This window comes from Gavia stellata, chromosome 1 (genome assembly GCF_030936135.1).
Source record: "Gavia stellata isolate bGavSte3 chromosome 1, bGavSte3.hap2, whole genome shotgun sequence".
Classification (NCBI taxonomy): Eukaryota; Metazoa; Chordata; class Aves; order Gaviiformes; family Gaviidae; genus Gavia; species Gavia stellata.
The window spans coordinates 16,605,565-16,677,653 of NC_082594.1; positions in this window are offsets into that span (position 1 = coordinate 16,605,565).

Consider the following 72,089-nt stretch of genomic DNA (forward strand, 5'->3'; position numbering starts at 1 on the left):
AGACTTCAGATAGCAGATAACAAAATAGTTGGTAGTCTCCTATGTTTTCAGAATGATTTGAGTGAAGTCCGTCTCTCAAACTAACTTTGCTTCCGTTGTACTAAGAACGTTGTAAATTCTAATACCCTGTGGCAAGAGAAATATAAAAACATCCAGTATCTTCCAAAGTCCCAAGCATTTGGGGATCCATTAGGAGCTGTAGTCGAGGTATGCTTTTAGGGATTTGTCTCATCCTGCTGAGGGGCTGTGTACCATGCTGCCTCATTTACCAATAGAAAACAATGGCCCTCCCTATTCTGAATGCAGAGACAGACGTGTCTGTTGACAGACACGTAATTCCACTAACTCAGGGCGTAATTCAACCCATCATATTATTATTGGGATACCTGAATAGTAAGCCCCTGACTCTCTTCTTGCATAATATGCTGAGGACTACTAGTATTTAACCATGACTATGATGACTGAGTCATAAATAATAGTCCTCATGTAAAATATAACATCAATAAAAATCATTAAGACAGAAAATCGTATTAAGTGGAACTTTGCACAGGAGCCAGAGGAAAAGCTGAAGAGACTGAATATGAAACTTAAACTCACCCAGCTTTTGAAGAAGAAGGTGTTCAGCTACCTTGGTAACAATCACAGAGAAGGGATCTATTTCCCACAGCTCCTAATGGAAAAGTGGGGGGAGGGGGTGGGGTGGGGGTGTAGATAGGGAGACTGGGTGTATGTTCAGAGTAGCTAAATCAGTGTTTAAAGTAGCCTGAAAAATGTGTATGAGGATCTATCAATCACCATCACTGCATTTACTTATCTTACCATCATCTTTCAACTTCTCAACTGCATCTTTCCCCATGCCTCAACCAATCCGCTCCCTTCACTCAGTCCTTCAGCCTCTGCATCAGTTGTGGCCCCGGCTGCTCCTCCTGCTTCCTTCTCTGGGGTCCCCATCCTTCTTTACTGGGTGACGCTATGAAGGAGTTAAGCTGTTTTGCTAGATGCTTTTTGTTTCCTCTGTCTCCTCTTTTTTCTTTAAGAATAGGCTCATGGGAGCAGAGGTTGGAGCTCTCCACCTTTTGCAATAGCCCTCCTGGCTTTTTCGCTCCTGGGCTGGCATAAGTGGGGCAGCCAGCCAGGCGGATGGAAATTCTCCAGAGGGGGAGCTGGAAATACGCAGTGACCCACTTGCTGTTTCCAAGCTGTGTTGCCCAGTTCTCTGATCTGCCAAAATCTAGACCATTTTAAACACTACTAAGTACAGTTAGCATACACTGTGTATACAGTAGAGGGGATATCCAGCACAGTTATAAAGCTGGCATGCAGCTTTAAGCTTAATCACTATGCCACAGAGGCTAAAAAAGTTATGCTCGTTCCCTGAACTTTACATCTGTTTATTGGTGATTTTATGCATCTTATTGATCTGTGCATCCAGATATAAGCCTAAATCCCTAGGCTTACATATTTATATGCTTTGTGAGTGCACCATGCTGTACCATTACCTGGTTTCTCAATATCTTCCATTAGATTATTGCTGTACAGCAAAAGTAGTAGATAAAGGCTAAAGAAAGAGTACTTGATACAGTATTTTTTAACAAATTGCTTTTTAAATCAAGACATTGCAATTTCAGATCTTTGAGTCCAAATAACATCGAAGGAGTTTGTAGCAAAATGGTAACAAAGGAATTATATTCACATTTAAACTTACCATCAACTGTTCTGTTTCTGCAGTTCCTTTGTATTACACATTTCTGCCGTAAAATTTATATGTTAGCCTACTCAGGGCTGTTTTGTGTGTGAGGCCTGGGTATGATTTGTTAAGTGGCAGTAATGTTACAAAGAGTATTGATTTTGAAATGTTTCCCACGCAATGCTTGGCAACATTTTTTCGGATGAACCATTTGATTTTACTAGTGCAGAGGTCATAGTTTATGTTGGTTTATAGTTTCGTAAGTGAAAGGCTTCAGCGAAGTTGCATTAGGTTTAACCCACAGTAACCAAGAATGACTTTACATTGAACTGTGTCTGCTCAGACAATTAAAAATACTTCAGATGTTTAGGAGCTGAGGAAGTTTGACATCATTTGCAACCTAGCCACTGTACCAGTCACTGCATTTTGTGAGGCCTTTCTGGTACTAACAGCAGTGAGATATCAAAGATGAAGCCATCGCAATTTGAGATAACCTTTCCATCACATATAAAGAATGACTGATAAATAGGATACTGAAGATTTTTTCTGTAACAGAAGAAATGAGGTTAAGAGTAAGCACCTACAGTAGTATTACTAATCCTAGAATTTGCGAAAAAATAAACCATAAAAAGAATAAAGCTAAATATGCTTACCAGTAGTTGGTTATTGAAATTGACAGTCAAAGTTGTAGTGCGTAAATAAAGAATTGGTGCATGCAAAATATACCTAGCTTTCAATCCCCAAACTGATTTGTATCCCAAGAACTGTAGCTTCCTCCTGTTCATTTCACAGATTCAGAACCAGCTTTGTAACATTCCCCAAGAAATGAAGAAAATGCCAGCTCATAGTCAGAATTCATGAAGCTAGGAAATATGCCTCCAAGGATGGAGACTCCACTACCTCCTTGGGAATCCAGTTCTAGTGTCTGACCACCCTCACAGCAAAAATTTCTTTTCTTGTTTAAATGGAATTTGCTGTGTTTCAGTTTGTGCCTATTTCTCTTGTCCTGTCACTGGGCACCGCTGACTTTGGTTTGCAAATCATTTGCAATCATTTGCAACCCCCACCATCAGGCATTTATAAACATCAGTAAGACCACCCTGAGCCTTCTCTTCTCTGGGATGAACAGCCCCAGCTCTCTCAGCTTCTCCTTGTATGATGCTCCAAGCCCTTAATCATCTGAGAGGACTTTTGCTAGACTTGATTCAGTATGTCCATGTCTCTCTTGTAATAAGGAGCCCAGGACTGGACACAGTACTTCAGGTGTGTCTCAGCAGTGCTGAGCAGGGAGGAAGGATCACCTCCTTGACCTGGCAATGCTCTGCCTGATACATCCCGGGAAGCTGTTAGCCGCCTTTGCTGAGAAGGTGCATTGTTGGCTCATGGCCAACTTGGTGTCCACCAGGACTCCCTTGTCTTTTCCTACAGAGCTGCTTGCCAGTCAGTTGCCCCTAGCCTGTTCTCATGCCTGGGACTTGGTATTTCTGTTTGTTGAACTTATGAGGCCCTTGTCAGCCCATTTCTTCAGCCTACTGAGGTCCCTCTGAATGTCATTATGCCCATCCGGTGTATCAGTCACTCCTCCCAATTTTGTACCTAAGTGCACCTCAGCGTCCGTTTGTCTAGTCCACAGTTCATTAGTTTCTCATGAGAATGTGATTGGAGACAGTGTTGAAAGCCTTGCTAAAGTCAAGATAAAAACTGTCCACAGCTCTCCTCTCATCCACCAAGACAGTCTCTGCTGAGAAGGCTACCAGGTTGTTCAGGCATGGTTTTCCCTTCATAAATACATGCTGACTACCTGTATTCACATTCTTGTTCTTCAAACGTACGGAAATGGATTCCAGGATTACTTGCTCCATCACCCTCTCAGGGCTTGAGGTGAGGCAAATTGCCCTGTCATTCCCCAGATCCTTCTTTTTGCCCTTCTTGAAGACAGGAGTGACATTTCCTTTCTTCCAGTCCTCAAGAACCTTCCCTGATCACCATGACCTTTCAAAGATAATCCAGAGTAGCCTCGCTATGACATGGATCAGCAGCGTCAGCACTCCTGGGTGCATCCCATTAGGTCCCATGGACCTGTGTATTTTCAGTTTAAGTGTTCTCTAACCTCATCCTCCTTCACTGAGGAGTATTCCTTCCTCCAGACTTCCCCTCTGGCCTCAGGGGCCTGGGATTGTTGATGGCCGGTCTTACCAGTAAAGACATAGGTGAAGTAGGCATTGAGTACCTTAGCCTTTTCTAATTCCTTTGCCACCAGGTCCCCATTCAGCAATGGACACACATTCTCCCTTGTCTTCCTTTTGCTGCTGAGGTACCTGTAGAAAACTTTCTTATTGCCCTTCATTCCCTCACCAGATTAAACTGGCAGATAGGCTTTGGCTTTCCAGCACTTCAAAGTCTTTTTATAAAGTTTACCTGTTAAAGAAGCAATTGTATTCCTCCTTTTGATAGAGGCGAGGGATTAGAAGTGGTTCTGCTAGAAGTGGACAGGGATAGTATGGGTGTCTTGGCTCTTTGGGGTACAGTCTTGGTAAACATCACTGCAAAATTTTACCTGTGTGAGACATGTTTTTAGTGTTAACAAACATATGAAAAGAATGGAGTCACAGATGACATTTCTTTTCTTCTTAAGGTAATACTGACGTTTTAAGACTCTTCTTTTCTGTTTTTACTTCAGTGACTTCAGCAGGAATTCTGAATATTTAAAACTAACTGCATTTGTCTGCATTTCAAAGCAAGTAATTCTTAGTCAGGCAAATGCTGGGTTGTTCAGTGCAAGTCTATCCAGCATGATAAATAATGGTGCAGAGGTAACTCACTTAGGTAGATAAATATATTCAGGTAGCTGAACACCTCTCCAAATGGGTGAGAAAAAAATCCACAGCTAAATAATGTACCATGCAAGCTGCTATCTCTGAATGGTACTGTGATGACTGAATACTCATCTGGAATTAAGTTGGGTATCTTGAAGAAAGAGCTTGTAGCAAAGCACATGTAGAGAGCTTGCTGCTTCATTCAAGGTTTTACTTCACATCTAGGCAGTGGGCAAATCTTACAGTTTTTCCTTGTCTAGTATCTCAAGTATCTAGATTTTTTTCTCTCTAAACACTTCAACATCTCATGCAACTATATTTTGCCCTCTTGACTGGACTATTGCACATTCTCTTCTTGTTCTGAACTTGCCTCACTTTGTTGCTGAAAAGATAATTTTATTTGTATGCTCCCCAAAAAAATCCAAACCTCCAAGTGGTGAGTCCTTCTTCACATATGCTTCCCACTGTTAAATAAAAGCTATTTGTCATTAAAGACTTCTGTGGTCTGTTGCTGCTCTAGCTATTGTCTTTTATAGCTGCTGTTGAACCATTGCTCTCATCCTTCCTGCAACTGTGATGCTACTTCTCATTGATCTGTAATTCAGTGTACAGTTATCAATGGCTCATTTTCCTGGGAGTTCCTGGGGGCTTCAGGAAGAATCTGTCCTAGGATCAGTCCCATTCACTACTTCAAGAAATTACTTATTCAGTGATTTGCACAATATGTGTGTGACACCAGGCTAAAAGGTTTGTAAACTTTTGAAGGTCAGAGTCAGAATCCAAATAATATAAACTGAAGAATGTATAAAAATCAACAAAATTACATTTGCTAAAGGAAAATAGAAAGCACTGGTCTTAAGATCAAATAGAATCAAATATATATATCAAAAAGAATCAAATATATCAGCCTAATGCAGGGAATAACTGCTTCTGTAAGAGTTCAAGGAGTGTAGGAGTACAAGTCTTCAGCATCGTGTGTCACTGTGTGTATTGTGCAAATGTCACCAGGGCTGTATTAACAGAACTGTTTTATTTAACATGCCAGTTTGTTTCTCTCTCCAGTAGGTGTTCACTTGTTCACTTGGCTGGTGTTCATGTTCTTGTCTCTTATACTGCATAAATGGCCCAGAAATCATCTCTGAACTGAGTACTGAAGCTTTTAGCCATTGCAACAGCAAAAGTAATGGCAAAGATGGATGCAGAGTATGTAGCTCACTGTCTTTTTGTCCCAGGGTCCCATACAAAATGCATTCTGACACCTCACTTCTTGAAGACCTCTCATTTCAGGGCTAAGGTTTTTAAGAAGTCTTTAAAGCAACCTGCTGCTTAAAATCACTGGCAGTGGTATTAAGAAACATTCACCCTGTGAAACCCAGGAGTGATTCTCAGCTCCCAGCTCTGGCTTTGTGCTATGGCTGTGTCCCAAGAGCAGACCAGGACAGGACTGGCTATTCACAAGGTCTTCCCCAATATCTTGGCTTGCTTTCAAAGGCCCTGTGGGGTATGCAGCGGGGAGGAGCCATGACACACCCCAATGCGGGACTGGGGCTGCAATGCACACTGCACAAGATACCAAGTTCAGTCTGATCCTCTTTCCTCAGTATGTCTCCTGGATGGGGCCTCAATAAAATGCAGTGCTGGGATGAAACACAAGTATGTAGGAACAGCTGTAAGATGTCAGACTTGAGGTCTAGCCTAATATCCTGTCCCTGAGGTTAGGCAATACTGAATGCCTAGGGAAGAGTATAAGAAAAAAGGCTTGGAGAACAGTTACAGCCCAGTAACAAATTTCACAGCATACCACCCTAAAGCAGGAAAACCAGAAAAAATATGGTTTTGCAGTGATAAGATCTTCAGCAAACACAAGCAAAGAAAAAGAAACTCTCCTTTAAAGATCTCACCTGTTAGATTTTAAGGTACCTGTTTCTGTCTGTAATTAGACTAAACCTGGTTCTGCAGCAGTTCCACACATTTATCTTCCATTTGCTTTAGTAGATCTGTTCGTACTACTGAAAAAGTGTACCCTCTAGCTGAGAATTGGCTTTTTTCCCTTTCAGATCTTCACTCTGTGTTCTTTGGTTCAGAAATCACCAGGGGGCTGAGTCAACATTTTTTATTCTTCAGCAGGATCCTCACCTGAATCTATGTGTTTCTTTGGCATTTTTCCAGAGTCTAGAACAGGCACCTTCCTTAAAGTTCTTAAAATATCTGAATATATATAATCTAGTGTTGTCTTTAGACCTTCCAGATTTCTGAAGAAATTTACTTTTTACAGAGTTGTAAAGGCATTCTAAAAATGGAATATACTAAACGTATAGCTTCCCTGACAGAGCCAGGAACTTACTGTGCAAAAAAGAGTAAATTCAGTGGACATTAGCAAACAAGCACTACATTTAACTACAGAAAAATGTTATTGCTTAAAATATTTAAAATATATAAATATGAATGTAGACAAAGCATAAAGCACATTTTTTTCTCACCATCTTAGTATCTGGAACTCTGAGGAAAACTCACTGCAATACTCTAGTTTAAACTCCAGAAGAGGTTCAAGTGCAACTCTGTATCATTAAATACACACTCTAATCCTAAACTTTAACTTTCTTTGCTTCTATAGGGGTTGTATTAGCAGCCAACCCACCAGCCTGTTTGTTACACAGTCTGTGCATATAGAAGACATGGTAACCCAATGAGCCAAAGAGAGTTTTACAACATGAATGTTTAATGCTCCTAGTAAAATTGAACCTTGGTGCCACTACCGCCATGTTGTGTTTTCCCTCTATTTATTTTTGATCTTTAGGTATTCTGTCAGGATTTTTAGCTCTAAAGATTTTGAAGTTCTAGGATTTTGGCTGTTTCCCATACTGTCACTGGGCAGGTCATAGTCTAATCACAAATACCAAAATATTCTTGGAAATCAATCTATTTCTAAAAGGTAAGAGGTTAAGTCCATTCCTGGTGTAACTTTGGTGAAGGATGCACTAGTCCTGTAGTGCAGCAGTAGATACTTAGTGCTTTCCTATAATGCAGAGAAGTCAGCAAAACCAGCAGAAATATGCCAGAACTCCTGGACAGTATACCTCTCAAAGCACCTTGATTCTTGTTTTAACACATTAAGATACAGCTGTAGAGGCAGGAGGGGGGCGTCCACTCTTCAGCACAGTGATAAGAGGGAATCGGAGACTTTGCATCCAGTGGCAGCCTGCCTTCCCATTTTAGCTGTCCCATCCAGCCTGACCAAGAAAGGAGCCTCTTTGCCCCCCATATTCCTTTGTGCTCTCTCGAAGGAAGTCATGATGACTGAATCTCTGTCGAGACCATATCTGCTGTCGAAGAGCACAAAGAGGAGGCTTGTTTGGTGTCATGCCAGCTAGAGCAAATGCTGCCTCAGTCTTTCTGAAAGAGGAAACAGATATTATTAGAGCTTATACATTGAAATAAATGGTCAATAAAAATTCATTGAAAGACTTTTTTTACTAACTATCTACAATGTAAAAGGACTTGTGTTAAATCATACATTAAAATAAAGCTTGCACAGAGTTCCTATTTGTTATGGCAAATTTTGTGACAGATCAAAAAACGTTATTTCATCAGAGATTGCATTAATGCAATGTGTATTTTTTCAGTGACACTTTGCTTGTATACTTACTTGATGGATGGAAGACATTTATTTACAGATGATGCATAAATACCCACTATCTACATATCTAACTGCCTTTAACACGTCAAAATACAACTGTATTTTTTCATATATATTTCCGCTGTGGTACAAGCAGAACTTTCCACAGACATGGTAAAAATCTTATAATAAACACATAGCTCCTCATTTTACTTACAAATGCTATTCTCCCAAACCCTCAGGGATCTCTTTCAAAGTCCGAGGCTGGGACTCAGTCCTGATGCTATTGTAGCGGTCTGGGGAAAGATCTGCTTCAGTCCAGGTGGAGAAAGATTTCCCTTGCCCAGTAAATAACCCACAAGCAGTGGGTTAAGTCAGTTGTCTACCTTGGGCTAAGACTCTTTGGTGCTGTTGTGATGCAACAGTGGCATTAAGAGCAAGGAAATGGCACTTTCATTGCCTCCACCAATCACCTCTCATAGCTGCTATCCATAGGGAAGTAATCACTTAATGATCCTCATATCATTTTGGACCTCAAAGTTCGTAATTAGCCACCCAAACTGCACCTACAAAAAAAGGACTTTGTCCCCCAAGCACACAGTACCGATTCCCACAGTAATGGTAAGGAACACCACAGAATTGCTACATCACTCCCGCCTGGCCAGTGCACGCTTCTGAGCAGCTTGGAGGGTTGCTGTGGATAAAAATTACTGTACTGGCTTAATGTAATATACATTCATAGATTCGGTCAATGCAATTCCTGCCTTGACCTGGTAATTGGTGCATTGCATTTAAGGAAAAAATGGTTCTTGGCAGGAAACAGGAAAATGTTCTAATCAATTATGTTGTGTGTTCATCAAAAACACCAGGGGACTCAGCCGTATCCTTGGGGAGCGAATTAAAGTACCCAATTTTAGGTGACATTTTTAAATGGCAGGTACAACAACTCACAAATACTGTACTCCCTTATTTACATAAATAATTGGTGTTTAATTAATAACTTGCTGAGAACACTGATCTTGCCTGCATACAGTCACATATATGCAACTAATATATTTAAACTGTTGGAAAACAAGCAGAAGCTCCTGGCTGAAAGATTTGCACTATTTCTGTCTGAGGTCTGAGTTATCACAGGTGTCAGCATGAACTGTGGTGAATCTGCAGACGGTGTAGTGTAGCCCCTTCCTTCCGCATTTCCTGGACCTCTCTTCTCTGGCAGGGGACATGAAAGCAAAACTGATGAGGCAAGGCAGCACCCAACTGTGCAGAAAGGGTGGCACAGGGCAGCTGGGAAGTGAGATCAGGTATGGGTGCATGTCTGTGAAACATTTACATTCAAAGGTAACACATCTGTCCATGTGCATCAGTGTATAGGGTTTGCAACAGAAGGTTTTGGTAGCAGGGAGGCTACAGGGGTGGCTTATGCGAGAAGCTGCTAGAAGCTTCCCCCATGCCCAATAGAGCCAATGCCAGCTGGCTCCAAAATGGACCTGCTGCTGGCCAAGTCCAAGCCCATCAGCGACGGTGGTAGTGCCTCTGTGATAACATATTTGAGAAAGGGGAAAACCAACTGTGCAATGGCAGACGGAGAAGAAAGGAGTGAGAATACGTGAGAGAAACAACCCTGCAGACCCCAAGGTCAGTGAAGAAGGAGGGGGAGGAGGTGCTCCAGGCGCTGGAGCAGAGATGCCCCTGCAGCCCCTGGTGAAGACCATGGTGAGGCAGGCTGTGCCCCTGCAGCCCATGGAGGTCCACGGTGGAGCAGATATCCACCTGCAGCCCATGGAGGACCCCACGCTGGAGCGGGTGGATGTGCCCGAAGGAGACTGTGACCCTATGGGAAGCCTGTGCTGCAGCAGGCTCCTGGCAGGACCTGTGGCCCCATGGAGAGAGGAGCCCAGGCTGGAGCAGGTTTGCTGGCAGGACTTGTGACCCCATAGGGGACCCACACTGCAGCAGTCTGTTCCTGAAGGACTGCACCTGTGGAAAGGACCCATGCTGGAACAGTTCATGAAGAAGTGTAGCCTGTGGGATGTACTCCCATTGGAGAAGTTCATGGAGGACTGTCTCCCATTGGAGGGACCCCATGCTGGAGCAGGGGAAGAGTGTGAGGAGGAAGGAGCAGCAAAAACAATGTGTGATGAACTGACTGCAACCCCCATTCCCCATCCCCCTGTGCCATGCGGGGGGAGGAGGTAGAGAAATCAGGAATAAAGTTAAGCCTGGGAAGAAGGGATGGTTGGGGGAAGGTGTTTTAAGATTTGTTTTTAATTCTCATTATCCTACTTTGATTTGATTAGATTAAATCTGATTAAATTAATTTTTTTTCTCCAAGTCGAGTCTGTTTTGCCCGTGACAGTAATTGGTGAGTGATCTCTCCCTGTCCTTACCTCCCCCTACAAGCTTTTAGTTATATTTTTCTCTCCCCTGTCCAGCTGAAGAGGGGGAGTGATAGAGTGGCTTTGGTGGGCATCTGGCATCCAGCCAAGGTCAACCCACCACAATCAGCTATTGTATCCACCCTCATCAGCTGTCGTGGCAGATGACATGGGTCACTTCAGCTGACGACTCTGATTTTTGCAATTCAGATCACGACTCCCTCTTCCTCTTGAACAACAGTAAGATGGATTTAACTTAAGGTGGATGTCCTTTTGAAACTTTAATGATATCTTCCCTCTTATTGTGTGAGTACAAGATTTTTCTACGCTATCTCTTAAAAAAAATATGGCAATACATATGGAAAAAATGACATAGAAAATCACTGATGAGAGAAGTTCAAACACGTACACCCACAGCATCTCCTTAGCTTTATGGGAGTGTTCTCTGATGTTCAGGTCTCCATGTTTTCTGCCGTTTCACTTACATGTCTGAAGCCTCAAGGTTTCTTCTTCTCCACAAAGAGACAGAGAGTAACATAACTCCCAAAAGGGGTTTCTACCAATATAATTTTTGTTCCTTAGATTTCTACCTTCCTTTGTCACACCAAGCATTTCCTCTGTTGTCCAAGTTTCAAGACTGTTCTCATCTACCTTATCCCTTGAGTCAACTCACAGCTAAGTTATACATACTCGCTGCTTTTAATCTTTCTTTGGTTTCATTTTCTTGGTGCTTGGTGAGAGTAAGTGTTCAGACAAATGGGTTAGAAGACATTTTTCAAAATATATATGGCACTGTGCTCTGGCATTGTTGTCTTTTTTTTTTTTTCAATATTGAGAGGAGGGGATTACCTACTGCAAACTGGATTGGCTTCTGAAGGGTCTGCCCTTACCTAGATAAAAGGTATTTTTTGCACTTATTCTGGATGTTCTGCTCAGCTCTGTTAGAAGGTGAAGCAAGTGAACTGAAACATTGAGTGATGTTGTTTTCCTGAAGAAAGCAGACATCTAAAAGCAGGCTTGTTTTTGAGCACAAAACAGGGTTTGAAGGAAGCAGTTTTTCACTCGTGAGAACTAACAGATGTAGTTAAGACAGTTAAACTATTGAATTTGCTCAACAATATGCAAAGTTGTTTAGGAGTTGACCAGTATAGGCAAAGGTTGCAACTGCAGTCATGTGACAGACAGATGAAAATTCAAAAAACAAATAGAAAATGGAGCAATAAGTTGTCATGAAGAAAGAGAGCTCCTTCCTCCTATGTCTGGAAGAAGATGCTTAGGACTATGAGAAGGGAGTGTATCCAGAGAAATGGTCAACTTGTACAGACAAATAAACAAAATTGCATCAAAAAATGTCCAAGTTTTATCATCAGTTTCTTCTAATGCAGAAAAAATATCTCAAATGCTGAATATTAGCCAAATAGAAAACACAATATATGTTTTAGAAGAGTAACATAGGAAGCACAAATAAACAAATATGGCAAGTTACTCCTGGGGTGGTAGGACTTTCCTGTGGCTTTTGTCCACTAGGAGTCCTTCCTTCAACTGCTCTTCACTGCTCTGCCAGCTTGACAGAAGCACTACTTTGACCCATTGCAAAACACATATATGCTAGTTGGTGACCAGTACACATATATTGATTAGCTGACTGCTGACAGGAAGGTGTAATCAAATTTAACTGTACAGAAGCATGTTAGAGAAGCATGTTTGCCCAGGGAGGTGGTGGAGTCACCCTCACTGGAGGCGATGAAGGAACATGTGGACATGGCATTGCGGGACATGGTTTAGTGGGCATGGTGGTGTTGGGTTGATGGTGGGACTTCATGATCTTACAGGTCTTTTCCAACCTTAGTGATTCTGTGATTCTGTGATTCTGTAGAGGAGACACTAATTTGGGTGTCTCTCTTCTGCCCTCCTGCTGGTTTTACCAAAATGTGTAAAAAATTATTTATTAATTGCTAAAAGATACAGGTAGGGATGAGCCCTCTAATGTTGCTGCAGTAGTGGATTTTGGGAAAAAGGGTTCATGAGCTCTCCCTAAACTGCCTCTCCCACTGCCACTGACCAAGGCAGTAGGCCAGTGGGTAGATGTGCCAATGCTGTGAGCTGAGAGGGTATTTCTTATGTCCTTAACTGCAAAGCATCTGTACCTATCCAATGTGGCTGAAGTTGGCTGATAGCTTTAGAAGTTATGGGGACTGTGGGAGAATTAATAGGAAGAGAGACTGTAAAGGCTTCATTTCCTTAGAAACCAGGCAAAAATATTCCAACCCATTATGTCTTTATGAATTATTTCTGTAAAGATTGCCTTTACATGCTTTAAATATCTAAGCTACAGTGGTAGAAAACTCACAGCATACAGGCTTTTCATAAACGTTTTGAGATTATGTTTTTATTTGCTTGAGAAACACAGGAAAGCAAGAAGGTACAGATAAATATAGCAACTTTTTTTCACCTGTCTAATTCTAAACAGTACATTTCTCTATTTAGCATGCCAGCTCCTGCCATGAAGGTAGAGCACAATTCACAGCTGCTCTGCTCTCACTCCAGATTGCCATGCCTTCACAAGAGCGGGATTGAAAGGGGTCACCTCTGAGACTGCATCCTCCAGTAGACCTTTCATACATGCCATCTTACTTGTGGCTAGAAATTGTTAGAGTCCTCGCAGTGTATCAAGTCTGTAGTGTATACATTCTTCCCCTGCAGCAATTCCAGAGCATTTATTACTTTAATTCTGAAAGGAATATTACTACTGCGAAGAGACCATAGGAAGTAATTGGCTTTTAACCAAGCAGCATGTGCAGCCTCCTTCTGCAGTTTGTGGTGTCTCTGCGGAGGTACACTGTGCTTCTAATTAAACCTCAGGATCCCTTTTTTTTTTTTTTTCCCTGCAATGACATGAACGAGCTTTGTGGTTTATAGCAGGGACTGGTATTTTCAGAATATATTCTTCCAGGTGTTTGTGAGCCTTAGCTCAGGTTGAAAAGGGAATCTATCAAATACATTGAGGTTAACACTGATAAATCCAGACCCTTATTAATTTTATACAATTAACTTTAGTAGAATTTCTTCTTTTTATTCTTATTACTTTAGGACTTCATTTGAAATACAGTAGTGGAAATGTAACCAAACCCGAACTCTATTAACCTAGTCATAAATCTGTATCCTCTGCTTCTTTTAAAAATTGCTAAACATATTCAATATTATAATAATGCTTGGAGCTTGGGTGATTCCATATATTAAAAGCTGGCAGGTAGGTAATACAAATTTTAGAAGAGAAAATGGATGTATGAAGATTCAGTGGTGAAAGGGAGACACTGGGAAAAGCTGGAAAAACAGCACTCAGAAGTGCTTAGTCTCTGCTAAAAATTTGTAATGATTATTCTTGTATTTTTTCAGTCCAGAATCGTCACTGGTCTTAGAAATGGCTCTTTTAAATATGTGTTTCAGAAGCATTCAGAGTTGGTGTAATATCCGGCCCTCAGAGGGAGTATGGCCAGTAGCTCAACCTAATAATTAATGCTGGTTGCAACCCTTTTGAGCAGAGCAGCTCAGCTTCTTAATGTGCTATCCTATGATTTTTCACTGCATGCAAATACTACTTCATTAACAGCAGAGATTTATCCTTGCTTATAGGGCCAATGAAGCTTATGTTTTCCCTTTCAGAAATATTCACGTCAATAAAGTGAATTTTTTTTGGTAGAAACCACCACAATGATAGAGATGATAAAGACATTTCAGTGGTGAGGATAATCAGGGACAGTCCTCTGCTCTTCAGTGTCTATAGATTAAGATTAGATCTCAGTTTTAGAGGCTATGCTGTTTCTCAAATTGAGTTTACAGGTCTGAGGGAAATTATTAGTAGCTGAGGTTCCTTAGCATGAACTTTTTACCTGGGCAGACTAGTACTCGCTGATAATCTTCACATTTCTGGACTGATGCAAAGTTCTTTTTTGAATTTAAACAAATGTCTACTTGTAAGTGCATATATTTTGGTCCAGCAAGATGTATGTGCACAGTAGGCAGTTTGAGGTATGGGTGTTTCAGGTTACTATCTGAAATTTTTCTCTTCTTCATCTTTGTGTTTGAATGTACAGCCTGACACTGCATAATTAACATGAAATTTCAATATTTTAAATTCAAGTATCCCACACTAATCTGGCTATTGAACTGGCTTAACAATCACAAAAGGAATTTTAGGAATTGAGAACTAAATATATAACATAAATAATAAATCTTTATGATTTCTGTCAAAATTTTAAACTGGTCTTAAAGCTAGATGGAGACTATTTATTTATTTATTTATTTAAAGAGGCTTTTTAAAATGGTGTAAGAATCACAGGAGGAACACTAATATTTAATATTTAAAGAAACTTGTTAATATTTAAATGCTGAAATATAATTCCTATTTTAAGGTAAAAAAATAGAGCTGTACTAAAATAAACTAAAATAAAGATGGGTAACATAAATCAATGAATAGCCCCTATTCTAAATAGCCCATCGTTGCTAAATATATATTTAAGGACTAAAAACATTAAAATTATGTTATATACAAAATAACTCGTGGTTAATTATGAAATTCTTATTAATAGTTGTTGGACACTGATTACTTTGTAACTCTCAGCCTTGTATTGACTAAAAACTTCCCAAAACATCTCACCTGGAAAGCAGATTATTTGGCAGCAGCAGTAACACACAGAAATGTTTTCTTAAATTTCTCATTTTATTTCGATTGTTGAAAAAAGTTATGCTTCAGGATTTTCAATCTAGCTAAGCAGTACAAAAGAAGCAAAGCTGGCTTTCTCGCAGATATATTTTGAATTGATCCCTTTTTCTGGGTTTATTTCTGTTCCGGGTTGTTAGGAGAGTCAAAATGTTTTGGATCTGCTGAACTTGAGCTAGAAAATGTAACGAGAAGATTTATTATGAGAAAGCCAGCATGCCATTCATTCTTTCTTTCCCTCATTGGTAGACATTTTCTGAAGCATAAGACCATCTTTTTCATGTTCTCTAGCTCATGAGCAGACCAGCCAAAACACACAGGACAGAAAAATCTAACAAATATCTTTTTTTAAAAAAATATGTTTTCATGCATGTGAATGAAGTCATCATATTCTGGAAGTTTATTGTTGACTTCAAACAAATTTGTCAAGCCCTGCCAGTGGCTGTGCATGAATACCCAAAGATCTTTAATGCACCTTTATTGCACAGTTTGTCCTTTTATGTTGTTGAATTCATTTAAATGCTTCAGTGTAATTACATGTTTCAATGCACAGCACAATGCACACAGATATGGTATTCATAAATTCTCCTTTTCTCATATCCCTCTTCCTGTGGCACCAAAGCTTGATATCACTCTTACTGAAATTAGGGGAAACTCCCGATAGCTGGAGACTGCACAGAGACTGACTTTAAAGGAGCAAAGTCTTGCTTTTGGCGTCATGGTACTGCTCTGCTGGACCCCAGGAGGGTGAACTAGGCTCTGGCAGATGCAGGTGGTGGTGGAGGCGGCTGGAGCTGGTTCAAGGCTGACTCCCAACAGAGCCCCTCTCTCTCCTAGAGGCACTGACTCTCATGCCAGCCCCCAGCCTGACCACTATGGCAGGAGTGTACGGGGGACAGCTCCCCTCTGATGGACCAAGGGTGCAAAGCTGCTGGAGCTGTAGGGCGTGGAGTCTTTCTCACCACCTTTAGGCCAATGGATAAGGACCCGTCTAAAAACAAACTTTCTTGGTGTCCCCTGGATTATACTGTAAACGCATCTCCTCTCTAATATGTAACAGGGAATAATTTCTCATCATTTACTGACCAGAAGAATGCAGTGTACTCAACTAAGAATGATGTCAGCTGATATTTTTTCCAAATGATCACCCAGAAAGAAGAGGATGGGAAATGAAGCATATTTCTCTCACAAGGAGAGAGGAAAGTTGAAGAAATATAATAACAGGATAAAAAGAAAATAACAGCACATACATAGCTAATAAGCATAATAAAGTTAATGTACAGTGAGGGAAAATAAATGTAACACTTTGATCTTATAACAGACAGACTTTGTATTCAGTGAAATTTGAATTTAAAAGATCTTTCCTAATTAGCTCTTTCTCTAGCCCTTGGGTAAGAATATCTAAGATTTTCATGCTGGGGAATATAATCCAGTGAGATTCACATGGCTGATAGCCCTCACAGTGTTACTGAGTGCCTTCTGCCCCTGCATGATGCTGCGGTGAAGTCTGTGCAGTCTGTTCTCCACCTGGAAACCAAATCTAGCAGATGCCAGAGAAAACTCTCTGTGGTGCTTTATAATGGGATATTTTGCCCCAGCAAGGAAAGAATGAAGATTTAAAGCAAAGGCTGGCATGTGGAAATCCTACCATTGGTACAAACAGAACAGCCATGCTGTGGCATGGATGGAACATGCACAAGCCTCCACTCAGTCTGAGGTCTCCTAACAGAAATGGTCTGCAGAGCCAGAAAATGGCCCAGGGACTGTGAAGAACAGTTTTTAAAATATTTTTCTCCTATTATTTCTTCCCCTAGACAAACTGCTGCTCCATGGTGGTTATGAAAACATATGAAAAATGACAGCATATATTATTGAGTGGAGACTTTCTGCCACCATTTTCTTTAAAAGTAAACGTCATTTTCACATTCACTTGTATATGGAAAGGAAATCAGTGTTCTTAACTGAAAAATGCTTTGGAAAGCAATACTGTATGGGATCCTTTACTGTAGGTACAGCATCTGAGCTAGATGCTCAGGCTATTTCTGTGATCAAGAGTGGCAGACCTTTCCAGAACGAAACTCCTCTCCATTCCACCCCCAATCAGAGGACCTCTCTCCACTGAATTTAAGGGGAGCTCAGCCTGCCATCTTAGACCAGATGCCTAACTTCTAGGTAGTTAAAGTGAAGCGAGATAGTCCCACAGACAGTAGGTGGAAAAAAAATGTCTGTGATTGATAGAGATACTGAAGTTTAACAAGGAGATAGAAGCAAGCAGAGTGGGCTTGTGTAGGCAAGTATATCATTTATTCCAGATGGTGTTTTGCTTCAGTAAAAGCTGCAGATTGTCTTAAAGGTGAGGTGTGCCCCTCAACGTAGGATTTGAACAATTTGCAACTGATGTATTCATAAAATTTATAAAAGACATTGCTGACAGAGGAATGTGTGGTGGATGTCACGAAGCACTGGTCTTGGCAAGAGGAGGACAAAAGATGAAGGAGGAGAAATTGGTGTAGCTGCATTAATAGCAAGAAGACTCAGGAACACACGGCAAGCTGCAGTGAGGGACTGCACCTAGGACCTCCTGAAAGAAGCAGTTAAATATACTCACTAGCCACAAATGCAGCTGCTTCTGGGACCAGTCGACATTCAAGAAAAACCTCTAGTGAACACACAGGACATTCTGGAAAAAATTCCTAGTGCTCTGAGCACAGATTTCTGTAGAAATTATTCTATGAATGCCTACAATAGTTCCTGTCTCAAAAGTGCATTTGTAGAAAGTGCCTGGGGAGGTTTTTAATTTGTTTTCCTGTTTAAACAAAATTCCTTACCCAGAACCATAAACAAAGAGTTTAAGAAGGCAAATAACAGAACATTAATGCACATGGATACACAGATACACACACACACACTCTACAAAAGCATTTGGCCAGCTAACACTTGATGTGCCTTTTAAGTATTTTGTTCCCAGAAAATCAAATATCTTGAAAACATTGTGTTCAGCTTCACTCCTGGGTTTCAAATGTGGGCAAGAGACTGTGGGAAATACCAAATTACGTCCTTCTCATCCTTTCATTTCTTTTAAACAGCCCTTCATTTATTAGTGCTTTCCACCTTCTTGCATATAAAGATAACATAGGGAAGAGAACTCCAAGACAGACATGGCAATCCTTCTACACTTCCATCCAAATGAGAGAAGAAAATTAAAACAGGAGTCCTTCTTCCTGACTGAAAAGACAAGGTAAGCATATTAAAAATGTATTAGTTACAGAATTAAGAATCTACATTTCAATGTTCATTCCCAGACAAAAAAAAAAGGTGGTAGTAGAGTCAAATCTGAGATTTTCTGTCTATAACATTAAGGAATCTGATCACAACTGTAATTATACACAGAAATTGTGAATATAGATTAAACATATTAAATGAAAATTAGATGTGGTTTGAACTGAAACCCCAAATATAGTAAGGACTAGGGGTGCATAATCATCAACACAGTGTGCGGGAAAATCATATAGTTTGGAGATCAGCCTAAATACAGCTTTTGACTGCATGGCCTCGACAGCCTTAGCTATAGCAATAAATTGCCAGGCTGTTATATGAGTATTTCTGCTGATATCAGGGGAGCTCATTGACCTGTGTGTTATGAGTCACTTCACCGCTTTTGCTTCAGTTTTTCTGCTCCTTCTTCGTCTCTCTTTTCTTATACTCCAGACTAACCTTGGATTAGACTTTCTCTTGGTCATTGGTACTGGCATTACTGTAATAAAGGATATAAATAATAAAACAATGCAGTTTGCACACAAAATTACATCGTTTCAGACCAACATGATCCACAATGACTTTAGACTTTGTTATTAAAATGTGAATAAAACTCTAGTTATCATGTTATCACAGTTTCTTTTTTGAAAGAATCAACCATAGAGTTTCTTTCTGTTATTTCTGGCAAATAAGGAACAAGTATGACTTGACTCCCTCACCCACAAAAGCACAATGTGAAGAATACGCTTTGCGATGTAATGTTTCTAATGAGTTACATGTGTCTTTGGCTGCCTCCACCAATGCGACCGTGGAAAACACTGGGTTATGTCCTTTTCCTGGCTCATCCAAAAGAAAACAAAACAGAACATTAAAGGTCCATGTTGCTGTAGTATGGTTTTATTTGTACTAGGAAGTGTATATCATGTACCGCTGCGAAGAGATAGTGCTCTGTTCTCTTAAAAGACAAAAAAAGCAGAGATGACTCCTCTGTATGACTAATAGCAGAGTTCTGAGGAGACACTTCAAACTCAATTTATAAAAGCTTTGCAGCTCAAAAGGTGACATGAAAGTTGAAAAGGATAAAAGAACCAGTATTTTAAATAGAAATAAAAGAAGAAGTGCCTTTGACACAAATAAGAGAATAACAGCAATTTCTGAAACACAGTAATTCTATCCTAGTAGAGATATTTTAATAGTTCTGGGTAATAACAGGTAGTTTGCAACTGCAAAGTCAGTCAGGTGCATAGTAAATTGATCAAAATAAACCTCTAACAGTCACCTCTGTGTGTGACAACCAGAAAATAAATAGAATTAAAGTAGAGATGGAGATTCAAATAAGGTTAAAGGAAAAGAGAAGGCAGAAGAGCATTAATAATAAAGTAAAATAATAAAAACTAAATAAGCTGAGAAGAAGGGTTGTCTTGGCCCTCAATTTACATATTGCCCTCTTCTGTGAGTAAGGATAAAAAAGAAATAACACAGTAATAACATTTGCTAGACTTACCTCTCAGGCAAGTTGTAGAGATTCATTAAGCAATATTCCCATGGTAGTTGAGGGTTGAAAGCACTATGTAAGCATAAATTTTATACCATTAATCAAGTGGCTCAAATCAAACCTTTATATCCAGGCAGAAAAGCCACATGGCATTGCAGAAAAGGGAAAGATGATATTTAAGACAAGAGAAAAACTAGACAAAAGTCAAAGCAGTTGATAAGGAGTCAAAAAAAAAAAAGAGCTTTAAGTAGAATACAAAGAAAAAATTCTCTCACTTAGAATATATAAGGGAGGAAAAGAACTAGTGATACTAATGTCACTGCTGAGATTTACTCACTGAACTGAGGTCCCCCAGTCAGGATCCTAAGCTGGGATCCAGCCAGCAGAGCTGGCAGCCTTAAATCATCAGTTACCCACCAAAACTGTCCTTCTGAAATAAATGCCTGAGCTTTCTGACTGTGAGCAGGCAGGAGTGAGTACCTTTTCCAGAGGAATGGCCAATCTGCCGGGGTCCATTTAAAATTTCAGTGGAAGCTTCATGCTTGAGGTGGGGGGCTGCTTTCCTTTGTCCTTTCCTAATTTAGCATGTCAATGAAGTGTCGGTAGCCTATAGGCCCCAAGTCTGCAGGCTGAAATTAAATAATGTGATTACTCTCCTCTTAAATGATTAAATTAACAAGCTGTGTAGGTGTTGTGTGCAAACAGAGTCACAGTTTTCCTCGGCACCGGTGCTGTGTTTCAGACACAGATCTCAGCCCTTGGATTTAGGGCTGGCTGGAAAGTGGGATTTTCCATCTGTGAGTGCCCATGTCAGTAGCTTGACAGCAGAGACACAACCAGGGGACCACCAGGTTCAAGTCCGTGCTTGACCTTGACTGGAAATCCCTGGCTAATAGAATAGACTTGAAACTGTCTTTTCTGTATCTTCAGGGAGTTCTTCACCTTGCATGCAAGTCCATGGGTTACTCTGAAAGCATATGCATGCTTTCTCCTCTGTTACATGTTAAAACAAAACTAACTGAAAGATACTACTTTCATTCTAAGGTGTAAACAATTTGACAATTTTAACCTGAGAGCTTAATTCTTTTCAAATATTCTTCCTGAATATGCTGTTTTTTTCTCATTTTCTTAAATCCAGGACAATTAAATCAGCAATGTGTGTGAGTGGTTTTGTTGCCACTGTATGAAGGCCAAGATGAGAAAAAGTAGTATTAAAATGTTATTAAAGTTTTTTGGTTCCAGTCATTGTGGTCCACACTGAAACAATGCAGAACAGAAAATCTAATAGCTAGAAAAGTACAGTATCTGCATTTCTATATTCATTCAAAAGAGAAAGAAGAGGGAGAAGTTCACTGTCTATTAATAGTCTGAATTGGTATACTGAAGTATGCATCACTGAAGGAGGTACATCTCTGTGTAGAAAAGGAAAATCTGCATGAACTCACACTTGCCAGTGGAGGGACGTGGAAAATAGTTGTGCGAACTGGCGTAGCATCCTCTGCGACTTTCCAGACCAAAATATAGAGGTTATATGAGGAACACACTCATACTCCAAGCAAAATAGAGCAAAAATGATTGAGCCTTCATGGGTTTCCTCATTTCCAAATAATTACTTTTTTTGTTAAATTGATTTATCTTGGTATGGACTCACATTGGCAGGGCCTTATTAAATACCTGTGTATGTTAGCTAAATCTCCATAGACAACAGAAATGCTTCTGTTTGACTGTTTCTGCAGCATGTTCCCATTAAAAACATGCATGAGATGATTGTTAATGTGACAGTCCTTCAAGGCAAAGTCTAGTTCATCAGTCAAGAAGAAATCTTTGTGGAATACTACTAGAAGAGATGAATGTATTTTAATTTTATGAGACTTTCATTATGAAAGGAATTTGAATAATTTAATTTGAAAGCATGTTCTCAAGTAATTTTAAAAATAGTTTTAATTTTTTTTTTGCTTTTTATTGTTGAATGTGCCCTATAAGATGTCTGAGAATAATTTTCCCCTACAGACTTCTTGCCTTTTTCCCACATGACAAATTTTATTTCATTTCCTCCTGTTGTTTCAATGCAGTCAAAGTGATTATGATGACTTTTACTTAAACACAATATGTCAAACCTATGTACATAGCACCTTATGTTGCCAAAATACTTTCGCTCTAAGAGCAGCCAAAAAAAAGCATCATTTTAGTGTTAGCTGGTTGCTATGACTTCTACAGGAGAATCGCAAAAACAATATCTCCACTGTTTACATGAATCTAGTGCCCACTGTTTGTATTGCTTTAGGCCAAAGCAGATGAGGAAGAGAGGGGCTTGTCTCCCTTGCAGCCTTCTGGGAACACCATGTTTAATTTCTTTGGTTTTATGCGACAGCAGCAGCAGGATTTCTGGCTGTAATATACCACTAACACATGTTCAGTGAGGAACAGATAATGTGATGTTACCATGCTGTTCTTGTCACCTGAGCTCCAGGTTTAGTCAGGATCTTTCAGAGGCTGATAATCTGCAATGATGAATGCTGAAAAAATAGAGATTATTCACCCCAATTTTGTCTCCGAGGAATCTGTGCAACACTTTCTGAGATTCCAATTGGACACTGTAACATGTTCAGCAGCAACACTTGGGTTTTCCTTTTTTTCCTTTTCTTTTTCCTTTTTTCCTCTTCTCTCTTCTCTTCTCTTCTCTTCTCTTCTCTTCTCTTCTCTTCTCTTCTCTTCTCTTCTCTTCTCTTCTCTTCTCTTCTCTTCTCTTCTCTTCTCTTCTTCTCCCCTTCCCTTCCCTTCCCTTCCCTTCCCTTCCCTTCCCTTCCCTTCCCTTCCCTTCCCTTCCCTTCCCTTCCCTTCCCTTCCCTTCTGAGAAATTCAGGTATTTTCAGTGCAAAGACCTAACTGAGAGGTCAAAGTAAGTTTTTTGATGATTATGAGATATAAGCAAACTCCTTAAACCTTCTGCATTATTGCTACTCAGGTCTCCATCGTGATTTTTCCAAATAAAATGTCCAGCAGTCTTGATCTGGGGGCAGGTGTCCAGTTTCCATCTTTTTTTTAATACTGTGATGCTATAAAATCCTTGTTTCCTGAGATGAACTGCACCTCTTCTGCTGAGTTCCAGTCAAGTAAATGTTGAAAGGTTTTGACAGCCCATTAGAGAAGGCTGTAATGGGAGAGGGAGCTTCTTCACTCATTGACTACTTGAAATGGACATCCTACCCAATAACTTTCTCAGTCTGTACAGAGAATATAGATTAAATTTTGGGTACTACAGAACTCTGAAAAGTAGAGGTTTAAACAATGAGTTGGATTTTAGAAGATTCATGTTATTCAACAGTAACTGGAAACCATTTTCCCATTTTAGAACAGATTTGTCTTGAAATGTTTTTCCTCACAGAACTCACAAGTACATAGAATCCTAACTTCTCAAGAAACCCATTATTGTTTTATAGGCAAAGACAGATGAGACAGCTTTTTAATTGTTTTAATGCATTCAGTAGATCTCACACTATTAGAGCCATTAGAGCAATATAAATAGTAAGGAGTTTATCATTAATTCTAATTTACTTCAGATCTGGGGACCCAAGAGCATGACACTGCCACTTTTGAACAACATTCGGTCAGAGGTGTATTTGTAGTTTAAAATTATTTCCATCGCAGCTTACTTTGATTGCATAATTTTATACATTTATGCAGTGTGCCATAGAATGACATGAAGATGTGTTCATCCATAGAGTCTGTTCCAAGTCTCTTAATTATGCAGTTTTATTGTTAATGTCTGAAATCTGCATAAATTAATCTTGCAGTATAAATCTGCAACACTCAGTAATGCCCTCAAAATTACTTCTGATCTATAGATGTTTTCAGCTAGAAAAAAAACTTGGCAATCTCTTTCCTTAAGTCAAGCTTTAAAAAATGTGCTTCATTAAAACAAAAGTTTTCAAAGATTTATATCCTGAGGATTCCTTTTTGCAGCATCCATAGTTCTTAGGACAATGCATTATAGTCAGATCCATGCCCATGGGTTTTGGTTTGAGAATGTTGTAACCTTGATCCCCCCATTATGGTCTCAGTGATAGACCTTTGTGCCAGAAGAGAAATTATGCTGCACAAATGGCTCAGGGGTACACAGAATGATGGCTACAGCTGATGAGGTATGACACGAAAACCCCACAAGCCAATGCTTCTACCAGAGGATCTCATGCCTTGAAGAGAGAAAGAAAGAAGTCAGTGTGTTATTCAGCTTTGCTGGGTTCCTATAAATGTTTCCTCAGATCCTTAGAAGTAATTTTCTTTTAAGGAAAAAGAGGCCAGTTCTCCACTTGTCGATACCCTCATCTATGCTATTTGATTTTGTTCCTGAGCCTGTTTTCCCCTTTCTTTCTTCATCCTTGAATGGAACTTTGAAGAGGAGAAAAAAAAAAAGAAAAAAGAGAGAAAGAACGAACGACTAAGAACTAAGTGTTGCCCATTCTCCCAAAATGTATCTAACAGCTTTTTCATCCCCTCGGCTCTCTATTCTTTTGCTGTCTTATAGCTAAGTTGCCCTCCAATTCCAGCAACTCATAAAAATACTTTTGGGTCCCATAGGACATGCTCGAATTGTAAAGTTTCTCCCTTGTGTAAGTATTTGTTGGATTTCTTGCCTTAGTCTCCAATCTCCATCATTAGAGAAGCAGGTAAAAGGCAATGCAATAGTATTAGTGCTGAAGGTGATTTTGACAGAAAGACCATGAAAGCTTAGCTAGTTAAGTGAGAATTTGTAAAAATCGAAAAAGTGTGAATTATTGCACAAAGCTGAACTGGTTCTGGCAATCCTGTTTCTTATGGCTTCTACATTTTCCCTGTGATTTCATGTGGCTTTACACTCTCTTCGCTGGGCCCTTACAACCACAGTAGGAGCAGATACCACTTTGTGTCTTGGTTCTTTCCAGCACAGTTCCTAACCCCCAGCTTTGCCATTCTGGGACGTCGCTCTTCAGTGTGGAAAGAAAGAAACAGAATCATGAAGAATAGAAAAAACTTCATTTCTCTGTGTATTTATTGTGTCTTCTCTTGTTCTGGATTTTTTCTACTTCCTCTTCGTCCTTATGTCTATGTCTTTTATTGCGTCTGTGTACAGGATTACCACAGAGTTAGAACAGGTAACAGAAAAAAAATCAAGAGTCTTCTGCCACCAGAAAGTAAAGGAAAAGAAAGTGGGAAAGAAAAAAAAAAAAAAATACTGGCAGGGGAATTTATTGGTAGGGGTATCTTCCTGAACAGAACGGAACCTTTTTTCTGTTTCAGACAAAAAACCTTTTACCCATAAAGCTGCCAGCTCTCCAGCCTAGGTTTATGGAGGCCAAAATCAAAAGGTTTTAAGGAGTTATAGAGGACATTTTTTTCTTGGAGTTGTTCCTCCCTCACTGAAATAGGCCAACTCCTTCCTGACTGAATAAAGTGCGGTACTTGAATATTTGCAGAACTTCTCCTAAAATCACTTCCCCAAGTGTAAGCCAACATCAAGGCATCACTTTTTTGAATTAGTTACAGTATCAAAGAGTTTCTCAATATGACTCTGTTATGCTGTTTTTCAGATGGGATGGAGTTCTGCGAAATCTTTGTTCTTTCTGTGCTGCTAATCTTGCCTCATGACTCAGAGACTGAAAGCCCTAAATAATGTTGATAATCCTCTGCAGTCTCTTTTCAGTCTTAGCAATGCCTTTCTTCTAATGAAACGTTATATGCTTTGCAGGAGAGATCCCATGATTATTTTTGATACTAAGCCTTCACTCCATGCTTACTGACATTGCAAGTTGTTCTGATTTGTATCATAGAAAAGGATTTAGAAATCCAGACTTTGCATGCATTACATGATCTGTATATAATAAAAAGTATGATTTTCAGAATCCAAAGAATATTTGTCATGGAAGCCTAGCTGATTTCTCTGTGAAGGACATAAAGAATTCATGGCTTGGTCAGAGAGACCTACCGTTAGGTGTCTACATGTGAGCTTGCAAATAGATACTTAAACTGTACCTATAGTCAATAAAGATCTTCCTAAACATAAGTGATTGCTGCCATCTGAGATACCAAAAGACAATCAAGATATCTGTAGATGCTTGGCAGATGGGACACATGACGTTAAGGAGACACATAACCTCAGAGCATAGCCACAGAGGCAGCAACTGGAGGCTAGGCGAGATACCTACACTGACTACACTGAAGCAATCTCAGTGAGACTGCAGACACTTAACTGATATATAGGAACCTACACGTAAACCCTAAGATAACTTACTCCCAAACTGATTCCATCCCAGTCTACCTTTGGCTCTGTTCAATCATTTTAGTGCCATTTCAGAAGGCTGGTGTCTAGCTGCTACTGAAGCAAGGCATGGATCCTGCTGGTCCTGTGTCATATCTGCCATCTCTTCACAGATGTCTGAGGTACAGCTGTATTTCGGATACCTATACATGACAATGGAGTCAAGCCCATCATGTGTGTGCCTGGCAGTGCTTGTGTACTGTGTGGGTCCAACAGCATTGCTCTGACACCTGTAGAAGATAAAAAGATGTCTGTTGCTCTACTATGGCTTATGCAGAGAATAATCAAGCAAATGCTAAACTTTGTGTGTGTTAGCTAAAAGTTAAATTTACTATCACTGTGCATATAGTGTTATACATTATAGTACAAACCAGCTCTTCTAATTAATATGCTGAAATGGTAATTATCTGCTGTGCTTTTTTATGTGGCTGTGATCTATAGACACAAGTGAAGAAGGCGGAATTTTCTCGTGCTCCTACTCAAGTGTGCTGGCAGTACCTATTGTCTACCTTTTGATAAGAGCCATGAAACCCCCCACACACTGAAGTTGCACACACACACTCACATGTGTACATACACGCACGCACACACGTACAAATGTCATCCAGCTGGAGATGGATCAGACTTTATTTTACTTCCCTAATTCAATGAAGTTTTCTTTTGTATCTTCTTTTTTTGTCACTCAAATTGTGTAAAGGAGCAACTGTGTAAACAACAATCAGTGACAGAAGTAACTTTCATGATACATGGCACATGCTAATGAGTAGCACACATTTTTAAAAGCATGTGCTAAAGCAGGGAATTTGTTTTATCTTGAGTTCCTCCTCAGCAATATTAAAGAAAAAAACAGTTCTCTTCTAGAAGCTCACTGTAATAATGATTTTCCTTTTTCTCCTTTTTTTTAGAGATTAAGGCAGCAAAAACATTAACTTTCTGCACTAGCTGGAGAGATGCTCATAAAAAAGTCTAAATATCTCTTGACCCTATGGTCTCAGAGCTGCAAATAGTCTGTACATAATAGAATTGCACTATAAAAGCTATTTTTGATATGAAAAACCTCTTTATGTATACATAAATTATCTATATTAGTAGCTGCTATTTAGGATAATGAATATTCATATCTTTAGTAACACTAAAGCTGGACAAAGTGGAAACATCTATTTGGTTCCATAAAATACACAATCAAAGGATATCTATCAGGTTACATTATCCAAAGGACTTTCTAAGTTCTTTTAGTTCATGGAATAAGTTCAGTCCTATGAATTTGAAGTGAATGGAGTCTTATAAATAGAAGCTACATAAGATCTGGAAGGAACCTAAGGAAGAGAGATATCATTCAAGAAAGCTGGACACCCATCTCCATTAGAGGTACATTCAGCTAAACTAACAGGTGTAGGGTTTGGTGTCTATTCTAAGGTAGTTGTCTGACTTTACTCTTTCCTCTTGCCAAAGGCAAGTCGCTAAGGTGCTCACAGACACCTTGCTCTGTTGCAGGCATTGTCATTGCAAGGCATTCAGACTTTAAGGGTGTCAAAGCGACCCAATATTTAAGGAACATCAATGCACCTAGAAGGGCTGGTCACCAAGTCCATATGTAGACTGAATGGCTGGGGCACCACTTTATTGTCCCTGTAGGGATCGCAGCTGATGTGTGGGTCCACAAGACTTTAAAAAGCATGGGTATATGTTCCCAGCCACCTTCCAGCTGGATGAGAGATGGGACTTAAGCAGGGGGTATTCCTGAGCCTGGTCCTCCTGGAACAGACCATTGATAGCCCAGCTATCTCTGGGGCTTTTACACTGTTGTATGCATAAGCAAGAAACTAAACTTCCCCAAGCTATCAGCATGCCATCATTCAGAAGCAGATGGACCCTATTCTGTAAGGTACCAGATGCCACCATGGAAGTGATGAGCACATCTTTGTCTGTGAAAAGAAGGATCACTGACAATATTCCGTACTTTCTGGGAAGATTTGTATCTTTAGAACTTCATAAGCACACCCACATTCACTGGGGGGGTGTTTAAGCTTGCAATTTTATAAAGGATACTTGTTTCCATTATTTGCTTTAGAAGAAAAGAGGCTACTGCTCCTCTGCTTTTAAAAAATGTGGGTACCTATGCACAGAATACAGCTAATTTGCTGTATGGATTATATTGATTCTGCACCTTTAACAGGCTGGCTAATTTGATGAGGGATAAATAGCATAATTAATTAGTGACTGTTTCTATCCATAAAAATAAACGATTGGTTTCAGACCACCAGAGACTGCAGTGCTTTTGAAGGACCTGTGCAGTATTTAAGTGCCAACGTGCTGTTTAAACTGCCTACAGTTCAGGGCTGTCTGAATCCAAGTCTTGAAGTACAGTCATGCCTCCATTTCATATGAAATGTTTTCTAGGTGCTTAACCTGAATCTCTCTTGCATGGTTAGAAGTGTGAGAAGTGTCTCAGTTCAAACACCTCTCACACCTCACCTTTACAAAAAACAAAAGTCAGTGGAAGAAGGCCCAGAAGCTGAGACCTCTCCTCCCGGTGGGACTGTCCCCATAAGTGGGGATACTACTTTGCGTATTTTCTTTCCAGCCTCACTCATTTGTTTCTGTGTGGAAGTCTGGCTTCATCATGGACAAAGAGTGGCCCCATGTGCTGAGAAGGTGTGCATTGCAGATGTTTACCTGTGATTCTCCCCTAGACATGAGAAACAATTCTCAGTCAATGCTTCACCAAAAATGATATATTTCTACAGAAAAAGTTTTGGTTTACATGAACCAGCATTTTCCAGAAAAAAAGGCGTTTTGCTGGAAGATTCTCATCTCACTCTAATAGCAATATTGTATAAATTACAAAGCTACAGGCCAAATGCCTGCCACAGCAGGATTTATATCTCTGTATATTCTCCACCTCTTTGTCCAATGTAGTCCTGGAAATCAGATTTCCTACAGTTGTCTTTGAGATTGGTCCTGCCTTACAGACCTCACTCATTTTCAGCTCCTCATTCCAAAATTTATCTTTTCTTAATTTTATCCCATTACTTAATTTGTAACCATTACATAGGTTCATAGCTAATGGTTAGAATGTCAATCCAATATCACGCTGATAAGATTGACAGTATCAGGGCACATTACTCCTTTCTGAATGTCTTCCTCTACCCTTTGTGAAAATTAATTTATGGCTGATTGGGGATGTCAGGCTCTGCAGCAATGCCACACAGCTACATCATGTTCTGACTCCTGGCTGGTTTGGCTTATTAAAGCCTTTTAAAAACTTGGCATCAGCCTGTACTGGAGCTGTGAATTGCTCTGTTGTAGCAAAACAACCTTTCTGTCAATTCTGTTGATTTTAAAGTGAGACTGGTCTGATCAGACCTTTCACATATGGAGGTGCACAGCTAGTTCTGTTGCTTTCAAATGCATCCAGAAATATGCCCACTGGGGCTTCATGAGGCTGAAGGGAAAATGTTATCTCATGAAACAATTTCACCTTCTGAGGTGAGATATATCAGCTGGTAGTGACAGCTCTGTAGAAACAACACAGGTAAAATATGCTACAAAGATGTTCAGCATATTCATATTTAATTACAGCAGAGCTTAAATAGTATGTCCTCTGAAAAAGAAGAATAAAAACTGAGGAATGAATGAATCCACTTTGTTTATGAACCTTTAAAAGGAAATTCCTGTGAACTGGTAAAAGGAGCTCGACCAGTATTTTAGTTACTGCAAATGTTTTTCCATTTTCTACTCTGCATGGGTGACAGATGATGCTGGATCAGCTCCCTGCTGCATTAATTGCAGGATTATGATTTAAGCACAGTAGCTTTATTTTCTACTGTTGTGGTCACACTGTAAGCTGAGGTTATTTCCAAGGGAGTAGATATATGTATGAGTGTGTACATGTGTACTGCCGTGATGTCCATAGTAGGGATGTTAAGGTTGTCTCTTGTACATCTTAATTTACTCATATCTCAGCTTTAGCTAATGTATTCCAAATAATCAGGACCAGAATTTTTGTTCAGCACTTGGGATCAGGGCCTTGGCTGGCAGCTAAATGCTGAGAGGATATGAAAAGGGTATTTAAAAAAGAAAAAAAAGGGAAAAAGAAAAAAAAATACCCCTAACATTTCTTGAGCAGGAGGATCTGCTGCTATTCATGCTCTGCCTGTGTGAAGTGCCTACTGGTGTTTCCATGTATAGCAAGAGAGAGGAATATTTGACCAAAGGTAGTCCTTGTTGTTTAGAGAGAAATGGGACTTTCTGGGCAGACTTTATGTTGATCTTTCTTACACTGAAAGACCTTGAGCTCAAGTCACTGAAAGGCATGCCCATGTATATATAGCCAAGTACTCTTTGAGGAGTAAAATGCTTACCTTACTTTTACCTTACCTGTGCTTTTTCCACAACCACCTTGTTGTTTTGAGTTGTCAGGGAATAGAACTGCATGTAGGATACACAGTACAGGCACACCATGGAATAATAATTTTTTTGTCTTCTTTATTCCCTTTGCTATTTGAGGATAAAGACAATTTCCATAAATGAACGCAGATTCATAGTCTTTCTGTAGTTCCATCAAACAGAGAAGACAAGTGAGGAAAAGTTTTCCCCACCATTTAAAATGGACTACACATGCCTCTGTAGATGTTTATATATTTTTTTTCTCAAAACCACTGAAAATACGTAGGTAGACAGATATGACTAATCCTTCTGGGGTCATATCATTGTCTTAATTTAGGAGTAAAACTGAACACTTGTTTGATTAGTGATTCTCTGGGAATCTTTAACTTGAAGAATTGCTAACATAATTCTCAACTTTGTCACCGCTGCCAATAAAGTATGGGCACACAGTTTTCAGACTACCCACAGGGTCACTGATATGCTCTAATGTATATAGAGCGTTTTTTTCAGAAGACATAAGATACATATTCCAAGGGCAGTGGAGGGGAGGACACCTATTACTTTTTGAATTCTTAAAAATAATCTATTGTCCTTCAGTATGTTGCAGGAATACTGGTAAACATTATGCTACAACTCAGGTAATATGCAGGTTACCAAGACAAACTTGAATTCTGCCTCATAACTAGGGCCTACATCCCAGGGTTTAGCTTACATGTACTTTGAGCAATTTCCCCTGAAGGAGGAGATTCTCATTGTCTAATGCCTACAGGATGACTGGCTTGTTGTGGTGCAGTTTGACAGATCCTTCACTCAACCTCTTACCTGTAGCAGCAGATGAAATGTTTTGAAGTCTAATACAGAGGTGGCAGGTAGACATTAATGAACTCATATGCCGCTGTTTCAGAGAAGCATGACAGCTTACAGACTACTTGCTTTCCACAGGAAGGTCTTCTTCATAAAGCCAGAACCAGCCTAGCTTACCTTTCTCTGACATAGGTTTTGCCTTCCTCCTTGGCCTCCCAGAGACATTTATCCTGCAGGTTGATGTTGCCAGCACTTCTGTTGCTTTGGGAAGCAAAGGAGGGTGTATGGCTGGGAGAGGAAAAGCAGACTTTGGAAGGGACCCGCTTAGAAGAGACTAGGGTGGAAAGCAGTTTTCAGGCACTCTGTCATCCCAGCTTGCACAGAATAGCAAGTTTCTTCTTGTTCTTGGAGCTCTCATTTTTGGTGTTTCAGGGCAGATTTAAGAGACTGAGGAGTTTCTTTTTCATGCGGATGACAGATGGGTAGTGGCAAACAGGTTGTAATGGAAGAAAGACATGACAAATGAGGCAGCTAACCTTGTTCTCTACAACTCTCCTTAGCATCTAAAAAGCCTAGTAATTCAGAGAGCGAATGCAGTGTAGTTCCTAGCATATCAGCAGAGAAAGTACATAATAAAGCTATGGATCTGACTGGAAAGGGGCAATTCCACTTCAGGCTAAGTTCTGAGGTTTCAGAACAAAAGGAATAAATCTTACGAAGTCAAGTTGTCTATCCTTTTGCTTAATCTTCATTTGTCTATTTATCTGTTACCTTACTGATAGCTTTTGAGGTAATAGGCCAGTTTCAAACAAATTTAACAGAAGAGTTAAGATATCAAAACTGTGACATTACATTATGTTGAGCTGGCTAATGGAAAGAGTCCTTCCAGGTAACAGCAGTTAACACATCACTTTTCATCTACTTTAAAGGTCCAAAGGTCAAATTGCTTTGCACCTACTGCATGCAGCACTTGTATGCACCTAAACCAGTAAAAACGTCTTTTGCCTCTTGTTTCACACCAGAAGCAGGAGGGAAAAAGATCAGGGAGCAAAGAATGCAAGCTCATAGCAACCCTGGCTGCATCAATTTGCGGTTCATGGAACAACTAGTTTCCTGTGTATTAAAATGAAAAATGAAATTGTTCATTTTTGGAATGCAGAAACACCTGTATGACACGTGTATGTTCCAGGAGTAAGAACATAAGAAGAGCTGTACTGGATGAGATCAAATGTCCAGTTAGGACTAACAAGGCTAGTACTCTGTTTCCAGCAGTGACCAGTGGCAGATGCCTAAAGAAGAACACAGGAAAGGGGCAGGATATAGTGATACTGATAGTGATACAATGGTAGTTCACAAGAGCTCTCCTCCTTCCTCCAAGGGCTGATGGTTCCCAGGTGACATAAAGGGGATCTCTGCATTTAGCAGCTCTTGGTGGATTCCTCTCTTCACTTTCTCAATTTGCTTCTTGGTCTCACACAGAAGTTTACATCCAGGTCATACAACAAAGATGTCCACAAGGTCACTGTGCACTGTATGAAAAAGTGTATCTTCTAATTTCTTTTGAATCTGCCACCTGCTGCCTCCAGTTAATGCCTCCTAGTTCTTGTACAGAAGGGTAGTATAAACAACCATTCCTCATCGGCTTCTCCAGTCTACACATTATTTTCCAAACTGTTCTGGTATCCCTCTTGAGGTTCTCTCTTCCCTGTAGACTCCCAGTACTTGAATACAAGCCTTTTCATATCTTTCATCACTCTTTGTACTTTTGACTGTTGCTTTACTGGTTTGGGATTGTTTGGGACTAGAATCGCATATTAAATATACAATGGAGGCACAACATGCAATAAGGAAATTTTTGTCTCCTGTGTTCTGTTTGTTATTTACTCCTGGGCCAATCTGGAATTTAGACTTCTTTCTCCCCTCCCCTGGCTTGGTATGGGTTATTCATACCCATATACTATAAAGCCAGTCTTTCTCATGCTAAAGAACCTTTTTCAACAGATGTTATGTTTAACCAGAATATAATTTGGAAAAAAAGTTTGAAGACTTTTTCTTTGTTCAGGGGAGGACATAATTTGGGGAAAGCAAATGCATTAGATTCCAGGAATTCTTTGAATCTAATTTTAGTTTTGTTACTAGCTTTGCAATTTCACTTCATTACAGAATCAGGAATTTACATGGCGAATGGTGAGCCTGGCTTTTCTGTGTGACCATGCTTTTCTCAGTCCTGCTTCCTCCACTAACCCACACATATACAGTGAAGAAGTCAGTCATTCTTTCTTTGTTGTAGACAACACTTTTTCATAATTTAGACTTTTTGGTTTTGCAACAATCCCTATGGTAGAATGTTGGCCAACCCAGTGTTCAGTGATATATCTTAAAATTACTTAGAGATGAATGCAAATTGAGAAAAAGCTCTATACAAGCATCTGTAGCCAAATATATAGACTAAACTATGTTGTTTGGAAATTTCTTTACGTATTCTTTCAATCAGCTGTTAGGAAATGATACAATACTATAGCTATCCGGTCTGGATGAAGCAAATAACTGAAACAGCAAGGTGCAGCAGTGCAGCCAATATAAAACATGCCAGTATGTTTTTCTAAACAAAACAGAACAGCTACATATAAATTTATTTTAAAAAAATTTAAAAATTGTTAACATAAATGTCAATACTGAGTTCAATTTCACTCATAGTCCAGGCATGATGAGATGAGGATTAAATTCTATGTACAGTGGATTGCAGTGGCAATTTATTTTGACTGGCAAACTGGAAAACAGAAACCGCTGACTAAAATTTAGACAAGTGCCAACTGCACATTAAAGTTTTAGATGTAGAAACCTGCTTACTAAATCTGGGTGAGGACTAATAAACCCTTTTTTACAAGGCATGTCTTTCTTATTGGTCTCTAAATAACAGTTTTACACAGGTCACCACTGTGTCGTTTTAAAGAATTAGTGTTCAAAGCATAAGAAAATGTTTTGCTTTCAGAATGAGGCACATTTCTTACTTCAGTGCTTGTAAAGAACAGATTTTTTTATTAATTATTTACAAACCATTTATGAGTCAGGATTTGCAGGCCTGAAATGGTTAGAAAATACTGTTGAACAGCAACTTTTACATCCTTGGGGTATTTTCACAGGTTGGATAGTACAGACAGACCCATGCAAGGTGCTTTATTTCTCATAATGCCCTTCAGTTCTTGTGAATTTGATCTAACTTCAGAATAAGAAGATCAGGGAGTCACTGAAAAAGATGCAAGTGATTTTTTTTGTCTCTCTCACCTTATCTGTACATCTACTGACTGGCAGAATATATCTAGAAGACTGTTGTTGATGGAAAATAAAGAGTGTAATCTTAAAAAAAAAAAAAAAAAGCCTATTTTAATTTCAGGATGGATTGCATCCTGACGAAATGTACCAAAAGCTTTTTTCTCTTGAGCCACCATTATGTTCCAAGAGTGCACTAAGTGCAGGCAACTAGTTATTATTCCCTGTAGTGAGGAGATAGATAGTTTGCAAAACATGTATCACTATCTAAGTTCCATCTGTACACTCTGCAAATCTCAAAGGCATTTTTCAGAGGCACCAAGGCAGCACTGAGAAGATACTCTGATACAACACAAGGAGTGGTATCTGCTCATTACCTCCGAACATTGTCATGTGTGTGTGTGTGTTAAAACAAACAAACAAACAAATTGTATTGATATCCAGTTTTCCATTGAAAAATTGACCAACATTTCATAGAATCATTGAAAAACTTAGACTGGAAGGGATCCCCTCCAAACTCCTGTTCAAGGTCAGACTTGTTTCAAAATTAGATAAGGTTGATAAGGCCTTGGGCAAGTTTTGAATATCTCCAAGGACGGAGATTCACAAACCTCTCTTAGAAGCCTGTTCTAGCATTTAACCCCTCTCATTATGAATATTTTTCCATAAGTCCAATTTTTGTTTCTATAATATCTAAGAGTTACCTCTTGTCCTTTTGCTGGACACCTCCCAAAATTCTGGCTCTGTCTTCTCTGCAGTTCCCCTTCAGGTACTGGAAGACTGCAGTTAGATTCCTCCTCATGTAATGTTTCTTTGGGTTTAATAGACCCAGTTTCCTCAGCATCTCTTTATTCCATGGAGACAAGGGACTTCAGGCCTCAAGTTATCATAGAACCATAGAGTGGTTTAGGTTGGAAGGGACCTTAAAGATCGTCTGGTTCCAACCCCGCTGCCATGGGCAGGGACACCTTCCACTAGACCAGGTTGCTCAAAGCCCTGTCCCACCTGGCCTCAAACACTTGCAGGGTTGGGGCATCCACAACTTTTCTGGGCAACCTGTCCCAGTGTCTCACCACCCTCATGGTGAAGAATTTCTTCCTTAAATCTAATCTAAATCTACCCTCTTTCAGTTTAAAGTCATTACCCCTTGTCCTATCACTACATGCCTTTGTAAAAAGTCCCTCTCCATCTTCCTTGTAGGCCCCCTTCAGGTACTGGAAGGCTGCTATAAGGACTCCCTGGAGCCTTCTCTTCTCCAGGCTGAATACCCCCAACTCTCTTAGCCTGTCCTCATAGGAGAGGTGCTTCAGCCCTCTGATCACCTTTGTGGCCCTCCTCTGGACTCGCTCCAACACGTCCATGTCCTTCTTATGTTGGGGGCCCCAGAGCTGAACACAGTACTGCAGGTGGGCTCTCACGAGAGTGGAGTAGAGGGGCAGAATCACCTCCCTCGACCTGCTGGTCATGCTTCTTTTGATGCAGCCCAGGATATGGGCTTTCTTGATCTTTTTTCTTTACTGGGACATTCAAAACTGGACACAATACTCTAGACATGGTCTCAGAAGTGCCAAACAGAGGGGAATAATAACTTTCTTTCCTTGCTGGTTACACTCCAGCCGATACAGTGCTGGGTGTTGTTGGCCTTCACTCTGGTAGGGCACACTGTTCTTCAACCTGCTGCCTACCAGGACTTGAAATGTTGCACAGAATTATTCCATTTCAAATGCAGGACTTGACATTTGCCTTGGAACTTAAGTTCCTGTCAGACCATTCTTTTATCTTTTTGAGGGCCCTTTGATGGCAACCCTCTCCTGCAGTGTATCGACTATTCCCTACAGTTTGGTGTCTTGCAGACTTGCTGGAAGTGTGCTCTGTCCAATGGTCCAAGTCATTAGTGAAGGTGTTAAACACTACCAGCCCTTGAGGAATGTCAGTCATAACTGGTACCAGTTGGTGTTTGAACTAACTATCCTTTAAACCATGACCCACTGTATTTTAGCCATTTTGTAGGTTACCCATTCAGTCCATATTTTGACAGGCTGGCTACAGGGTCATTATAAGAGAATATATCAAAAGCCTTGCTAGAGTCAAGATAAATGGCATCTACTGCTCCACCCTTGTCTCCTCAGCCAGTCATTTAATCTCAGAGATCTGCTCTTCATAAATCCATGTGGATTGTTTCTAATCACCTTTTGTTCTTCAAATGCCTGAAATGGCTTCTGTAAAGACTTGTTCCATGATATTCCCAGGGTCTGATGTGAGGTGACGAGCCCATAGATTTTCTTTCTGGAAAAAAGAAATTCTTTTGCATCTTCTTGCCTTCTGTTGAGGGTGGACATAAAGCCTGCCTTTTTCCAGTCATTGAGGACATCCCATGATCACTGCAGCTTTTCAGAGATTATAGAGATGAACTTCACAGTGACGTCAGCCAGAGCCAACTCTCTCAGATGCATCCTGCATCCCAAGGTCTTGTGTGAATCCTGCTTACTTTCATATACTGCCTAATTCTAATTTCCTTTATTATGGTGGACAGCACTTCTCCAAAACCTGTGCAGTATTTCTGTCCCCTGGATTTTTCTATGGTAGACCCTGGATGTCTCTGAGCCAAGTGAAACAATGATGCCTACATATCCCTAACATAGACTAACAAACACTTGAAAATGTCAAATTTTGCCTCTCCATTTTTTAAAAATTATCCACTTGATCAGAAAATAGTATTTACAGCATGATGATATCAAATACTATAGCACGACTATGCAGAAAAAGTGGTATTAACCTATGAAAGTGCAATGGATTTTCTTCTATCCTTGTCCAGTGCATGCTGCCAGAGGAATGAAATCTTGCCTCATGTGACCTGCAAATATATGGTTTATGCCTAACCATAGTCTACACACACACAATTCCAAGAATAATGATTCTAATAAATCTACCCTTCATTAATAAATGATGAAGGTTGCTTTAATATCACATCTGATATAACTCTTTCCTGAAAGTAAATACAACCCTTCCCACCCCACTGCTTTCTTGTATCTGTGTTGCCAGTAAACTGTTTTGAAATTGTTACATGCCACTGCCAGTACCAGCAGGATTTGTAGAATTAGTGAAGGCAGGTTTTAACTAATCCATATGGACTTGAATGTCCTTGCTTTTCTTGTTATTGTTGTTGGTTTTTAATCATCCATTCCACAGGCAATTCCAGATCTTATAGTAATTTGTAAATCGCATACAAATGCTTCACAAGCTCATTCAGAGAAGACAGATCCTGGGGGGGCGGGGGCGGGAAGGAAAAAAAAAAGTCCTAGAAGCTCCTAAAGTTCATTCCTCACCTATCCAGAAAGGACTTGTATTTTTTATTTTTCCTTTTTTTTTTTTTCTTTTTTTCCAATATATTTTAGGATGTTTTTACCAATGGAGCAACCATCATAGTTATTTCATAATATAACATTTCTGCGTCAGCAAGCTTCTCCTGGTTTTCAGCCAGCATTTAGTTTTTCATTATTTCATTTACTTGTTACAAGGTCCACCACACGAATCACTGAGAAAACTGAGCTCCTCCTTAGAACCACACTTACAGAGATGTCCGCATGTCTTAAATGTCAATTGGCTAAACTGATTTTAGACTGAACATTAGTTCTCTATACATTCAACCTTTATCCTCCTACTTTTTTTCACCTGAATTCTTTCCAAGTAGGCCATATCTATTAAGAGGTACTTAAGTGAGGATACTCAACAGTTTCTAGAAGGACACAAGTTCACAAATCTGGTGAACTGTGAGGTTCATTTAAAGCCTTTGTGTCCTTCATAGTTCAATGCAGAGCTCTTGAAACATCATAAGCACCATCAAAAAAAGTTGTCTCTGTTTGCTAACAACCTATTTGCAGGTCTCTGTATCTGCTTTCTACATTTTTCCCTGGTTTTGGAAGGAATTGTGTTTGACAGCCTACTCATCAGGATGACTAGCAGCACATATGAAGCAGTAGCAAACCACCAGCTCTTAACTTTTATTAAGAAAATAAATTACCCTAGAAGGTAGGTTAGCATATACTGATAGAAAACATCAATCATAGTTTGTTCAGGGGAAGACAAAGTGCAGATGAGTGAGACACAGTGGAGTATTTTGTGATGAGGAGAAATGGAGGTTGATAAGATTTGTTTGATGCTTCTAGGAAGAGAAGAATCCTGAGTGCAGCTATAGCCAAGATCTGTGAATTATGTGAGATTCCTACTCTACTGCTTCCAGAGGGAAAAAGAAGCAAAGAGGGGAAATGTCAAGGTCCCACAAAATGCTGAGATTAGAGTTCACACCATAAACGACTGTGAATTGTAATTGCAACTGAAGAGACCAGTACACAGATCTTCCAACAGCTACATGACTGGTCAGGATTTCTGGAAAGAATGGGATAATTTAAATTGTTCCTGCTCTGAGATGCATCTTTTCACATGCAGTCCATCTGCCTTAACACTGCCCATTTTACAAGGAGTAAAAAACTCTTTTCATTTTGCAAGTTTATTGTACCATGCATGCAATGAATTTGGTAGGTCTCAGTTCTGACTTATTACCTGCAGAAACAACATACTGGGTGTGCATTATCTACCAAACTGCAGTGAGGACAGCAACTGCATGGGCCAAGAAGAATAACAAAACTTGTATGTTCATCAAAGATCAGGACTGAGTCATGGTGATGGGACAATTTATAAGAAGTCAGCTTTGCTGCTGTATTATAGATAAACTCTGAATTTAATTTTCCAAGTATCACTCTGGCACCTCCCTCTACTACTAAAGTCACACAAGACTTTAGAGATAAATGTTATTGCCTCGTGCACTTTGATATGCAAAACTCATTCAGTATAAAATATCACATGAGACATTCCACAAAATTAGATAGCTATATTAAATGGTTCAGCGATCCTTGTGGAAAATTCCTAACAAGATCCTGAAATGTTTAAGATTTAATTCTATCAGTTATAAGACTTTCATTGTTTGTCTTGCTGGAAATGTTATTTTAGAAACAGGAAGGTTTATACGTCAAAGCTATGGTTCCACCTTTTCTAGTAAGATCATAAAAGTCCTGTTTGTTTCCAGCTGCCTTTCAAATAATCACAGCGTATTTTGCTTGCCCAGTATTTTTTAAATTGTGGATTGGAAACTTGATATTCAAGAAATTGTCCCCAGAATGACAGGCTGGCTTTGAATATGTTTTGTTTCATCAACATTCAGTGAGAGAAAGAGGAAGAAGTCTTTGCACAAACACAGATCAGGGGAACAGATAAGAGGAGAGCAGCAGGAAAAGAAGGATTTTGTAAGTAAGTGCACTGTGAATACAGACAGAGCTCACCTTCCTTTCTTGTCAAATGGAGCAGAATAAGAGATAATTGGCTTACTTTGTATGAGAAAAAAAGACAGGTTCAATATTAAGAAATTCTCACAAGCTTCCGAATGGTTAGATAATGGAAGCAGCTGCTGTGGGATGCTGCAGAATCAATATTATTGGTAAAGTTCAAAGTAACATTTAACACTCTTCTATCTTTGATGGGTCAGGAGAAATCAAACTGCCTCTGCCCATCTGGGTATTGAACACTAATAATATCATTAGTTTTCAAATGCTAAGGATGGAAACAGTACAATCCAGATGAGCAATGATCATCTTCCCTCAGAAAAACTCAGAGTGCCCAACTTGCGGTCAGTGCCAAGAAGCCTGACCTAATGCACAGAGCTCCTGCCAAAACGCACAGAGCTCAGGGCAGGATGATGCAAAAGAGGCTGGAAGATGAAGGGTCAAACTACATGGAACAATGCGTAACGAAAGGCAGAATGGGATATGGCGAAGAAGGAGAAAAGGGAGAACAAGACTGCATGATAAAAGGTGCTGTTGCTTTACTGGAGTTCACATACATTTCTGGATCATTTGGCTGTTCTTGAACATTTTTTATACTAATATGGTGCTGTATCACAGCTGAGAAGGGCTTATACAGCATCTGGAAGTGGTGAATTTTGGAGAAGATAATGGCATACTTGGGTGGGGATAGAGTTCACGCAAATTAAATGAGATACAAAATGTACAGCAGGGCTGCAGGAGAGATGAGACAAAATAGTCGTGTCCAAACGAAAGGAGTGAGATGTTCAGGACTCCTTTCAACCCCCAAATTCCTATGCCAAAAAACACTGAAAGGTGTTTAGGGCACAGCTGTAGCACAAATGCATTAAACAACATTAAACAATGTTCTTATCTGAACAAGGCAAAGCTCACAACATTAGGGAAAGACTACAAGGTTGTCTGATGAAGTAAGACCTGGAAAAATGCAAGTCTTTCCTAACTGAGATCAGCTGAACTAAAATTCCGGCAACAGATTGCTGTCATTACATTGCACTTTAACAGAAATGCACTGGGGATCCTGACAGCCAGTCTGTACCGTCCTGGCTACAGACTGGATGCTTCACATCAGACATCGCTTTCGTGACCTTTTGAGAGAGACATTGATAGAAAATACATTAGAAGAAGAAGACGGGCCTTTGTGAACTGAGTCAGGGTTGGGAGAAAAACATTGTTCCAAACCCTTTATGCCACCTCACATCTCTTAGTTTATTATTCTTGATTTGTGTATGTTCTCTGATATTTGATCCAGGCACGAAGTCTTGGTATTCCACATTGCTTTTTTGTAGAGCTAATAGTCCACTTCATCAATTTGAATTTAATCGTAATTATTACTGCCACCCTTGCTATTTTTCTCAAGGTACAAAACTACTTACTCGCTGACCTCTAGCTAATCTCTCTTATTTCTGTGAAATTCTATTTAAAGATATACTGGAGCATTTCAGCATTATGACAAACATACTGCAAAGAAAATGAAAACAAAATATTGGGAGTGGGCAATATACTGTTAAAGAAAGCAAGCAAACTACAGCATAAAAACTTGGTTTTCTGCCTGCTGGATGTATCCCTTTATTTTGCCACATGCATATTCAGAAGACCATCCCAACCCAGAGCATGATCTCTGCTTGTCCTTCACAGGCCAGGGGGAGAAGAGGAAGCTCTGTCCTCACCTTGTGTCACCCATAACACTGTCATCACTGAACTGAGGCACTGGCTGCTCCAGGGATTCAGGTGGTTCCTCTGCCAGCATCAAAAAGGATTGTTTTCCCATAGGCAGTATGGGCCAAATGCATTAGTTCTTGTGTTCCTTCAAAGTGCTGAGGGCTGATGGGAGCCAGGGAGAGGACGTTGGAAGGGTACCTGCCGGCGCTACCGGGCAGAGCAAATTTTCTTTCCCATCTCTGGTTGGACAGCCTGACAAATTTATTGCCATGCTGATGGTCAGATTTCAGGTCAGGAAGGAGAAGGGGTTTGTTCAGATGAGATTGGAAAACATTACCTACATTTTGCCTTCCTCTTCTGAATTTAATGTTGACTGCTTGTGAATGTCTGGGCATATTGCCTTGCTTTTTCAGTGGTACCTCACTCTGCCCTGCTACTTCTACAGGGCAAATACCGTATTGGCCTCCCCAGCAAAACATGCTTTGCTTGCTGGACTCAGAATAGGCTGTAAGAATAGTCTCCCATGACAGCTGGAATGATGGGTCTGGGTGATTTCATAGTTCTTCCTGGTGTCTGTGAAAATGTGTCAAAGAAAGTAATCCCTCCCACAAAATTACTTACAATATAAATAGGCCATGCTCATTTACTTTAAAGTGAACTTTTGATCTTGCTTACCCTGGTTTTCATTCTGCTCTCCAATGACAGCAAGCAGAATGACACTGCTGAGATCTAGCTGTAGTAAGTGATGAGTAAAATCCTTGTAGTGCAATGCACTGCTCTCCCCTCACCCTCTCTTAACTCTGTAAAATCACTGCCTCTGTGGTATTACCATTCCTGATCCATGCAGGTAACTTCACAACCCTGGCACCACACAGACTGCAGAATTATTCCCTAATGGGAAGTTGCATGGGATGGTGATAATTATCTCATCACTTTCATAAACGTTAACTGGATTCCTGTTGTTACGTTTTAGAAGTTTTTCTATCTTCCTACTGCTCTGCCTATTATCCTCTCTTCAGTGCAGCCCTTAAATTATGAAATAACCTGCTGAAATTCATACTGTGATACAGATTTGAAAAGAATGGCACAGCTATGACATTCATTTTCTGTATCAGAATATATTACCTCCAAACTGTAAAAACCTTAAGACTGCAAATATGAAACTATTTCAAATCGGAACAACTTGTAGCTCAGAGAAAGTCAGAAATTTGCCTACAAAAGGAGAAAATGATCAAATCTAAAATGTATATTTGTCCCTGATCACAGATCCACATGTTTGCTTGTCAAAGAAATAAAATCATAAGCAAATATGTATATAGTAAGGAATTTAACTTATCCCAGCTCAGACTATTTAACGTACTGTATTTTTATTTCACTTTTTTTTTTGAAATCACTTGATTTTATCGTATGACTACTGTAATAAAAACAACTTTTCCTGATGAATAAAGTTTGGCATAAAGCCAAAACATGATTTGGCCCTTATTTTTCTAGGATTAAGTGAAAAAGGTATAAGCTCTCTGTAATTTGTAACACTAAATGAAAAATGCGAACTTATCACTGGTAATCACTTTGAAAAGTGACCACCTGAATAAAATGAATAGCCTGTGTGATTACCGATTCAGCATCATTATTCAAGGACAGGAGAATGAGAGGAACACATGTCTTCAATCTTATATAAACAAACAAGAAACTCAGTATGTCAGAGATGCCGAAGGAAGAGACGGGACTGCCCTGTCTAAAACCCCCAAGGTGCAGTTAAGGTCCTTAGGTGATGTAATATCTTCCCTGGAGAGAGGGAGTTCACGCCATCCAGATCCTTTCATTGTCCCTCCCTTTCAGACTAACATACCCTCACAAATAAAACAGAGGAGGGAGTGGGAAGGGGAAGCAGGGTGCAATTGTGCATTATAGAAGATGCTGGTCACTGAATTGGTGTGGGGGGATAATTTCTTTGCCCAGATAAAACCTGTGGTATTAGAAATCTGAAACATTTGGATAGAAGAAAATAAACCAAAGAGAAGGAGTCAGGAGTAGTCGTGAAGGAGGTTAGTATGGTGTAGGAAAAAATTTTGGCAGAGGTACACGGAAGGAGGGATTGTTCTGAAGTCAACATGTGTGGTAAAGGTTAGTGAAAGAGAACAGGCATATGATTTCATTAGAGGAAGTCTGAACTGGGAATTTATCTTATTCTCCATTTGCGCATTACTGGCTTTTCAGGTTTCTCTTTCCCCATGAATATCCATTCACATTTTGCCACTTAACCTGCATTTTCCGCACAATTAATTTCATCTTGCCATGACCTTCACAGAACTGTAGATGCTTAGTCTTCAGAAAATATCAATGTGTACTATCATCTGCAGATTTGTATGACATATTATTTATGTCCTTTCTCAATATGTTCCTTCTAAAGTAAGTTCAAACACAAAGGTGACCAGTGTAGCACTCGACAAGACATGTACCGTCTGCCTTTGGGATAGATATTTACCATTATTCATTATGTCTTGTTTCCAGCAAGCAACTGTTTTTCAGTCTACATGTCAATATTACCGTCAGTTGTAATATGATGCTATAAACAGAATTTCATGAGATAGCAAGCACTGTAAAACCTCATATATTTATTATGCCACCTGACTTCCGTTTGTCTGCAGGTTTTGTCATTCCATTGAAGAAGTAATCCATTCTGACAAGAAATATATATTCTTTTATTTCTTGTTTTCCTTTGTCAGTGAAATGAAGGTCCAAACAAGAGCTTCAGAAATTAAACAGCAGTGCCCCAGGAAGAGCCCTGATCTCCTCACTTGTAGCCAAGTGTCCTCATCATTGGTCTGCCGAAGCCTGACTCTCTGTGCTTGCTGTCCTCCTGGTCTATTAGTCTGGACTTGACAGATTGCCTGGTTTTAACAGGAGGCCTGAACTTGTCCCCCTCTCTCCCACCACACACACTTCTTCCAGCAAGGCAATAATGTCATGGCTAGGGAAGCCTGGCTGCTGGGTAGACCTCTGTGTTTGATATCCCTTGGGATGAGGAGGAACCTCTGTCTTCCAAGGTGACTGCCTAGACCTTAAACTCGAATTTTGAGGTCTGCAGTTTCAGATTAAAAACAAATCTAAATGATCACAGAAAAGTTGCATTACTTGTGAATTACATTCTGCAATCTTACAGAAATCTGTATCACACTTTCTTCTTAATATTTAGTTTTCTTCAAGTGCATTCTTTATAATCCTTGACTATTCTTGCCACAGACATTTTAAAGAATTCTGGCAATATAATATATACTCATATTTCTCTGGGTAGGACCAATGGAAAAACTTCATTAGTACTACCAGAAGAAGGTATTTTTCTTCCTGTTCCATCCTTATTTCTCATTTTTCAGAGTAATTGGTATTGTAGTGGAAAAACAGCCACTTTCTACTGCAACAACTGGACAGAAAGACTGGTTCCCCTGCTGCCCTTGAAAGGAGAATATGTACCTTTCACATAATTTTTTTTATTCACTGTGAACCACAAAGATACAGGAGTCAGCTTGTCCATATTTGACATTCCTCCTAACGTTATTTCGGCTTTTCACTTAAATCTACTTAATTATTTATCTGTATAATCAAATCTGCACAATCTCCCCAGAAGAAATAAATGACATGGTTTAGATATGCAAAGGATGCTTAGTTTCTGAGAAAGAACAAAGCCTTTACAAACTCTTCCCGAGAGAACATAACATTGGAGAGAGATCAAAGGAGAAAACCCAGTCCAACACTATTAGATGGATTAAATTTTATGTGTAATCTTGCAGTGGTATTTCTCAAGTTTCAGCACCAGAAATGTTTTGTGAGCATTCCCAAGAGAAAAAGAAAGTAACTGGCATGATTTGTTTAAGATATATTCCAAGGGCAGAAATGAGCAGACCTGCAGTTTGGAGCTTTCTGTGTACTTCTCAGCACCGTTATCCTCCCGGTGTGAAAACTAGATCTAATGTTTATTTGGGGGAGGCAGAGCTGCAGTCCTTAAGCAGAGATGCTTTAAGTTCTTTTCTGGGGATTTTTATGACTTGTTCTTCCCATAGGGAAGAGCCCATAGGGATCTGAAGAAACAGTTTCTGTGAAAAAGTTGGTTTAATAGAGTTGTTTGAGCATGTTCCCTCCTAACAGCTCTGCCATCTTTAAGTTCTTTACTGGGCTCAGTCAGATTTGTTCATGTTTGTAGATGTGGGAGGGAGACATGTTGCCTTGACAGCATTCCTTTCCATGTTTGCTGTTTCATCAGCCCTTTTAGGGAAATATCGTGTGTCACCCTCCAAACCTTCCCTACCTGAGTGCTGCTTGCAACTTGAAACACCGGTAACTTGTGCATTTCCAGTTTCCTACTGTAACTCAACCAGTGCATGTTAAAAATTTCTGCTCCATGAAACTGTTTTGCATACTATTTTACTAAAGAATTAATAGCTACTGACTTGCTATATCACAGTCCTGTCTTAAGCTGTTCAGATTTGCTCTGCTGTGAGTGTTTACAACAAGAATGATAAAAACACTGGAAGTTCTGACAGGGGACACATTTATTTACTTCAAGTGTATGTAAAATGTTTATTTTTACTGTTCTGTCCCAGTTTGATACGCAAGGTTTTACATTATGCATTGAAATATGAATGCGCCCCTTGTTGTTTTAGTCTGCATGTGGGAGGTTAATACCCGTAAAGCAAAGTGATAATAGAGGAGTAAAGCAGGGCCCCTGGGACATAGAGAAATACTGATTCAAAATGTAGACCCTCCTCCTAAAAAATGTTCCAGTGGGACATAAAAGACTACATGACAAAATAAACATAATACATGTGCTCTTGGATGGACATCTGTGATGAAAATTATTTTCATTGTTTCTGGGAGATAATAGCAAAAGTATATAATGTCTGCCATAAGGCGTTAGCATATTTAATCGCATTTCACAAGCTATTGTTTCTGCACAAAGCAGTGCTTTTCTAGTACTGCAGGCTATTTAGATATATCTCACAAAACTTTGCAAGATATTGTACTCACTGAGAAGTGTATGTATGTGATGCCTGGATTTGAGCAATTTGATATTCTTGACACAAAAGAACTTCTGAATGTCATGAGGAAGTGCTAAAGGATGACAATGCAGCTATGTGTTTAAAATTTCCGCTTAAGATCATCACAGTTCATCTTTATAATTGTGAGCTAACTGGATAATATAAACTAGGGAAAGTTGTTGAGTCTTACATCAAATAAAAAATGCTCAACTAGCCTGGAGAAGCTATGCACTGGAACACATTTTGAACTGGGATACCCACAAAATGTGATAAGGATTTACGGTGAAAGAGTTAAGCAGTTCAGAAATTAGAAAAAAATCCAGAAATTTAGTCTGGAAAGTCATTCTAAGGAAAGGATTAGCCTGTCAGTCTCCCTTGTTTTCATCTTGAAATTTCATTCTCAGATGAGTGCATTAAAGCATTGCTTCTGTTAGAACTACACAATTTAATGCTGTAGATATTCAGATAATGGCAAGTGGATTTGACCTTAAAGAACTTATTACTTCAATCCTCTTTTTATTACCCAAGTCATCAGCCTGCTTAGTTTCAGCTCAGCAAATATATATATAAATATATAGTAGGTTTTCTACTTAAACAGAAATGTGTTTTGAACTTTTGAAAGAGAGGCAGCATTTTCTTGATTAGGTTTAATGATATAATATACAGAATTGTGTGCGCCAGCTGAACTCCAACTCTGAATCTACAGAAATGTAAAGCGGTGTTTTATATATTTTATATACACAACATTACATTAATATCACTTTAAGGCCATATAGGCAACTATCCTGAAAAGTCATACCAGGGCCAAAAGACACAAAAGAAATCCATCTCTCTTTTTCTATGCGTCTTGCATTTTGCCTGGGCCTGTATTACTTACATCAATCCCTATTATTTTCTATAGAAAGTAGTTAAATTTCTTGCAAGTTATTAGCCATAGATTGGAGGATATAGACATTTTGTGTTGCTTACACATATTGACTATGCCATCAAGCGTGGACAGAGAGGCTCAAGCCTCTCTGTGTCTCCCTGACACAGAGGGTTATGGTATTCCCATCTGTACATATTCAAAAATTGTGAGTCAGACTACTAAAAAGTCACAAGACTGGCCTAAAACAATGATGTAAAACCCCCATATTTTTGGGTTGTTTTTCATTTGTAATTTTCAACTCTTTATGGAATACTCAAGTAGTTTTTTCAAGCTTCTGAAACCATGGAGGTCAGAAAGCAGAGAAGCGAAAACAGGCACTTGAGTGGGAAGACTAGAGATACAGTTGGCAGTGATGATTCAGTCCATATGCAGATTATAAGACTTGATGGGATGAAGAGGCTTCTCTGAAAATTTGCAGACAGACCCTGAACAAGAAGATCCAAAATGCAAATTCTTGGAGGTAGAATTAAATTTTGACCTTCAGTCATGGTGCAGTATGAAAATAAAGGAATGCCAGAAAATCTCACAAGAAAAGATATAAAGGAGATATCCAGGAATCAGGGCCCAGAAAGGGTGACATGTGCGAGACTGAAAAAGACAGTACAAGCAAGTCTAGGGACTGATGGAATGACCTGCAATTCTTTAGCAGACACTCACTGAGCCACCAGAAGGTGATGCTATTCCACTTGTTCTTCACAAAAGAAGAAAAATGTAGCAAAAGCCACACTGACAAGACAGAAACATGAAATGAAATTAAGAAATGGATACAGTGACATTGCATACTGTATGTGCTGGTTTCAGTCTTGGGTCCTATGTTCCTAACTGCTATTTGGTCAATATCCTCAAAATGATGGACAATATATTAAGAATTAAAACTCTGAGAAAAAACAATCAAGATTTGGGGACCTTATTCAGTTGACATCTGCGTTGGAGCTAGCATCCTGCTAGCACTTTGTAGTCCAAGGAAAGAGAGACAGGGAATTCTAAGGACTGTTTCATTGCAGCGGAAAGGAAAAACCTAAAAGGATGAATTGTGCCCTACAAGTGCCTCTTGTCTGCATTGACAAGAGATGATTAACTCAGGTGTAGATGTGTGTACCTACCTCTGAGGTTGTTTTCTACTTAGGACAAGGGCCAGGTGCTTAACTAAGAATTTCCAAGACAAAACTAGTACAGTACTCTTATGATTTTGTGAGTATCACTCATAAACTGTTATGTTATGATAACTGTTATGTTATCACTGTTTCTTATTTAGTGGAAGTTATTAATCTTTGCTGGTTTTGCTTGCTTTTGCAAGATGGATGTGTCATAGTCTATGCACATGTTCTCTGTCATCTTCTTCTGTAATGGAAGAATTAGGAAATTGGTAGAGTACTCAACCATGTTTTTCTTTGAGAAGTTATCAATGAATCCTTTATTTTGTCAAGATGATCTCCTGTGAAAATTTTTGACAAATATACCACTTTTTGGAGCCTAGGCACGTTACAAAATTAATGTATTACTTTTCGTATACCTAACAGGGATTTTGTTATTTAAATTGTAGTTGCACCATTAGGTTTGCCCTGAAATAACCAGATGGGCATAACATGGTCTTCATTTGTTGTGAGCCTGCAGAACGAGAAGTGAAAAGAATTTTCTTTTTACATCAGAGTCAACAAGTTAAATTGCCAGAAAAAAAGCTCTTCTTCAGAGCATACAGTGTAAGTGGTGGCTGGTACTGTTTAGTTTAAATTTCTTCTTGTTGAATGGCTCCAAATCATATCATCTCAGATGTTATAAACAGTATTATAAAAAGGAACAGAGCATCCATCTCTTCCCACTGAAGAGCAGAATATTTAAAGTGTATATGCTTCTACCAATGCTTGGTTAGATTATTGTTTCTTTGAACTGACTTGCAGGATGTAAGGGGTGCAGTAACTGACCCCTGGATGCTGGACCTACAGAGGGGAGACCTGAGGACAATTACACCCCACAGCTGGACCGGCTTGCCGGTAAATCCAAACTGACCATGCTTTTTCTCTGCTGTGTATGTCCTTCAGTGGCTGCTGGGTCACCTGATTCTCATTTTGCAAATGGAAGTATCTGACTCAGAGATTCTTCACTTCCTGCCATAAACCTCTGGCATATTCCACTATTCTTTCCTGTTCTCCATTGTAATGAGCATGCTCCAAGCGGGTTGTGATGTGTTTTTGAATTCTTCACTTGATCTTGATGCATTAGTACATTTGTCAGTGCTATTTTTGAGAGGTGGTAGGACTATTGCCCTATTCATTCCCTCCAATAACTCCAGATCTGCACCAAACTCATCCCTCCCACGACCTTCCCCAAACCAGCCTTCTGGAACTTAACTGGCAAAGAACAATTGCTTAGTATGGAGGTAAAGAGGACAGTAGTTTTACTACTTTGAATACATTGTATAAGCTTTAGGAACCATGAATGTTAATCCACATTAATCATCCGAACATTTTCATGCACCTTTATTGTTGATTGACTGAAATAAATTTATGATTCATTGAAATTCTTTGACAGCAAGAAGGTGCTTGGTGTGCGAATAACAACTGACTCGTCTTCTGTATAATCAAGCAGAGCTGTCTGAGTAACAGGAAAATGCATTAGCCAGAAGAAAGCTATCTTTGCTGGTGTATTACTGGTGTATTTACCTCCAATTTTTTACTAGATTTATACATCTAGAAGAATGTGCCTTGTCTATTCTGAGAGAAGAAGAAGAAAGAAAATTATTTAAGCCAACAAAACGTGTTGTAAGGTAACATTAGCGTATACAATAGCTGGGAGGAAGCAGGATGGGGAGAAGCTCAGGAGTGTTCAGGCCATGCAGAAAGCACTGGGGTTTGCTGTTCATGTACACAGCAGATGCTACTTAGGATATATGGCATTATGGTACTTAGTGTGGAAGACTGTGCTGGTTTTTGCTGGGATAGAGTTAATTTTCTTCATATTAGCTAGTATAGGGCTGTGTTTTGGATTTGTACTAAAAACAGTATTGATACACAGGGATGTTTTAGTTACTGCTGAGCTGTGCTTACACAGAGTCAAGGCCTTTTCTGCTTCTCACACCGCCCCACCAGCGAGTGGGCTGGGGGTGCACAAGGGGTTGGGAGGGGACACAGCCGGGACAGCTGACCACAACTGACCAAAGGGATATTCCAGACCATATGATGTCATGCTCAGTATATAAACCAGGGGGAAAGCTGGCCAGGGGACCGCTGCTTGGGGATGGGCTGGGCATCGGTTGGAGGGCGGTGAGCAATTGTTTTCATTTGCATCACTTGCCTTTCTTGTTTGTTATTGTTTTCATTACAATTTTTATTATCATTATTATTATTATTTTACTTCATTTCATTTATTAAACTGTTTTTATCTCAACCATGAGCTTTCTCGCTTTTACTTTTCCTATTCTCTCCCCCATCCCACTGGGGCAGGGGGGGAGTGAGCGAGCGGCTGTGTGGTGCTTAGTTGCCAGCCGGGCTTAAACAACGACAAAGACATACAAAGCAGTGCCTTGAAACTTGCAGACCTCAGTGATGCACCTCAAGCAATGAATCAGGCTATACTCAAAGTGATAAACAAAAAGAGTTGGTAATAATTTGTTGGTGCTTACTTATTAGCAACTGGCATCAAGTTTTCTGAACAGTAACACCAGGAAGACAAATGCACTTTGGTGGAAAATGCATTTAGGCATTACTGTTTACATTGTTTATTGCTATTCTAGAGGTTGTCATAGGGCCATTTAAAATATGAAATTTTTAATATTAATATTAAATTAGGAAATTTTTACACACGTCATCATTACCATCTTAACATCCCTTCTTTAGAATACATATTGCCTAAGAGCAACTAGAAGGCTGCATTCTCCAAAGACCAAAGAACTCAACCCACATAAAGAAAATAAAAAAACCCACTCTGTTTCATGATTGATGGTAAGTAGAAACCAAATTACTTTAATCTGTATTTTTGGAAGCTGTCTGAAAAACTATTTTTTGAGATAAGATATAGGAAAGGACCACACAGAGAAGCTCCCAGCTGCTTCTTTCTCAGACAAGCTTCTGTACTCAAGTGACCAGACAAGACTAATGTTTGGTATTGAACTCCAAACGGAGGAATAGACACACTAATGAACACAGTGGTTTCACAGTATAGGTGGTGGTGTGGCTTCTTCCCTCAGTACATCATTCCTCATCTTCATTTTTCACCCCATCAGAGGTTCAGGCTGGTCCTCTCTTTCCACTCATCCTTCCCTCTGCCTAAGGTTGCCCTCTCCATTGTGCTGACTCACTGGTTTATGCATCTGTGCTCCAAAATCATTCCTTGAAATGACCTGGTTTAAGGAAAAAGAAAATCTCACCATTGCCACTTTTCACAAGGAAAAATCAAGAAGTGTGCTTTCTTTGGCTCTCTCACACAGACGCTATTTTTGTTCTTCTTTTTACATTCCTATAATCAACAAAGGCATTCTAAGTGCTAAAAGCTTTTGACTTTTTGGTGAGTTTCTTGAAACAAAATGACCAAGGCATATACAACAAATAATGAATAACACCGGACTGCAATTCATTTGGAGAATTACACATAAATACATTAAGGGAAATCACATAATTTCCCAGAGTTTGAAACATAAAAAATGGGGAAAATATTTGGCTCAGTAAAGAAAGTGCTTATCCAACTCTAGTAGTAACACATTTAAGAAATTAATTTCTCTGCTGAAAGTTCTTCTGCAATGGTAGATCTGTCCTTTTCCTCTCCTGTGAAATATGGAAATGTACTTACAAAAATTTGTAAAAATAAACAGCATTCTTTGCCAAGGAAAACATAAGTCGAAAGTGTCACGGTTTTATATCTATATGGATTATAACCCTTTCCCTCCAGAAATCTATTGTTTGTTATCCTAAAGACATGTGAACTGTAAAGCAAGGTATTCTTCAAATGCATTTTTTAAATGGAACTTTCATTTCTTATGTCACTTTAAGACTTCTTGAGGGAGATGGCTGTAAATTGCTATTGGTAAACCTTAAAAGATGAAAGGGAAAAATGTGTTATTTATTGAATACTGACTGTGTGTTTAGCCCTGCACACAGAAGGAGCAAAACATACCGTTCCCCAAGAGAGATACTTGGTTTATATTAGGTGATATAATACAAGCACAAAAATTTCCTGCAGAACAGGAAAAGGCCTGGTTTCAACAAGGTGTTAAAGTATAGGGTGCATGGTAGACATTCAATTTATAGGGTACCATCTCTGGGAAGTGTGGTGGAAAATATATATTAAAGAGGGATTTGAAAGAGCAAAGGCATAAAGGGAAAAAAAGAGATATGGAGATGAGTAGAAGACAAAGACTCCACCGAGAGAACACTTTTCAGTTACCTGAAAGTTTCTTAGTATTGAATTGTTCTTTAACAAGCAAAAACATTTAAGATTCTTTCAACACTCTGGTAGTAGCTTGTGAGAAATCTCTGCACTCCATGATTTACACATCTGTTATAATACTGAGCAAAGGGGCACATATTAAAAATGCATATATTTGTATGGATCTTAATATATTTGCATAAAGTTAGAGGGGGTTTTGCATGTGTATTGGCTTTGAGCCACTCAGGCTACCAGTTTTGCAATGTTTTCAGGATTCCTGACTCTCCTTTGTATGCGTGCTGTCTCCTTAATGCCTTGACCTTTCACTCTTACCTTTATATAGTCAAAGAACAGCAGGAAAAAAAAGTGCAGTAAGGAAAAAGTGATCTGTGGGAAAGCAGTGATTGAGCAGATGTGAGAAAAGATGAAGGATTTCCTGCATGTGAGAGATTTTATTTTTCCTATTTAATTATGTTCTACATAATACCAACTGGCCCCTCCTTTACTCTCTCACCAACAATGTTCCTCTAAAACATGTGAAATTTGATTCCAATCTTCCCATCACAATTTCAGATTTTTGCTGTTCCATCAAGCAGACACAGCCCACAGATGTTTTCTGTCACTCAGAAAAATCTTCCCAAAGATTTCTGAGCACACCTATCCATTCACCAATCCCTTTTCCCTGTCCTTGGAGTTCCTGGTTTCATAAGGATACTGTGGGCAAGAGGAGTTCTGGGTTCTGGCAGTGCTCAGCCAAGGGTCAGGGTTGACTTTTTAGGGACAAAAGAAAAAGGAAGCCAGCTGCCCATCAGCAGTGCAAATAACATTTTGATATAATTTCTAGAAGGAGGTAGAATGGTTGCCAGACCAGGGTATCTCTGCTGGTCCATATGGATGCATGCCATGGGAAATGCATTATCTGTTAGAAAAACCTGCAGACAGAGTAGGTCTGAAATGCACTTTTTATAGTCTATGTGGCTTTAATGCTATTTCTTCCATGGAAGAGTTTCTGTCATAAATTCATTCCTCATTAAAATGTGCACACAAGGTACGGCAGGCCAGAAGTTTAAGGTCCTTGTGTTTTGTTTTCCTACTTTTGCTCTTAAGGAGAGTGAAAACAAAAGAAGTCTATAGTTTCAGATGCTACTTTGCATTATACAGACTAGCTACAAATCTTTACGTTAAAAATAACCAACAGAGAAGGGCTGAATCTGCATTACAATCTAATCAGTTTTAGGATTATAAAAGAAAAGACAAGATGAAAAAGCAGTGCAGAGCTTTTTGCTCTGCACAATGTCTACATCTCCTTGAGCTTTACAGATCTTATGTTTAGGCTGAGGACTTATTTGAGTCAAAAATATTAGAATCAGATGCTGCTATGGTAGGTGGGGGAATCTAGCCACACTATGGATGTGAGAGCTCTGATGAGCTTTGGTGTCTTTCAGTTATGTGACATGAATTGCGTTGTGCCGGACAGTGCTCGTGGTTGGGAGGCAAAGAGCTGTATCTAGCTCCCCTGATACCTTGGTAAAGCCATTGCTGTGTTGCATGCATCATTAATACTGCATAGGAGCAGAGCCGAGGAAACACAGTAATTTGTCCCGCAATGCTGGTTGTTCTACAGCCACAGAAAGCAAGGTCGCGCTCCTTGGTGCTTACTCACTAAGGGAATTCACTTGTCTTCCACCTCACTGCCTTCACACAGCCTAATGAGCCCAGGAGACCTCCAGTGTGTGATCCCGGCAGAGGTGCAGACCTCTGGGTGCTGCAGTGGTTATTACCACTAACCGCTGAGCAGTGGTGCCACGATTAGTCTGGTATTACCTGCAGATATAGACGACAAGGAGCTGGGAAAGGGGAGGGATCGGTGTTCACTCTTCTGCAACTGTGACTCTTCAAAGTGTCAAACTTCACAGCGTTTCCCCTACAACAGTGGAGTGGATAAGCTCCTGTTTTGCCTAGGTGCCTCTGGTCGTCAGCGCTGAGGTCCAGTGTGCTGGATGAGACAGTCAGGTGTGGAGGAGCCTGGACAGAGGAATTAAATACACAAGTAGAGCTGAAAGTCAGGGATGACAATACTGCATGCCAGTCACTGATCACCAGCTGATCGGTACGCTTAGGTCAGCATTTCTTGGGCTGTTTTCTTTTATAACAGTGGCCAAGTTAGGGAAAAGGGCAGGGTTGGCTGGAGAATACTTTCTTGTGAGGTTTTGAAATTTATTATCATTCCAGCGCAGAACAAAGTTGGTGACTTGTAACATAAACTTAATGAAAGTATGCAAGAAAGCTTTTTAAAATAAAACAGCCCACCCAGAGTAACTGTTAGCTCCTCTAATTTCTGAGAAAACCAGGCTGAAGCAACAGCTCTTCCAGTGCCAGAGCAGGGTCTCAGAAATATCTTCTTTCCAAGGTGCACTCTCCTGGCAGATCTGGGAAGCTTCTTCCTTGCTCACTTGGAAAAAAAGTCTAATGTGGATTAACTACCTGAATTTGCCAGATGGTTTTAGATAGAAGGGGAGAAAACAGTAGATTCTCAAACATCCCAGAGGACATATCAACTCCATTTTTTTCCATAGTCCTGCTAATTAGGGAATTAATGTGGGATTTGGGACATTCTGATTGCATTCAGTTCTTTTCCGGAAAGAATTTTTACCCATATTAGGACTCCAATCAAACTTATTGTAGGATATTCTGAACTGGAAAAGTGTTCTTAATAAAGGTATTTCATTTTATATAAATAATCAAGCATGGCAGGAAGAATTAGAACAAAGGTTTTCCACCTCCTGACAGTGTCTGAATGTCTTTCCCTTCCTCCTGTTATCCGAACCATGATATTCTTAATTTGGTATTCTTCTTTCTCCCCTGCTCCCTATTCTTAATAGTTCTTGGACTGGTGGACTCCAGGGGCACTGCTGCTTCTGGCCAGGAATATCTTCTCTGGACAAGGACGATTTTGTATCCTCCTCTCAGACTGCCCCTAGGGAGATGTAATGAGACAATTCATTTGCAACTAAGAAAATCCCACACTTCTAATATTTGTATCTACTATTTTCAGTTAACTGTAGAAAATAACTCCTAGAGTGTAAATAGCATACGGGTGTGCCCATGTGAAATCCATTAGGGCTATCATCTCAAAGATGCAAAGGTTTATTAGCTGAAATATCCGGAGTACTTGTTCCCAAACTGGACTACCATTAAGTGTCTAAATAATGGCATTCTTGAGCACATCAATCACATCAATTATAGAATAAGCACCACCATCAGATTGTTAAGACTTCCATTACCCTGAGTGAAATGGAGACACAATGTCTGTATGTCCTTTCTCCTTAGCATTTTTAAGGACAGTTATGATGTTGTGAGTCAATTCCAGAAGGGACAAAACAGCTTTATTAAGATTTCTGGGTCAGCTCCAATTCATCTCCAATCTAAACTCTGATCTTCCTCAAAAAAGTTTTGATTTTGCACTGACTAAATGAGAACCAGGCGAGGAGTTAACTAAGTGAGTTTGCTTGGATAAAGTTTGACTTATTCAGTTTCATGGAGCATAGTCATACAAGGTTTTTCTCCCCTTGCATTTCATTTTATTTATCTAGAGTTAAAGTTCCTAAACCAAGGAAAACAAACTTTACATTGATTTCTAATCAGTATTTTCTTTGCATCCCTGCAACCAACAACACAGGGTGACAATGTCATATTCAAGAAAAATAGGCTTTGGAAATGCACTTTTCCTGTATAATTGAAAACAGAGCTACACATTAAAAAAGCATTTGCTTTTTGGTGTTCTCTTGTACAGGGGAAATTGTCTGGCAGAATGAGTGTATGCCTGTGTTTCAAAGAGGTAAGTACCTTTCTGATCTCTCCTAGGTATGGCCCCCTTCCATCATGCTCTCTAGGAGAGTAATTTGTTGTATTTTTTCAGTTCTTCCAAAACAGAAAGTCTACCACTTTTTCTTTTCTATTTTTTTCATTTCGTCCTAAACTTTTATTTTAAAAAGAACCTTTTAAAAATGGATAGAAATAGTTCTTTCCAGAAATGAGTTTTAATAATTTTCTCCATTGCAAACCTTTATGAAAGCGAAGAGGCTTAAGGAAGGTTTTCCACTTCTTTTTTACTATTTTAAGCATTCATCTTTTAGAACTGTTACATTATTCATCTGCACCACTTGACTTTAAGGTTGTTTTATTCTTTAACATTATATATGTTGTACATTAATAATAATGCAACGATTTCTTGGAAAGAACTATTTCGGATTGCTCACATCAGTGATATGTATTACGGCTTACCTTGCCACATAGTTCAAATATATTTTTACTTCAATGCTCTGCATGTTTCATGTGCAAATACTGTGCAGGTATTAGTTTTAGAGCCAGAAGTACTGTTTTAAATATAAATAGTTAAAATTAGCTCTTCCTGTTACTTACAGAATTTATGCAGACGATTTCATATTTTCTCAAATAATTCTATTAGTCTTATACACTTCTTTTTTCAGATCTTGTTGTGTAAGAACAATGTGAACAATGAAATGGAATGCGCCTTTTAGGGTGGCTGTATGGCTAGTATTCTAAGTCATGTCATATTGTTTCTTTTCCCTGAATGCATGAGTTATCCTTTGAATAGGCGAAGGTTATAGACTGAGCATCTGAGGATATGTTTCTGTCAAGGAGAGTGTTGACAACTGCAGAAAAAGGAAATGGTGTTACAGAAACATTTTCAACCTTCTCTTTTCTTTGCTTGTGTAAACTTTGCCTCCAACACTCAGCTTACACCTCTTATCATGCTAGACCACAGCAATGTAGAAAAGTAGTGGCGGCAAAAGGAGAAGTTGGTAGCTGAAGATCAAATCAGATAAAGATAGAAACAATAGCTTGGGTTAAGGAAACAGAACATCATCAGATTTTATGTCTGCTGCCTTGGCTGAGCATCCTTTTGCTCTGTTCGTTTTTCAGCTGGGAATCTTATTAATCTCACACAGTTTCTGTAAGTCCACACAATGGCAATCGCAAAAAAAAAAATCTTTTTAAAAATTGCTTTGAATTTTTGCAAAGACCTTTGTTTGGGGTTACTGTTGATCACTGCTCAGATATCTGGTGTTTAATATGCTATAGTCTGATGGGGAGCACATCCTTGAAGTCTGCAATGACTCTAAATTAATTTCTAGGCTTTGGCTTTAATACATTGATAATTTCAGTTCTGTCTGGAACTCATTAAACAGGTAAGTTATAAATATTTCTGGCAAAAGTTCTAGCACTGCAGCATCTCAAATCTCCATCTTCATTTTTGAACTATCTGCTAGTTCTTCCAGTCATTACAGCCTACAGAAACAGCTCAGAATGTTGGAATTACATGGTTTTATGTTGAGTAAGAGATTTCAGTTTTCTCATCTGCTGCATAGGAATTACTGCCCAGGTTTATCAAGAATAAATTAGCATGTTCTTAAAGCCTAGACAATCACCCTCAAATTTGAAATGAACATTAATCAACCAGTTTTCTGTGCCCTTTTAGTCTAATTCTTGAAAGAAGTAATTCTACAGTTCCATCCCAGCTCCACAAGCTTTATTCTTGTGTGCAGATCTTTAGCTACCACAGCACCAGGCACTAAATGCAACCATCAGTCTTTTCTAACAGATTTACAGGGTTAGGGCACATGTAAATGAAATATTTTCCTATCCTTTACTGGTGCGAAAGCATTTATTGCGTGAAAGAAGAGGATACTTAACAAAGAGGACCCTATTCTTGTCTCTGAAGTTCTGTCTGGAAGATGATTTTGAAGAGGGCCAAGAAAACAGCAATGACAACTAAACCATGAATTTGCATGTGCACCTGCCAAACAAAGGAAACTGGCATGATGCTGGTTTCTGCTGTAATCAGCCAGTAGAGAAAAGGTAATTTAATCACATCCCATTGGTTTTGCCAGCATACTTGCAATGGGTCTAAAAAGTGCCTTGTAGTGCCCTGAAGTTCCCAAGAGTCTCAAAGAAATAACTAAACAAATCTTCATTTTCGCTGTTGTTAAGGAACAATTCTCCCAGTTTCTTTTGTTATGAAATTATCTTCCCCTCTACCTCATTCTCCAGATCTTCCTGTATAAGCTTTTCTTTACTGTAAAACCTCAGTTTACATCTACCAAGAACTTAATGATCGTTCTTATTCACTTTGATTATGGCTTGGTATGGCCCATTTTCAGTACAGGGCTCGGTTTTGAAATTTAAGTAGTACTTCAAGTTCAACCACTGTCCCATACTTTGATTTAGCTGTTAATGTCCTACAGAAAATGTCACTTAAGAGCCTGAGTAATTTTAAGTTGTTATCTCAGAAGAATGCACAAGGCAGAAACATGATCTGATTGACAAGGAGATGTTTTAGTTGGAAAACTCCTGAATGTAAACTTGACAAATGAGCAAGCATGACATGGAGTCACAGGAGAAAGAGCACTGGGGAATGACATGAGATTTGTTACAAAATTGCTTTTCTGATAAAGCCACATTTCAAGCTCAATGATTAGCACTTACTCAGCAGATCACCATGCACTGACCTTGGCAGTATCACCAGGGTCAGATTTGCATACATATTCACATGCATGAATAATTTCCATATTTTCCATTACATTAGGCATAAACAGGTTTCTTTGCTCTATCATCATGCATGAATGTCTTCTCTTGCCACCATATTCCCCTTGAAATGAAAATAGCAGGTTCCCCCTTACAGTAACTCAGCATACTGGTGCAGTATCTCCTTACGGCTGTCTCCCTGAAAGCCCAGTGCCACATTAAGCCTGGATTTTGTACAGCGATTCCCCTTCTTCCGTAGTTATTAAGTAATGGCAAAACAGTGATCATCCACGCTTGGGATATGGTACCATCTGCTTTTGGATCATTGTCATTGATTGATATTGTGTAACTCTAAGAGCTTGATATAGTCTGTCCTGTTATCAGGTATTACCTGTTAACACTAATAGTTATGCCAGAGCAGCAATGGAGAAAAGGCTGGATTCTTTCTGCAAAAATAAGGTGGAAGATGGGGAATAATCTTTCTTCTGCTCATACTCAGCACTTAGCAACACCTGGAGGATATCATATTCTATAGTGAGTGGCAAATTCTATAGGCAAAACTCCTTGTTCTTCTAATGACTCTGTAAGTTTTTGTTTTCAGGGTGACTTAGCTCTTTAGCATAGCCACTTACTTGCTACTAGAGTTGCACAGAAGATGGAAGTCCCACTTTTTGAAGGATTTTTAAATTTTAAGATATGAATTTGCTTCAGGTCTAAATGAAACATGATCATCTGCAAATTATTTATGTAGAAAAAATCGTTATATTACAGTATTTTTATTTTTTATTTTATCGTAATATTATATTATTTACATAAATAGTACAAAATTATCTGCAGGCTTTTAATGACATATTGTTTCACCGGTAAAAATTGAAATATGTTGCTCTAAAATCTAATAAAATGGAACTAAAATCTAGGGAATGATTCAACTGACCAGTCAATTAGTGCCTACTCTATACTGCTGAGTGTATCAACATAACATGTGTTTAAGGATAAAGATTAGAGACTCAGAATTTGATGCAGTTCTTACACATATATGAAATTCCTTAATATATCCTGCCTGATGTCTCTGTTACTGTGGGATGACACAATAAATCTTGTATCACATTTTCCAGTCCTATGGAATGTGGATGTCTTAACTATTAATATCAAACGGCAATAATTTGGGATTTTGTGTCCAAAGCACAATTTCGGAAAAAATTAACAACATTTAATTCAGAAATTTTCAGGTTTAGCTGGAAAACGAGTCTATTGAAACTTTTCAAAATGGATTTAGCTGGTTTTTATCATTTTCACTCCTTTTCTTCACTCTCTAGTCCAGAAAATACAATCTCTTCGATAATGCCATTTTTGATGGTATAACATTTCTGACTGAGACCAGTAAACAGCATGATGTCTATGCTCAGATACCTCATGAGGATGAATTTTAATATTCAGAACAAATTTCTTTACAGTGAAGTTTTCTGTCTGTTTGCCATTTTTGACAGCTGAGACTGAAGTCCCTATGACAGTGTTACTGCCGCCGTTAACTACAAGGGGTACTCAGCTCAGCAAAGAGGTTTCAGCATTGATAGTACAAAATAGATTTCAGATTTTGTGAATTACATATAGGATCTCAGATTCAGTACCATAAAGGAAGCTGGATTTGAAGGGACCTCTGGGAATTATTTAGTTCAAAGTCCTGCTCAAAGCAGGGCTAACTTCAAAGTTATGTCAGGTTGTTCAGGGCCTTGTGTTGAATAGAGAGATCACATCTTCTCAGGGCCCCTCTTCTACTGTTTTCCCTGTGAATAATTTTCCCTGTGAATATTTATTTTTCCTTTTTGAATAAAATTTCCTTTGTTACAGCTTATGATGGTTGCCCCTTCTCCTTTTGCAATGTCTCACCAAAAAAAAGTGTGAGCCCCATTTCACTGCAACATTTAGGTAGTTGAGGGCAGGAGGTGGACTCCCTTTCTCCTTCTCTTCTTCATGCTGAGCAAAATCAGTTCTTTCAGACTCTCCTTTGTCATGTAGTCCAGCCCCCTGACCAGCGTGGTGACCCTCTGTTGGATGCTTCCTTTTTTGCTGATCCCCCACTTGTTCTGGAGGGCCCCAAACGGGACACAGTGTTTCAGATGAGGCATCACAAGTGCCAAAGAGATGGAAATAATCACTTTCCTTGACCTTCTGACTACACTTTTTCTAATGCTGTGTTTTATGCAGCTACTCTTGTTTCCTGCAAGAGCATACTGTGGGTACATGTTCAATTTGTTGTCTGCATGGACAGATCATTCTCAGCAAAGGTGTTTTCTAGCCAACTGAAGCCCAGACTGTAGTGTTACATGAAGTTATTCCACTCCAGGTGGAAGAATTTAATTTGCCTTAGCTGAAATTCATCAAACTTCTCTCAAGCAGGTCTTACAGCTGAAAGACATCCCTAACCTCCAACATATCAACCTACAGATACTCTACATGGGAATTTGCTTCATCAGGTAGCTGGCTCAGAACACAGAGCATGCAACTGAGAAATTTCTAAGGAATCAAGCAAATAGATTTAAATAACAGAGAAACTGCTGTGTGTATGGCTAACAAACTCCTTAGTTTGTGGCTAGCCTCCCAGAACAGCAAAAACATAAGCAGTGATTTGAATATATGGGAGTGGATTTTTTGCAACACTGAAAACAGTAATATCTGAGAAAATAACTTCATTCACTTGTTCATATTAGAAGCTATAACATTTCTTAGGGTAAAATCTGGTGCTTAAGCAGTCCATTCACTATAGTCGTCTTCAGAGATACGTTGTAGTTTTCAGTGTATTTTGTAGGTCCACATAGCAAAAGTATTTTCCTTGCATCTTTTCAATTTGCTGAGTTTGTGATTCTGAATTTTTCCTGCCTTTGTCATTTTTGTAGGTCATGCTTTAACCTACATCAGTAATGTTTGCACAGCATGAACAGTGCTTGCTGTACCTTGACTTATCACATTCTCTTCCACCATTGTCAATTCAATTGGACAGGAAATGGTTATAGCCTTTTGGAAGGTCAGATATGATTCAAGGAGGAATTTCTTACCTATGTGAGAGATGCTTTTTTCTATAACCTGGTCTCATATAATTTCATCTGATGCTATAGAATTCACGTATGCCAATCAGCTACCTCAGTGCAGTTGCATGCTATTCTGTTCACACTCAAGCACTACCTATGCTATATTTATAGCTGAAACCTTTAGTTTATGAAAAGAGATCTTTAATATTCTCATGCAGTAGTGTAATTATCATCTGCAAAGAGAAAGGGAGCAATCTATGCAAACTCTTTTCAAGTAAGCCATATTCTCATGCTTCAGGAAAAAAAGTCTTGTCATTTGAGTGGTTGCTTTTAAACAGTTGACTCCAAGGATCAAAAGTATTCAAGGCTTATATGAGCTTTGAAGAAAGTCTGTAGGAAGGATCAAGGGAAGGAGGTCACCCTCCTTGCCAAGTTATGGACATGAGAGAGAACTACAGTTCTAGCACAATATAACTCTGTGTGTATGCAATGCAGCTATCATATGGAGGCAGCATCACTGCCACCACCAACAGCTGCACAGATCAAAGCTGGCGGATGTGTACTTGAGTGTTTCTTTTTCCTTCTTTATGGAAGAACATCTCATCAGTGTCTCCTGTGGTCCAGGAGAAATACTGTGATACCACCAAGAGGATTGTTGGCACAAAGAATAAGGATAAAAAAATCAGAAAAAGAAAGTAAAGAAGATGTTCAAGCTGGGAGCTGGAGCAGTGGGGTCATGTTTTGATTTGCCTTTAGGGGATTAACATCCAGTCTTTAAGACTCAGAGTTTTCTACGTACCTTGAAGACCAATTGGTTTCATTGCCTTTTAAGTTGGACAACTGCACAAACTCTGAAGTGTTGTCAGGTTAGGGAGTCACCTTTGCTTTGAACTGTACTGCATTCAGTTTGTAGATATTTGGCTGCATGTTTGCAAAGAAAAAGGCAGGGTCCAGAAGTTAAATTTAAAATATATAGGATAAATTTCTCCCAATATAATTGCATATCAAACTGTTTTCTGTTGCATAAGTAACAGATTCATAGCACTGGAAGGATACATGACTCCAAATGTTCTTGTGTAAATTGATGTAATCCCACTAAAACTTGTGACGAGGTATCAAACAAAAGAAAAAGTTGTAATTGATAGGCAGAGTCCTGGTGTAATTCCTAGTGTAAAAGGTAGTTAGTCTACTAATTCCTTCATATCATGGATTAATCCTTGAGAGCAACAGTAGGGCAATTCGGTAATTCATAATATAGTTGTCTTATACATGGAGTTACACCTGTGAAAGCACAGAAATGGAAAGCTGGTGTTACATTTTATTGAATAACCTTACAAACTGGAGAAGATACAGAACAAAAAGTGTCATATTATAGGTTAAAAAAAAGACAAGTGTAGATCAGTTAATAAAAAAAAAGAAAGGGGAGCTAATTTAAAAAATAAAATGTGAAAAAAACTAGGCTAAATATGTTTTAGGTGAGATAGATATATTCAAGTAAGGAAGCCCTGATTCACCTTAAGGCACTAATGGAACTAGACAATGTAATAGCTGAACCACTGGCAATTATGTTTAAGAATTGTGAAGAACTGAACAAACATATTATTTATCCTTGAAAGGGAGAGTATAGAGGACTTTTAGAAAATTATAGCTCACAGCACTCAAATTTAATCCCTGCAACAAATCATTAGGCAATCAGTTTAAGTATCTAGAAGGTAAGACAGTGATAAAAACTATCCAACATTAGTTCTTCAAGAATAAATCAAGCCAAGTAAACTTTTTTCTTTTTTCTTGAAAAAACAAGTCATTTAAACGGTAAGGGAAACGTAGTAAGTGCAACATACTTTGAGTTCAGTACGATTTTTGACACTGTCTCAAATGGTATTCTGTGTCATTCTCAGAAGCATGCTGAGGAAGCATGGTGAAGATGAAATCATCGTTAGGTAGATGTGCAATTGGCTATATAAAATAATCACTGAGAACATGTATTTATCACCAATGTTAGAAGGCATCTTAAAGGCTTAAAGGGAACTCTTCGGAGCTCAGTTATATTTGGTATTCTCTATAGTGACAGGAGATGGTATAAAGGTTCAGTTTATGCTGTTTGCAGCTGATACCATGCCGGCAGGGCTAGCAAACCCTTTAGACCAAGATCAGGATGAGGACAAAAAGTCATCTTTTGAAATAGAATGAATGTTATAAAATCAGAAAGGTCAAAAAGGAAAAAAAAAAAAAAAGGCTAACAAAAAGGATATGAGATGTATACAGGTTCACAAAAGCAAATACTACTTTCGACTCTACTTTTTGGTATGCTCTGTGTAAAAAAAATTAGGCAACTAATCTGTTCTCATTTTACCACTGGTGAAGTCTCAGTTGGAACATTGGACTATGACAAAGATGTTGCCAAACTGGAGAGTATCTAGAAAAGAACAAGAAGAATACTAGGAGACAAAAAAAACCCCACACAGTCACTGCATGTGACTTTGATCCACACAAAACAGGGTGCAGATATATCAGATAAGGTAGGTATGAGAACCTTTGCAGGTGACTGGTGGATCACTGGGCATTTTAGCCCTCATATTTAGGTCCGTACTGGGTGCACTGTTATTTTGAGCTCAACACATTGGAGCGGATACTTGGTCCATGGGAGGTCAACTTTCATTCTGGTTGCTAAGGGCTAGATCAAAATTGTGCAGTGTTGTGAACTGAGGCAAGAGCCAGGGTGGGGTGGGGTGGAGGGAAAAAGGGTGAGACCTGTACATCATGATAGTCATTACATCATAACATCATCCCAATGATTCATCATTCTTGGTGGAGAGTTGCCAAAGAAGTTATTTTCTACCCAGAAGAGTGAACAAAAATAGTATAATGGCCAATTCGAAGCTCAGGTCCATATGATTTTTTTAAGTGCTTAATTTCCAATAAATCAGTTGTAATTAAGTTTTAATTAGGGTGAAGAATTTGAAGAAATCTATGGGATTCAAGTACTTCAAACAAACCACGAAGACACTGGTCTGCCCTCCTAGATACATGTTTTAGTGTGTTTAAATTTTGGGAGAGCAAAACTTTTTTGTGAATATTTATGTGGTTTTGATCTTCCTTTTAGTTGTGGTTCTTTGAAATCTCGCAAGCCAGGTTTATTTAAAAGCAGTATCAGCAAAGTTTTGATCAGTGATGATGCGTCATACTTTCTTGTCTTAGACACACACAAAAATGACAAGATGTGACAGATGGGACTGAAATTGTTGCAAGTTTTACCTATCTGGGAATTACTTGGCAGAAACTCATCACACTTATTCTTCCCTTCCTCATTCCTACTGTCATTTTATGACCTTCCCAATCTGACACACATCCTTGCTCAGGTCCTACCTGACTCCCCTTGGGTGATATTTTAGCATGGGGAGAAAAGAGGTGCCTCTTCATTCAGTGAAGTGGTACTAGCGGTATATCTAGTCTCACCTCTCAGCTGTTTTAGAGGCAATTTTCTCTGCAGTTTGCTTCTGTTTCTGATGCGTTGGGGATCTCTCCTCCACCCCACACACCTACTGAGCAGCAACAAGGATAAATCCACTTCTAAGCCGATAAAACTGCCTTTGGCTCCTCTAGGGAAACCCCCTGTCTGTCCCCATCATTGCAGTCATGAAAGGGGAAGACAATTCCAGTCCTAAAAAGTCTGATTACTTTGTTTCTACAGTAGATCAAAAAAAATCACAGGCATTCTGATATCACAGGTGGGAATTGCTAAGCTGGATCTCAGCAAGAGCTTCTTCTGGCAGAGCTAGGCATATGTGCTTTGCCCATATCTCATCAAATTAGTTCTTTGCTGTCCCCCCATATCCCCAGATATCACATGCTTGTCCTCTTTTTTAAATCAACAGAAAGAGGAAACGCTTTCAGAGTTACTATTCTTTTCAATTTTTTCAGCCAAGACATTATTATGGCATCAGGGTTATACTTCCACAACTTCATAAAGGTTTTTTTAAACCCCACTTGAAAATCTGCATCTTTTTTTAGCTTTCAATACCTAGTGGTTTCATGTCCACGCCTGGAGTGCTGGCAGTATGTTATTCATCCATTATCTTGCCTACAATACATTAAAATGCAGTAGTCTGAAGACTGTATATAAGAACTTGCTAATTTATGATAAAGTTTTTATATGGCAATGCACTGACAGAAATAAATGTGAGATTTTCATTTAGGAACAGAAAACCAAAGATGTTTCACAATCTGAATCAAGTTTTGCTATTATATGAATTAAATGCACATTCTTTGTTTGAGCTCAACCTCCTCTGCTAACTTGTGATGATTAAAGGAACATATATGACTTATTTTACAAGGTCCTGTAGACTGAAGTTCGCAAACAGGAAATTCAGACTGATGGATCAATTATAATTAGCTATAGAGCCAAGGTACAGGTGTCAGAATTTTATAAGAAGTTGGTTTGTGTTGAGGTTTTCAGTCTAATACATTATAACATCAGTTGGCCATCACCTTTGGGTCAGGCAATGGATTCCTAAGTTGAGTCCCAGAATATAGCCTTCTATGATGGCATGACTGGATGGATAGATGAGGGGAGGGGAGTAGATGTTGTCTACCTTGACTTCAGCAAGGCTTTCGACACCGTCTCCCACATCATCCTCATAGGCAAGCTTAGGAAGTGTGGGTTAGATGAATGGACAGTGGGGTGGATTGAAAACTGGCTGATAGGTAGAGCTCAGGGGGTTGTGGTTAGTGGCACAGAGTCTAGTTGGAAGTTTATAACAAGTGGCATTCCCCAGGGGTCAGTACTGGGTCCAGTCCAGAAAACTGGGAGGAGTGGCAGACACACCGGAAGGCTGTGCTGCCATTCAGCGAGACCTGGACAGGCTGGAGAGTTGGGCAGAGAGGAACCTTATGAAATTCAACAAAGGCAAGTGTAGGGTACTGCACCTAGGGAGGAATAACCCCACGCATCAGTACAGGTTAGGGGCTGAGCTGCTGGAGAGCAGCTCTGTGGAAGGGGACCTGGGAGTCCTGGTGGACAACAGGGTGACCATGAGCCAGCAATGGGCCCTTGGGGCCAAGAAGGCCAATGGCATCCTGGGGTGCATCCAGAAGAGTGTGGCAAGCAGGTCGAGGGAGGTTATCCTCCCCCTCTACTCTGCCCTCATTAGGCCACATCTGGAGTACGGTGTCCAGTTCTGGGTTCCCCAGTTCAAGAAGGACAGGGAACTGCTGGAGAGGGTACAGCAAAGGGCTACAAAGATGATTAGGGGCCTGGAACATCTTTCTTATGAGGAAAGGCTGAGGGACATGGGTCTTTTGAGTCTGGAGAAGAGAAGACTGAGGGGGGATATTATTAATGCTTCTAAATACTTCAGGGGTGGGTGCCAGGAGGATGGGGCCAGTCTTTTTTCAGTGGTGCCCAGTGACAGGACGAGAGGTAACAGGCACAAATTTGGTCATAGGAAGTTCCATCTAAACATAAGGAGGAACTTCTTTCCTTTGAGGATGGCAGAGCACTGGAACAGGCTGCCCAGAGAGGTTGTAGAGTCTCCTTCTCTGGAGATACTCAAAACTCACCTGGACACATTCCTGTGCAACCTGTTCTAGGTGAACCTGCTCTAGTGGGGGGGTTGTATTAGATGATCTCCAGAGGTATCTTCCAACCCTTATCATTCTGTGGTTCTGTGATTCTGTAATAGCTGGATCTTACAAGGACTTACACACGTGCATAACTAGCTGCCTAAGGTAATTTCAATGATTTCACTGGGAATACTCACATGAATAAAATTAAGCATATACCAAAGTGTCTTAGGGAATCCTAAGCAGGAAATATAAGAATTAGGTTCCCAAAAGGAACATTTATATAGCTATGTTGCATTTATTACATATATTTATGATGCTATAGTCACTTAACAACATAAAACCCAGTAAGTTAAACAGTTTACAAGAAAAGTGAGCACAGAGAATACTGCACAACTTGCAGTTTTTCAATGTTATTCCTGGTCTTCATGGCAGGTTTTCTTAAGAGAGTCAGAAGAATTTTGCTGTGTACAGTTCAATGACACATTTTTGTTCTTTCTTATGCAAACAGCCAAAGTGGCAGCAGCTTGTGTCAGCTGTGCTAAGCAGTGCACGGAGAATGAGAAGTAATACCACAAAATTGTGGAGTGGTCAATATCATTTCACAATGAAGTCTACAGTAAAAACAGTAGAGTATGCAAAGATGATGTTCTGATGATACCTCTGTGAGAGGCAAATTGGAGACTAATAATAATAATACAATTCAGGAAAAAATAAGTATAGGAAACATGGAAATAGAACAAAATATATCAGCTCAAAGTATAAACATTATGTACATCCAAATCCAAAACTTTGGGCTATAATTTGAAACTTCAGTTGTGGAATTTCTGGAGGGAAAAAAGCACATTAAGAATCACAAGACTGAACCATCCGTTTGACACTGAAAAAAAGACTGCAGGATGCATCAGTTGGGGCATTTGTATTTAAGATACAAAAATACTCACATCACAGTGATGGTACTTCCTTAGGAATGTCATGTGAAATTTTAGTCCTTCTGTTAAAAAAAAAAAAAAGATTCAGATTGGGAGAACTGGATGAGATAACTGTCAGAATTATCAAGGGAACTGAGCTTTTTTCATATAAGGACTAAAATAGCCTGATTTGTGTGGTTTTCCAAAAGAAAAGGAAAAAAAAAAGAAAAAAAAAGAAAAAAGGCAAGAAACCCATTCTTTTAAATGTATAATGGACTGGCATGGGGAAGACATATATAAGGTCAACAATAATTTAAAAGAAATGGCATTGATTTGGACTGGAAACCAATAAAGTAGAAGCCTGAACTTACAAGGGTATAGGTGTCAAAAGAGAGAAACTTTAAATAGGAACTGAGTAGTACTGGAAACCAAAATACTAATATTTCAGGATGGAATAACAGCAATTTGGGAAAAGTTTATGCATTTTGGTATCAGAGGATTAAATATTATGACAAAAGGTATTGACTGTAGTTGGACATTCTGTAGTCCTTAGAAAGGTGAGAAGGTAAGCCAACACTTTTATGCACCAAGTAAGAACAGTTTTCATGCAGTCTACTTCCTCTATCCCCATCTAGAATTAAATTTCAGCCATTTTCTGATCATGAGCTCTTCTGTGGTTAGGATCCTTCTCAAAACAAAATCCTGTAACAGAAATAGAGAAAATTTTTTTCAATTTTAATATATACGAGCCCATGAATAAAATAGATTTAGCTCAAAAGACTGAATGTCACAGAAAGTTTTTGACATTAGTGTTGGAAATGAAATATTTTTTAGCAAGCAAATGCCCTTAGAAGTCCCTCATAAAAAATCCAGCTAAACTATTCCAAAATAGTTAATATGTACCAGCACTTAAATTTAAGGGCATGAGCCACTGCTCTTATACCAAGTTTGCACTAGCGTAATTCCACTGACTTCATTAAGAAACATCAGAAACAAATTTGATGTAGCTCAGAATTAAGCCTATGCTAGGCTTAACATTGAAAGAAGCCAGCTGAGTTTGTGCAGGGAAATATCAATATATAAAGCTATGCAGTAAGTGATCTTCTGTGGACTCAATTAAGGTTTCACGTCCGCTACGCTGCAAGTGTGTGAATGGATATTTTCCAATTTCCAGAGCTCCGTATAGTATATGAATCTCCATTATAATGGGATTGGTACTTTCGATTTTTTTATCGTAGCAGGTCATTAACACTTTAACATCTTGTTTTAAAAATCTCCAGTTTTTACAGCATTGTGAAAATATTTGACCATGTGTCCAGCTGCATTTATTTCAAAGCTCTTTTTTGCATCTCAAATTGATTGTCTATATAATTTCCATAATACAAACAAAACACAACAATATTATTAGCTAAGTACGAATTTCAATGAAAAAACAAATTTCAATGAAAAAAGCAAATTAAAAAAGGCTTCTGAAACTTTTAGTGTATGTTAAAAACCAGCTATAGGGAAAACAGTCTAAGGTAATATTTCTTTTCAAGAAACAAAAGAGATTTTGAAAAATATATATGTGACATGCCATACACAACGGAGATAGGAAGGGAATTACACATCTAAGTTAAGAGCATTTTTTCTTCAGTGCTGCTTAATAACAGTATTTAAACAACATGTCATTAATACTGTTTTCAGAAGAGGCCCATTTCTCCAAACCTTTGAATACTTCCCCAGCCCGACACACATTCCAGATCCCTGCGAAGGTCTGTGCTGTGTTACACAGCCGTGTCCTCACCTCCCTGAGAGGTCAGTGGGAGCTGAGTCTGCTCAGAAATAGCCCCCCCATAACCAGCCAGGTAAAATGTGAATCAGCCCCAGACCTGCACTTCCCTGTGCTGTTGAGTGTTCTCAACAGCCCTGGCTTCAACAAGAATTAAAAGTTTTATATGAGGTGCTCAGCACAGTCTAATATTTAAATCCCAGATGAAAAGGCTGTGCCAAAAACCCAAAATCAACTTAAGTGAAGGAAAAATGGTGTAATTCCTCTTTTTGGTGACATATTTATGCTCAGCTCCTGAGGTTGAGGGACAATTTACAGCAACATGTAATGTACACAAATTAATTTTCTTCGCTGTGTCAGCTACATGCCCACAGTATAAATTCAGAAAACTGTATTTCAAAAATAGAGTTTTTGACTAGTAACATATCACATTGAAGAGGAATTTGAGCCTGCATTCTCTGAGTATATTCTGAATCCCTCGTTATTTCATTACCTAAAATTGCAATGGCCATATTTCTTGCCTAGCCCTATTCAGGCCCTCTGCATAAACTGAATTCCATCCATTAAGCAGACTGAGGATGTTCCTACTATATTGTTAGTGTCATTGTCAGCAATGATTTATGTTTAAGAGAATGTGGGCAAATGTGCTCAGACTCTTATATGGTGGTATTGTCCAGAAACTGGTTCTCACTGGTGGAAAAAATATATAATTTAACTTTAAATGAGTTGCCTATTATCCTCTACTTTAGCTTTATTAAGAGCTGATAATTACTCTGCTAGCCCTGCTGACTATGTATTATTTCATCTCTTGTTATTAACTGCTGGAATTACTATCCCTGCAGTTTGGAAAGAGCTCAATATTCTTTCATTCGACAGATGGCTTACCAAAATATGGGTAAGTCTTAGCCATGAGGAAAAATACCCTCCAAAACATTAGCCCGAAGAAAATTCATGCTACAGATATCTGAATATATGTCTATTTTTAGTATTATGCTGCAGCTAGCAATAGAAGGGAAAGTCAGGGTTTCTGTAATGCTTTTCTCCTTACACTCCCAAATGATATGGATCAAGTAGGATGCAAATAGCTCGCCTCAGTGTGCAGCAGAATCTTGGTACCACTTTTCAAAATTAGATGCCTCCTGCCATGTTCCTTGGGAGATGTAGCTTCCAATTTACTTCCAAGCAAGCTGGC